Source organism: Miniopterus natalensis, chromosome 9 (genome assembly GCF_054644295.1).
Source record: "Miniopterus natalensis isolate mMinNat1 chromosome 9, mMinNat1.hap1, whole genome shotgun sequence".
Taxonomy (NCBI): Eukaryota; Metazoa; Chordata; class Mammalia; order Chiroptera; family Miniopteridae; genus Miniopterus; species Miniopterus natalensis.
This window is the reverse complement of record NC_142089.1, coordinates 38,735,902-38,807,990: the sequence shown is the minus strand read 5'-3', so window position 1 is coordinate 38,807,990 and position 72,089 is coordinate 38,735,902. Positions and strand designations below refer to the sequence as shown.

Sequence of the window (72,089 nt, the reverse complement as noted above, 5' to 3'; positions counted from 1 at the left end):
CTCCCAGTGTTCCGCAGGGAACGATCACTTATCCCAGTCAATCAAGTCCTTTGCTCATATCATCTATTTATTGCCATTAGTACTAGAATCCCACAAGCTTTCATGAAAGACCTTGCTAACTTCCTGAGTCTGAAGTCCTAACTTTTTCAACAAGGACCCCTTTTGTTATCCTTCCCCCATGGGTGCCATGTTTCAAGACTGCCATGGGCTTATTTCAATGACCAGAACTGTCTACTTCTCTTAGAATTTGAAATACTAAAAATAATTTATAGACCCTATTACTACCTTAATCCAGGGATAGCAGTTTGGAAAGCAATCAGATTATAACATGAAACAGGAAAAAAAGCATAATAATAATCTTTCACGTTTATTGAGTGCTTACAATTTAGGCCAGGCATTGTGCTGAGTGCATTATTTACGTTATCCAATTTAATCCTCTCTACAACTTCATGAGGTGGGCACTATAATTATCTTCCTTAAAGAAAGATTCAGAAATGTGAAGTAATGTGCCCAAGGCCACCAAACTAGCACCAGAGCAGACTGGAACCTCCAGTTGTCTGACTTCAAAGCCACTGCTCTTCTGCACTCCACTGGTTTCCCTGCCTCTCGCTCCTGGCTGCATTTCTTATTCCTTCCCACTCCCTTTGGAAAAATACCATATGCACTGCGCCTACTTTGGGAACTTTTGGAAAACTTCAAGTTATCATCTTACTCCTTCAACACCCCCATCCTCAGTCTACACAGTTATGCTGCTTATTCTCATGGGGGGGGGGGGGGGGGGGGAGAGAGAAGCATCAGAAGTATTCAAACCCAAGTGCAAAACCATTCCCAAATAAACCAAGGTGCTAGTTCTTTTATTCACTGTTTACCTATACCTAATGTCCTCCACTCAAAGCAATAATGTAGGGCTCTATCTCCTGGATGGCTCTATCTATGTCCCAGAGCCACTCAAATGTTTCCTTCTAAATTCTCTGATAGACAAGGCCTCTAATGTTTCTGATGAGAGCACCAAAGACAGCCTTGGACAATGAACTCTGGGCACTTCCCTCTTGCTACCAACCCTAATCCCTCCCCCCACAATGAACAGAGATACCTGGGTGAGGTGATAGTGGCAGCTCCCTCTAGATGCTCAGAGTTTAAACCACAAGTTTTATAAGAAGAGCTAAATGTCTACATGCAGACATAATTAGTTTTGAAAGCATATGTGAATAATATAATGTGTGTAGAGGAGGGAAACTGGCAAGAGCAGGATATCACATGATACCTATAGTACAGGTTCAATCAAACTGTTATGGATACATGCACAGGGACTATTATTATATAAAAAATATATTAAAAGTTTGATTTGCACAAATGGTGAGTCCACACACATTTTTTCTTGTGTTTTGAATTCAGTTCCTCTTAAAATATTTCTGCAGTAACTAATCATTTCAAAGGCATATTACATACAGACTGTACAATTATGTGATACAAATATAAACAAATTAGCTTTATAACATGTCAGCTAAGCATTAATCATTTAGAAAACTCTGAGTTAGGATGCCTATCTGGGGTTACTCACTTATTTCTCTTTCTTTCAAAAGGAATTACATGATGCCCCGGCCAGTGTGGTTCCCTTGGTCGGGTGCTGTTATGTGCACCGAACGGTTGCCAGTTCGATTCCCAGTCAGGGCACATGCCCGAGTTGCCGGCTCAATCCCCAGCAATGGGTATGTAGAAGGCAGCCAATCAATGTTTTGTTCTCACATCGATGTTTCTCTCTCTCTCTCTAAAAAAAAAAATCAATTAAAAAAAAAACTTAAAAAAAAAAACAAACTACATCCAGTTACAAGATTCCTTGTGATCATTCTCTATGCCTCCAGGCCCAAATCTTATGAACAGCATACTACCTTTTCTGGGAGCCTAACAAATGTTCTAGAATATTACAATGAGATCTTCCACAAGGGCTGCTTTCTTACTCAGAGAAAGACCAGCAAAAGTATAGCTACAGTGAATACAAGTTGGGTTCCTAACAAACCAACACCACAAAGCTAAGTTCTGTACTCAGGAAAAAAAAAATAAAGTGGGGCAAAGCAAGGTTCAGGTCAGAGAGAGCAAAGGAGAGAGCAGTGAGTCAGATGTGTGATGAGAGCCTCCTATTTACACTTCATCTGTAGCACACAAGCCCCTTCTTAGCAGGTCTGACAAGAGATATAGGAAGGGGCACCTTATCTCAAGGACTTGGCAGGCTGGCATAGTGGCACACAGGCTGGGCACAAGGGCCAAAGTTAGTCCAGGCAAAATGAGCTGCAGGCCAGCATGGAAAAACACTAGGTAGATGCCAGCATTTTCAGTCCCAGGGGCGTCTCTGATAAATTAAAATTCTGGATTATTAGAAGTTCCAAAAAAGCAATAATCATCACAACCATCCTAACTATCCCAGTTGAGGGCCTGCCATGCACAAGCCCACAGGTTATGATCCTGCTGTAATATCTCGAGGTTCTCACTGTTCTGAGAAACAAGTAGAACTCGGCATCTGGGGACCTTTTCCAACACACCTGTGACTGTGCAGTGCATTCTACTACTGCAGGTTGCAACACAGCCGGTCATGAGCCTCTGCAATCATTCAGCTGATGCTGCTTATAGAGGGTTGTGGGGATGACAAAAGAAAACATAAGAAACACCATTCTTGGGTGGTGACCCACCTCCTCTGAACTTGCACAGGAGTTTATCTATAGCTGGCCAATTATAATGAGATCTGCCACTTATCAAGTGTCTATCTGTGCCAGGCCCTTTTCATTGCCTTGTCAAATCTTAAAGCAGCCCTCAGGAATGGAATGCATTATTCACAAAGTAAAGATTTGGAAACCAAACTTGAAGGAGACTGAGCAACTTGCAGGAATCTCAAAGAGCTAACAAGTGGTAGACCCCGAATTTGAATCCAAGTCTATCAGATTCCAAAGCCCCTTCCTTTACATCATGCCCTATCCCTTGGATTTGGCCTCTCTGCCTGATATTTATCTCTTACTAAGTGACAAGCTCCTTGAGGGCCACGTCTGAGTCATCGCTCATTTATTTACGAGCTGTCTTGAGTAATCCCTGAAGTATATGGTGAACAGAACACAGAGTGGATATTTAATAAACACTTGTTGAATGAATGATAAAATGGCATGGGAACAGATAGAAAGGGCAATTGTCATAGTGTTGGCAACAAAAGATAGCACTAATGTTTTCCTGGGCCTTTAATTATAGAATGTCCTTTTCATTCAGCCCCAGTTGATTCATCCTGCCGAGCCACAGCTACTTTTTCATCAGCAGCCTCACCTCAGCCCCGCCTGAGGCCTCCGTGTGGTGCCAAAGCCTGAGGCCCTCCAGGCAATGACAGCAACAGCTTGTATACTTCTAAAGAGAGCTAACTATTACTATTCTCTGCACAGTCTTCACTCCGCGAGCTTCAATGTCTGCCAAACAGCTAGAATCACCACACAATGGGTAAACCAAGAGAGGCTGAGTATTTGGCCCCTGCCCACCATTTACATGGTCCAACGGTAGCCTATGAATCTTAATCTAGATTTATTTTTTTCTTTTAGAGCATAAAGGACAAGTGGTCAGGAGCAGGTCCATAAATTTGCTCTGACTTTTATTGGATGGGGAATATTTTCGTCTGTGAGGTCAGCATAACTTGGAGGAAAAGACAAGAAACTCTCTGAAAGTGAACCACCGCATTAGCCCTGACATAACGCAGGGCTGCTGCTCCTGACAAGTGAGCCGCTGGCTATCACGGGCAGTCAGGGCTCCTTCAAAGTCATCAAAATAGGTTAATTTCTCCCATTCTGCGTTATCGCTTCACATATTTCACATCTACACAGATTCCATGGGGGAAGAAGCAGAGCTGGGACTGCTAAGTAATGTAGCTGAATTCCTTAATGATGAAAGAAAACTGGGCTCCCGACATCAACTATCTCAATGAAGGAATCCAAGCACAGACGGGAGCCGAGGAAGGTTTAAAACAGAAGACGAAGGGGAAGGTCAGTAAACAAACATCGTGCTTCATTCTGTGAACCCACCTGGTCTAACACTCAAGCTTTGTAAAAACGTCTAATCCATCCATTCATTTTTTCTAAAGAGCATTCATTGTGGAGTTAATGTGGTGGCATGAACTATGACTCCTATGATGAACAAGGCTTTGTCCCTGTTCCCCAGAAGTTCACAGTCTAGCAGAAGTGAGACTGTCTAGGAAAAGGGTCCCCGGTAGTGTGGCGAGTGCAGCAGCAGCAGCAGAACAGCGTATCGGCCACAACGTCGCACCGTCCAACTGTGTAATTGGCTGTGCAACACGGTGTAACTAAAATTAATTGAAATACTGCTTTTCACCGTGCAGATGCAGTGGTTTCGCCTACGCTATCTGATTTCATCCTCAATTAATTCATCTCAGGAAAATATTCTTCTTAGGAAAAAAAATCAAACCTCTTCCTTTAAAGTCTATGTAAAAGAACACCTGGAATTTCACAGAAAATAAATTTTGATACAGAAAGGAAACGGCGTATGAGAAACTCAGATACTTCGTGAGATAAACCATAGCTTCTCCATAAAGGTTTCTTAATGAAATCGTTTCCAGCTACTGAACAGGCCCCGTCTAAAACAATAGACTCCATAGCTAATGAAAAAACACTTTCTCATTTTGGAAAGAAATTTCTCAGGAGAGGGTTAGAAAACAAACAACAACAAAAACCTGATGTCTCTAGGACCTCAAGGGAAGGAGAAAGTTCCCGGTCCTAAATTTGCCTGACAAGAGGAAATTCAACCATCTCTCATCCGTACTTGATGTAGGGAAAGTGGAGCTCTTATTTTCAAAAGAAACCACTTATTCAAGATGATCAGTGGAAGTAGCACTCTAAGCCATTCGGGGAGATGTCGTAGACACCTTGGTGGGTTATGCAGTGAGCAGCCGCATTCTCCTCGCCCATATTTCTTCATGTTTGATACTTGGATTACCCCAGCAGGAAACGAGCAGTCTTTGAATGGAGGGTTTTGTTCAGAATTCTAATAGCTTCCAGCATGTGCCCCAGACCACAAGGAGTACACCAAATTTACTTAGACATCCAGGCCAGACGTGAAGAATTTCTCTGTCAGATCTAGTAAGCTCCACCAATTTAACATTTTGGCTTCTCGTGGGCAAAGAGAAGACAGCCAAACAGCACTGGTGCCGGGGGGCAATCTGGTGACATGTGGCAGTTCTTGAAAGAAAATTAATGAACACAACCAGTAACCTTTCTGCCCCTCTCAACTCTCCTCATTCAAGGGAGAGAAGCAAAATTTCAGCAATTGGGGCAACTGCTGCTCCTTAAAACAGCTTCAGGGTATTGTTTTCACTCCACCAGACTTGCCACATTTCATTGTTTGCTTTCAGGATCACCTCGCTACAAAGCTTGTTGACTTAAAAGTAGAGCCATCATTTGTTCCATTCAACAATTTCATCCTTGTTAATCTAATAAATAAAAAGGTACCACTGGCAACCTCGGATTCAGTCGCAAAAGCTATGTACAGTCAAATCCAATAAAATATGTGTTTGGTGTCTATTACGTGCCAGGTTCAGTGGCCAGGCATATTACACATATTAATTTAATGACAATCAATAATAATAATATATTATTCTAATAAAAGCAAGCAATAATAATAACAATCAATCAACCACAATCATTTAGCAAGTGCTTTCTGTGTGAAAAAGCCTATGGTAAATGTATAAACATGCCTGGTATCACTCCTCACTACCTCTTGAGCAACATATAATAATTACTTTCCCCTCTTACAGGTGAGCAAAAGAGATTAAATCAATTTGCCCAAAGTCACAACACTTGTAAATGACAGAGCTGAGATCTGAACCCAAGGCTGTCTCCACAGGCAATGCCTTACCATCATTAATGGAAATAATCACATTAAAAATAACATTAAAAGTTTATCATAATACAAAAGGATAAGTTAGGTGGTAAAGTTTTCCAGATCACAGCAAAAGACAGACTAGTTATGTCACTCATCTGAACCAAAAGCTAACAAAGCTAGTTTATAGTAGAATTTTGTCATCTAATACCCAATCAGCATATTATGTGACCCATTTTCACCCCTAAAAAGAATGACCTAGAGCAATCAACTGTAACCAGAGTCCAGAACAAAATAGGTAATACAAAATAACCAAGTTATCAAAATGATAACATCCTTAACATGTTTTTCCTAGCAGACACTCAGTTTCTGTACACTGAAGCTAAATTGCCTATAGGATGTGTGTGTGTGTGTGTGTGTGTGTGTGTGTGTTTCCTGTTGGATTTTCTAGTTTTACCACTGTGTTCTTATGTTATTATATGGTAAAAAATTCTTTACAAGGTTTTGAAAGGACCCATCTTAACAAAGAAAACATTCATAAAAGTTAAGTGGGAAACTGAACTCATAGATTGGATAAGTAATAAAAAGCTTATGAACATCTGAATTCTGAACAAAACCAGTAAAAGAGAGGAAAAGCGAAGCAAAACATGAAACCTCAAAACCTTGAGGTTCCAAAATTTCAAGGGGAAAAAATTATTGAAATTTTGGGGAAGTTTCAAAGAAAGAAAAAGGCATTGTCCAATTGTACCTCAGTCACAAAGCTCTGAGAGGTAGAGGGACACTTGGAAAGTCTGGTTCTCCTAGGTTCCCACAGCCACTAAATTGTTCAATGGGTCATTATACCCAAACTTCCAGTCCCAGAACATGCTGACAGGGACCTGCACAGCTAGAATTCTGCCAGCAACAGGGAGAGGGCCCCTCTGATAATATGCAGGGAACCATCCAACAGCCCGCCTCCACTCACACCAAAACAACACACATGGACACATAAATACAATTTACATACAGTTTCCAAGGGTTCATTAGTCACCTGAGACATGGAATCCAGATTTAGAGCCCTTGCACCTAGCAAGAACCCTTCCACCTGGGGATCTGGCCAAGTTTAGAGCAGAAAGTAAAATGATGTAACTGCTTTCTTATCTTGCGGCCTCATTACAGGCAAGTCTCCAGTTTCTCAGATGTGAGCTAAGAATGAGCAGCTTTCATTCGGTCGATGGTCCAGCCATGAACAGTGTGGCTCCCAGAGGATGACCGCCCGAGTTCCAGCCCTGCTTCTGTCTGCTACCAGCTGTGCGATCTTGAACAAGTCTTACTTACTCCACTGTGCCTCCATTTCCTTATGTCTATGAAAGGCACTGATAATAACACCTACTTCAAAAATGTTGTAAAGATTAAAGGAGTCTTTATCCGGAAAGCACTTAGAACACCTACCTAGCACATAAGCAAACACTAAATAAATGTTAGCTATTGCTATCTAGGGTCCTTTTTAAGGAAAACGGAAGATGATGAAATAGAATAGTTCATATCAGAAAAACACTACAGGACTGCAGAGAATAGTAGCTCACGTCCATTTCTGTTTTCTTTACAAAGTTGACCTGGTTAAATGAACAAGTATCACCACCTAGGTTTCTAACTGGGAGTTAGAAACTACAGTTAGCCGTGAAATTTACCACAATAATGATTAAGAAAAATACGCCATCAGATTAATAGTTTTCCTTCATTTCAGCTTGTGAAGGCTTGGCCGCGACCCATTGATGGTGACAAATTAGAAGAGACCCCAGTGATTGTGACCCTGTACATCCAGTCCAGTCCTTTCACTGGGCAGCTGGGAAACCTAAACCCAGGGAAGTACATGACTTTCCCAGACAGACCCTGTGAGTAACAGAGATGAAAACTCAGATTCTTAGACATGTTTGCTCATCAGCGTCCTTTCACTAGACTGCCAACCCCTGGAAGCCAGAAATTTGTCATCTATGTCTTCCCCCCTTCATGCCAGCCCAGCACATGGAGACACGGGGTCGCAACAATGCATAAGGGCTCAAAAGAACAAAAAGCAACGCAGCGTCCTCTGTGTCTTCTGAAGTACCATTTAAAGGCTGAAGGGAGATAATCATCTCACTCACCAAAAGGCGGTAGGAATGAGAAAGTAAAGCAGACCTGAAACCTGAGAATTCTGTGTCAGGAGACCTGAGCTCTTGTCCTACTTCCAACTTGCTTTGTGACATTGGGCAGCATTTAACTTTTCTAAAAGAAGATGAGGAGACGAGATGCTCTCCTCGACAGAGCTAAAAGGAGTCAAATCGTATGAGGTCACAAAATAGAACTAAATCATAAAAGCTAGTTAATTGTATGTTGCTTTATGTTTATATTACACTTCATAACTTTGGAAAGGCTTCTTCAATTATCATATACTCCTCATGGTAACCTTGAAGTAAGTCAGGAAATAAAGCCCATTGTACAGACGAAGACACGGAGGCACAAAGGGGCCATATGTTTATATCAGAGTTAAGTGACAAATACCACCTGCAGCAAGGGGCAGGATTCACACTAAGAAAAAGAGAGAGATGCTCAATCAATGGCAGGTCAAGGGTGCAAGAGGCAGCAGTAGCTTCAAGCTGGAATTAGCAAGGAGCCATGGAGCCTGGCCATGACTCCCTAGCTGCCAGCTTTCTTTACTCAGAACTCTTTCAAAGGGCCTCTTCCACGGCCACAGGAAGATCAGCCAGGTTACGGGAGACAGAAAGTCAAGACAGTTGGCAGATGAATCAGACCCAGAGCAAAAAGAAAACATAGTGAAAAATAGCCTGCCTACTATAAAGCAAAATGCATTTCTAAGCATGAAAAATCCTGAAATACAAAAAAAAAAAAAAAAAAAGGAAAAAAAGATCATGAAAATTATATGATACTGTTATTTATTGCTTAAGCTGAATTAAAATGTCACTAATATTCACTTTATAGACTATGCCATCTTAAAATTTTATTTTAATAAACCACAGTAAATACATAAAATCAACCCTAGACTTGTCAGGAAGGGCCACTCCACCTCCAAAGCCCTATATTATTGCTACAGAAAACCCAATAGTGACCTCCTGGCTAACTGGAATGAACACCTGTCTTCCGAGATCTGCCCAAAACCTTCTGAACATCTTCACAACATCCTGATCGTTTTCTGCTTTATTGCCGAGGGCCCTCATCACAACTAGAATTACAGAGTATATCTCTCAGGTTTCCTGCAACAAGGTGATCACAAACCCCTCTGCAGACATGGACACTAGAAAAAGGAGTCCAGGAAAGCAGAAACTATTTTCTAGGAGACAACTTCCAGCAAGCCTAACGGTGAAGGAGGCTGAGGTGTGGTTTCTAGTATCTTCTTCCCAAGCACAGTCAGTTAGTTCAACGTACTGGACAGCAGTGCAGTGGTATTTTCTCTAGAGCTGACTCCTAGAGTCACTGGCACTGTTGCAGAATGTAACACCAAGCCTGGCTTTCTGGCCCTCCTAAAGATTGGATACTCATGCAGGCTGGAACAGAGCACTATCCAAAACAGAGAGGCAGGAAATCCAAAAGAAAACCGAAGGACTGCTTATTAGCAAAATGGAAAATGTTACTCTCCATTTGCATATGCAGCATTTAATTATTTCTCCCCCAGACTCAAGAGAATCATAAAGATAAAAGTGCTGGCAGCCACCTCTCAGTGTGCAGCTTTGTTTCATCACAGAGTTTCAATAATGTCCTCCTGCTGGTGAAACACCGGGGTGGGGGTGGGGGTGGTGGAAGGATGGAAGTTTCTATCTCAGCAGTCCCAGATTTCTCCAGGAGAGCTGGGTACTTCCCCTGGATGAAGCTCCTTTCCAAAGACAGAAAATCTTTTCTTTTCTGGGACAGAAATTCACTCAAAACTTCATCAGGCAAATGAGAATCTTTTGGTCATAACCAACTTTGTGTCAAAGTAGGGCAAGAGATGCTAGAAGGACAATTTCTTTTTTGAACTTTAAAGATTGCAACTTCCTCCCTGTTTATCACTATTATAAGGGATCCCCATGTAACTGAGTTATTTGTCATCTCTATTTCTTTTGCTCAAAAAACACTATCTGCTAACTAGAATATTTTCAAATGTTGCCAACCACCAGATCATACCCTTCAATTCTTTTTAACTTCTTTCCAACTTTCCAATACAGAATCTCTTTAACTAGCTGGCCTCTCTGGCTGCTATTTTATATTGCCCTTACTTCTCCCATTTTAAGATATTATGCTATTAAGCACAACCAATAAAATCCAATAAAGTTTGAATATGATGTATATTACTTGGTTTTAGGCAGTGTGATGAAGAAAGGCCTGAATTTTTGGACAATAATAGTAATAATAATAATGACAGCTATTTACTCTGACCTTGTGTGCCAGGGATCTTCACATGTTTGGACACATGACATATCATGATGCTACATGATGAGGAGAAATGTGGCTTCTGCTCTCTGACAAGCCTAGGTTCAGCTCAAAGCTCTACCACTTAGACCATTTTCTTAACCCTTCCGTGCCCTGGATTCCTCACATCTTACACAGTTCTGAATCCCCAGACCTGGAGCAGCACCTGCAGAGGGGATGTTTGTTTGTTGAATGAATGAATGAATGAATGAATGAATGAATGAATGAATGACTAAAATGATTCAAGGAAAGTAATAATAGCTAAGGACTCTGAGGACTGCATGTGAAGAATGGGCTGGGCACCGTTCTAAGGAATCAACATTAATTATATATTTAACATTTAATTTAACAAATCAAACAGGCTTTGTAAAATAATTCAAGAGGCTGAGAGGGAGTGAATGGCATATCCTTAATGAAAAGTGGCTACTTAAGGTGGCCATTCAAGAACAGAAAGGCTTCTACAGAATTTCTAGAGGAGTGGAGGGCATTCGGACAAAGGGAGCCACATGGGCAATGGCCAAGGGGTATGAGTGATGAACCTGTTGTCATCAATGGCCTGAGGAGAAGAGCAAAGTCAGGTCAGAGGGTGCCTGTGGGGGAATACAGAGAAATGTGACCACATAGCTAGAGTAAGGCCCGTGGGACCTCAAACACCAGGATGGGCGGTTGGCCTTCACTTCATGAAAATGGGGGAAGCTAATGACACTGCTGGGAGCAGGAAGGCACACAGCATTTTGCTCCATGTCTTCAACAAAACAGACAAATGTCGCAGAAAAAATGAATGTGAAGTTGGGAAGGCAGACAACAGCATCAAAAAAGAATCCCAAAGACAGAATGAGGAAGATCCTCATCTTCATGGGGCCTGCTCTTCAAGGAAACATTGACTAGGACAATGGGCAACCGCCCTCCTTAAAACCACTGGACACCAAAACCCCTAGGCAGTCAGTTAACAAAAGTCCTCATACAACTGTGCTGGCTGTGCCCTGCAGACGGGCACCCAACACAGAGCAAGTGAGGGCAAAAGTGGCATGGGATGGCAGACACAAAATGGAAGGGGCACCTCTTCTAATTTGTACAAAGTCTCCCTAAGGCCTTGGGCTCTCCTAACAAGCACAGTCTAATTTCCTATTCGATTATTCCATTGCACATCCCAAGACTACATACATTTAGACCAGTAACCTGGACACTTTAAAGCCAGTAACAATATAAATATATGCTGGTTATTCGCTCAGACATTCACACAGTCATCATACATTTCCGTATGTACAGAGTGCTGCACTCATTACAGCGGGAGATAACAGAGCTTACCATCTAATAGACACAGCGACAAGTATCATAAACATTTACAGCAAGAGAATAAATATCTTAATTAGTGTTCTTGACAGCATCAAGAAGCTTGCTGTCTAGGTCACGGTTGGGGCAGCTTCACCAGACCTGCAAAGAAAAAAGTCCAACACCATCATCTAAACAAGACAAAAGGAAAAACAACACTATCATCAGATTTAAATACAAAGTACACTTGAAAGTTAAACTCAACTAGTAGTTTTGGAGGCAATCGAGTTTACTCTTTAAAGCAAAGAGACAGATTTTTAGAACTAGCAAGGTCTAATCTTGGTGTAGCCACAGAATCATTGTGCAAAACAGACCCAGTCTTCATTTGTGCATCAGGAAGGGGTTCATCAATAACTGAGAGGTGGAATGAGAAATCGCTTAGCTAATGCAGAGTGTTCCTGTTAATTAAAGCCACCCCCCGCCTTGGCCATGGATTAGAAGGAGGAAGGACAGAGATGGCTTTAAACAACTAGATCACCAGGCCAGGGCAGTAAAAACAATGAAAAGCAGAAGACTGTACTTTAAGTGAAGAGAACACCATCTTGGGGAAATAAGCATTTGGCCTACATTAAGCCTTAAAGGAAAAGCCGATAAGTGAGAGATAACAGATTCAGTGACTCCACGTGTCTGTATATTGGTAGCCGGTCAGTATGGTTCAACCTCAGAGGCAGATAGCTAGCTACCTTTTAAATTAGGTTGGGGAGGAAGGGGAGAGGGTTGCTGTGTGCCCAAGTTAGAGCTCACTGTCCCTACTGCAATAAAAAAATAAAAAGCACCGAATCTAGAAGAAGGAGCTTCAAGCCACTTCCATCATGCCAACTGTGCAAGGGGATGGGGTGGGGGGAGGGGAGGGGGGAGACTCCAGAGGCACCTCTAGTAACCAAGAGCTGCTGAGGAAACAGAGCAAGATAGTCTTAAGAGGCTTACCATATATGGTTCACTCTACCGACTCCAAAAGGCCCAAATATAGTATGGACTTGCACTTGACCATGGCCTCCATGGCACATATCCACTGTCAATTGTCTCCAGTTGATAAGAATGCACAGACTCACAGCTATTTGCAGACCAGCTACGGTCTCCTTAGATAACCGATATCCAAGTACATCCAACATGGAAAAGACACTTGAGATAAGACCACCACCTCAGCGAATTTCAGACTTGGGATACTCCACACGTGAGACTCAATCATAAAATGAGTCACTGAAAGTTAGCGTTCATTTTGTTTATCTATACTATGATTATTCTATTCTTAGTTCCTTTACTTTCATGTTTTATTTCAAGCATTAATTAGGTGGTTTTTATTGACCACCTTCAAATGAGAGGCTAAAAAAATAAACAGATAAAAACCAGGTATAAGCCATAAATTATCTAGAAATTTAAAAGAGACTTTAAGTACATATATAAAAACACATAGTTACTCTTTTCTGTTAAAAAAAAAAAGCTCTGAAAGTTGTTCATAAACCAATGCTTGGAAAATTAAATCCTATTTCTTCATTCATTCATTCATTCATTCATTCAACAAATGCTTACTGAGCAACTGTTAAATGGTTGGGACTATTTTAGGTGTTGGAAATCCAGAGATAAAAGACATTTCCTGCCCTCAGGATATAAAATCTCATGGAGAAAGACAGGGTAAAAATTGCAATAACAATGCAAGGAGATGAATGCTGTGCTGGTGCCCGCAGGTGTGACAGGAACACAGAGGACGTGCTCCTCACCCAGCCTCATGGAGAGTCAGGGATGGCAAGGTTTGGAAGCTGGAGATGAAGGATGACTCTAGATAGAAAAATAAAATGGATCACTTCCACTTCTGGCCAAGATGGAGTAACAGAGACAGTTGTAAAGACCTGGATAAGAGGCAGCGATGGACAGTGATCTCTGAGAGAAGGGAAACACACAGAGTTCTATGAATCCCCCAGCTTACCACCTGTGAGGCGGTCCAAGTCAAGGTGTTTAGGAGCAGGGGAAACCCGAGTGGACTTCCTGACTTGAGTAAATGCAGACAACGGGCCAGGGAGACCAAAGCAACTAGAGTTTGCCAGACAGAGTACCAGAGCCAAATATCTGGAGTAACTGTATAGATTTAAGGAACCTGGATTTTTATATTTTATCAATAAATATTAATCAGTTGTTTTTTTTAAAAAAAAGACAGAATACCAGAGAAGGGAGAGCTCCCCAGAGACCCACAAGAAGTTCTCAATATTCGGTGGAATACTGATCAGTGTATGCATGCAAGGCAACCACCCAAGGCTGTGGAAAAAACATCACGATTCCCCAAGCACTGGACAGAGTACATAGGAGGGACTTGTTTCTGTCATAGGGAGTAATTAGCCCAAGACCGAGCACTGTAGCAGTTCTGCCTAAAACATCTTAAGAGCAAGACCCAAAAGAATCAAACTGCTTCTAATAACTACATCCCAGAACAAGGAATATTTAGAGAGATACAAACATATCCAGCATCCAACAAGGTAAAATCAATCAAAAATTACCAAGCATATAAAAAGCAGGACAGTATGACCTCTGATGAGAAGAAAAATCAACCAATCAAAACTCACCCAGATTTGACACAGGTGTTAGAATTAGCAGACAAGGACATTAAAACAGCTCTTATAACTATATCCTATATGTTCAAAAATAGGTGGAGACACTGAAGATATAAAAAGACCCAAATTCTAGAGGTGAAATTTACAGTGTATGAGATGAAAAATGCACTGGATTAAATTAATATCAGATTAAACACTGTAGAAGATAAAGATTAGTGAACTTGAAAACAAAAATCAAAGCTACCCAAAATAAAACACAGAGAAAATAGAATTGAAAAATGAAGTATTAATACTTAATTATGTTTTTAAAATAAATTATTAATACATAATTACGTTTCATTTTTAAATATATATATTAATAAATATTAATATTTATCCCTGTCCTCAAATAATTTATAACCTTTCTATAGAAACAAATTATAATAAAAAAGAAAATAAGGTCATAAAATATGTGAATACCAGAAAATATTATAGAACAGAAAAAAAATGTCATGAGGCACTATTTAATTAATTACTCCAAAAACAGCACACTTAACTGTTTAGAAAAGAGGAAAAGATTATGTCAGGCTGGAGAGATCAGGCTACAAATGGTCAAAGAGGAAACATCTGAACAAGCGGATATTTTTCGTACAACTTGAAGCAGTGTTCATTAGCATATATTTAGAAATGTCATTTGTTCTCTCCTTATTCATTCACTCACCATTTATTGAACAGCAACTACCTACGAGACACCAGCGAAGCACAGCATGTTCTGTCTCTACCCCTGACGGGTTATAATCCAGCGAAGGCAAAACAGAAAGATGGCTCTTGGCCACCCTACAAGGCACGCTCTAAAGGATGTGTGTTCAAGTGCTGTGAGAAGGGGCGGCCAACTCTGCTGAAGACAGGAAACAGAGGAGAAATTCACAAGACATAAACTGTCACCTCTTTGTAAAATCTCTACCCTGTCCTGCTTCCAGATTTGACTGCCACAAAGAGCTGCTGGAAATAAACAGACAAGTCCACCAAGAAAAGCAGCAGGAAGCCAAGCAGTTTTTTCACTGGATTTTAGTTCACTAATCCATGCAAGGAAGAAGGCAGCTACCAGGCAATCAGCCACACCTAAATGGTGCTAAGATTTAGATAATCCCTGACAAATCCGTAGGAGAATGGCTTAGATAGATGGGCAGCGAGACAATGATACGTCATATATTCTTAGAATAAAGCCTGTGAGTAAAAAATCCAAAGCAGGTGATTGGCAGGAGGTTGGTTATCTGATATTTTCATGAAAAAAAAAAAAGACATTTTCTTTTTTCTGAAGTTAGCAGGCATGATGCATTATGCAAAGCTAGCAGGAAGTTTCATGATGACAGAGTCCAACACTCCCATTTTACAGATGGGAACACCGAGAAAGTGAGAGGCTGGACCAAGGCCACAGGGAGGGTTCGGGATAGTGCTAATTAAAATTCAAGTCATCCCACATGAAGTTGGCCATCTTCGCATTAAATCATATTGCCTTTATCTATTCCTTAGAGTGAACTAATTTGTGACGTGGTTTCAACAGAGAATTATGCTAATATAGGAAAGACACAACTGGATGTGGAAATGATACCTTATAAATAGGCCTTGGTTTAATATTTTTACTAAGAATGAGTGTCTCACTAAGAAAACCTCATACTGGGAAAGTTTTCATTCATGTTCCCTTTATACTTAAAGATTCCTTAATGTGTCCCCAGTGCACTGTTTAATGTTCAATTTACAGTCTATTTTGCTGAGAAAAGAAACAAGGTATAGGAGTAAACCCTGAGCTAAGACTCTCGCTCTGCCACACATAAGATACATGATCTTGGACAGGACACTTCTCAGTTTCTCGTCTGTAAGATGAAGCTCACAATAGTACCACCTTCCTAAGTTTTGAGAATCAAGTAAGATAACTGAGTGCAAAAGCACATTGCCAGGCACATGATAGGATTTCAAAAAAAAACACTAGAAGTAGCTGTTGCTGCAGTCGGTGGCTATGATGGTGAGGATAGAGGGGTTGTTACTATTATTAATATCTTGAGGTTAATCCACACTGAACATCTTTCTCCATCTTGGCTCTCGAAGAGAACTCAGGTGCATATATGCCAGGCACTGACAACATTACAACATTTTATTCTTAGATCCCTCTCCTTAAAAGTTTGTGCTCTCCCGCCCTGGCCGGTGTGGGTCAGTTGGTTGAATGTTGTTGATTCTTGGTCAGGGCACATACCCAGGTTATGGGTTCAATACCCGGTTTGGGTGCATGAAGGGAGGCAACCGATTGATGTTTCTCTCTCATATGGGTGTTTCTCCCTCTCTCTCCCTCCCTAGCACTTCCTTTCTCTAGAATCAATAGAAAACAACATTTTTTAAAAAAGTTTGTGCTATTCCATATATTTAAACCTTATTCAACACTGTCACAATTATTTATCTAATAATAATAATACTCTTCTAAATCTCAGAGATTCTCATTTCTTTGCCATCTTGTGCTGTAAACACTGGGCCATACAGCTTGGTAAAAAAATGTAAGAGTATCACACTTTCTCCATCACATAAAAGCTGGGCTCTATTACACGTGTCAGCCTGAGTTTCCCCTGGTTAAAGTATGTGGTAATACCGAACTGTCATGCTCCAGATTTGTCCTAAAAGTAGGATGTGAATTCAACAACTACGCTCTCCCAGTGAAAACGATCTGGTTCATTTTTGAATTTTTTTCCCTTCCATCAATACCCAAAGGAACTGGTTTGCATTAGTGAGTAAGTGCCTACAAAGGTTTCTTCCTCTTCTGGACAATTAATTTATATCCTATAAGACAAATATTGGCACATCTGGACAAACTCAGCATGAGTCTAAAAACCATTAAATTTCCCAAGGCATCTGTGAACAAAAACACCTCTCCCAGCTTTTCAGAAATGACAAGACTGAGGTGGGGGGGGGCAGGGGATGGTAGGGAAGTGAACAAGACAACAGCTTCAGTGGTCTGAAGGGCTGTCATGTGAAAGAGGGAGCAGACTGCTGATGCTAAGCGCTCAGGAAGGCAGGATAACAAATGTGTGGAGAAGCTGGGGGGCAGCTTTCAGCTCTATCTAAGGAGAGCATCCCTGGGCAAGGGTGCGCACGCCTGCCTCAGAAGAGTGGAACAGACAAGGGGGCATCCAGGCAACACCATTGATTAGCTTAGCTCCCCACATGGGGCAAGTTTCTTAGCCTTACCCAGGCCCTCACTCTCACTCGGCATAGTTATTCCTGCATTCCCTGGTGATCCCGGCATGGAAAGAAAACAGAGGTATTTGACCCTCACTATGTGATAGGCATTATGATTATTTCCACTCTTCTTGTGACCTCTGAGGAACAGTAAAGGTTTGTCAGACACCTTTGGGACAAAATAATCTATATGACCTAATGGTTAAAATCTCTCCAGTTCTGTTTCCCACCTTCTTCTTTGGTATTAAAACCTACTAGGAGAAGCTCAAGTTGTTCTACGCTCAGCTTGGCCACTGCTTTTAGGTAAGATGCCGGGCTGGTTGTTTTCCATCTTCCCTGAACCTTTCCAACAGTAACACAGAGGGAGAGACACTTGTCGCCCACCAACTGGAACCCAGGAAAGGATTATAGGAATTATCTAAGAAATTATCACAAATCATTTGTCACGTACAGGTGTTCCCCCCTTTGCCCAACACATGTTTTGTGTAAATCACATTCTTTTTTCCTACCAAATGAGCATATAATTGTTTGCATGTGTTTATTATTTTATTCCAAGAGTATTACTATGTGACCATTAAAGAAAGTTTGGAAAGCAGGGCAATCAGGGAGGTAATCACTCATAGTCTATGCATTATTGTTTCTTCCCTACTGTCTTTTTGCATGAGTGATGGTGATCTTTTCCTACATAATTTTAATTTAGATTGCAAGTTCGAAGGCATTTTTAACTGTTCTTTGGTTAGCAATGGCTGCTGCACTAAGTTCTTCTGTTCTCAAGTCAAATCAAGAATTAGTGCTTCAAAAACATTTTAAAGTGCCATGGGATATGACCAGAAACACGGGGTTTTGAAAAGAAATAATAATCAGCATGTGAAGAAAAAATGAGTAAGACAACCCCTGGTTTTATGGGTGAGAACTCTAAAGCCCAAAGAGACAGGCTGGCAGCAGTCTCAGCTAAGGAGAGACCCCGGTCTCTTACAATGAAGCCACTATAAATCAGGCCATAGCGACCACTGCTACCAACCAGCATAGGTCCTATGATTTTGGATGGTGCATCTTCGCTTACCTTAGAAGGGTCCATAAAAATGTGTTCTGTGTACAGTAGATACATAGCAAACTAATTAAGGCCAAAGCAGGCTTTGATGAGGATGACCCTACCAACCAGAAACCCACATCTGCCCTACACTATAGCTAGACCAGGAGGAAAAGAGAAATCTCCAGTCTTGCCCAACATCTTTAGAGAGAGAAAAAAACAACAACAATGAGAATCATTGATCAGCTGCCTCCTGCAAGCTCCCTTCTGGGGATCGAGCCCACGACCTCAGCATGTGCCCTGACCGGGAATCAAACAATGACCTCCTGGTTCATAGGTCAGTGCTCAACCACTGGGCCACACCAGCAGGGCTCGCTCAACATCTTTACTCAACTTTTGACATCTTTATACACATCTTTATACATCCAAATGATAATAGTTTATTTCATACTTATCAAATAAACAAAAACTAAAACTATTTCCAATACCAAGAATTAGAAAAAGCGAGGAGCAACAGGAACTCAGATACTGCAGGCACAAGGCATTTGGAGCACGATTCAGGCGCATCTAGGTGAGCCGAGGACACGCACACTCCTTTGTACTCCTAGGTGTCGCCTAGGGAATTTTCCAACACATTCACAAGAAGACAGGTCAGAATTTCTCACAGCAGCATTGTTTATAATACGGGAAAAGTAAAAACAGGAGAATGAATGCATTCATCGTGAAATGGTCACACAATAGAATAGTTACTGGACAGCAGCTACAATAACTTCCTTGATTAACATGCAGTTCCTAAATTAACAAGGTTAAATACCAAAAGCAAGCTGTCAAAGGCCAGGTACAGCAAGTTACCACTTATATGAAGTTTAAAAATCAGCAGAGCTATATACCATGTATCATTAGTGGATTTACACTTACATAGCAAAAACAGAAAAGCATGTATAGGAAGGAAAGGCATTAAATTTAGCTGAGATATTATCTCTGGAGAAGAAAAGGAACACAATTTAGAAGGGTGCGTGGAGAACTTCAATTGTATCTGTAATGCTTTGTTGCCTTTAAAAAGCAAATATGGCAAAATGTTTGTATTTGAAACGAGTCTCTGGTTCTGTGTATATGTGTTTTATATACTTAAGATATTTGAAAATTTGAAAAAAAAACCAAAACACCCAAGATAGCTTTGCTATGGATTGGTCTGGCTATCCAGGAGTCTGAAAAGGTAGGAATAAAATGACCCACCCACTAATTTGGGCATTTTATCAAGCCTGATGGTCATCTCAGCCCCTCTGAGTCCTGGTGCCCCTGCACAGCGCCTAGTGAAAAGTAACACAAGCTAAATGTTGAAGAAGTGAATGAATGGACAAACAAATAAATGACCAAAGGAACTAAATGGGTGGTTATACATGTCTTTGATTAATAAGAATAGAAAAAACAAAGTTATTGTTAATAATTTGAAATTCAAACTATTTCTAAATATGGATCCATGGAGAGTTCTTCTTAATGGCATCATTAGCAGGAAAAAAACTGAAAACACATGAACAAAGTAACTCTTGTATATTTTTTTATCCATAAGATTCTGTGCCTCTTCCTTATTTCAGAGGCAGGACAGCACAGCTATCACATTCTATTCATCTAAAAGGGAACTTCATTGCCATAACAGATCCCAGGATATGGCAACAGACTAAAATATAAATGTCTTAGAGCAGCGATTTTCAACCAGTGTGCCAAAGAATTTTTTAAACATGCAATACCTGGCTATTTAGTCAGGGGCACTAACCTCTTTTCTTTTAGATGGTCAAATTAAAAAATGACAACAGCCAACACAACAATAGCCATCCAGTGTGAATGAATCCAAATTATACCCTTTTTTGGGGTCAGATCAGCAAAAAATATATATATTTTTTGGTGCACGCAGGATTTTAGTAATTTATATGCACCATGAGATGAAAAAGGTTGAAAATTGTTGTCTTAGGTTAAGTTAGTTAACTAAAGTGCTCTTTTGAACCTTAGGAGAAGAATTCCCAGGATAACAAAAAATTGCCAGTGAGATCATCATTTCAAATTCCTGACCATTGTATGGACCAGTTATATGGGAGTATACAGACTTGGTGAAATGGAGCAGAAATTCACTACCATACATTTTGCCTCCCCACCTCCACAAAAATTCAAGTGAATTTAAAAAGAACCAAAATAAGACACATGAACCTAGTAATTAAATCCAAAAAAGCAGTTTAAAATTGTGTAAGCAAAGAGAATCATTTTAGAAAGGACCACAGACCTCCACTATCTGAAATGAGATGGGTGTTTTTATACTTTCTTCTTTATGTTATTAAAATATTAATTTACTTTTAAATATAATCCTAGAGCTTCCTTCAAAATACCCTCTACACGAAGAGAGGCGGGGACAGGGTGTATATTTACAGTGTCCCTTTAAAGTTTAACAGAAGGAGGATTCAAATGGAGTTACCTTCACTCTGCAAAAGTCTTTTTTTCAAATGTGTAACAGGATCTTACTGCAGCCACTAGGTCTGCTCTGCACACAAAGAAAGGCTGGAAAACATTTGTGTTGTGCTTCTGGAGTTAAAAATGAAGAAGCCTTTTCCTTTCCATCAGTTCTTTTTTATTAATAAGGTGGCCACACTGAGCCAGAAATTATAACCATCTGCTTTAGCCATTAAATGCAGATTCAAAGGCCTAATGATAAAGTGACCTCTTTATTAATAACAGAAAGCGACAAGTGGCATTTTCTCAGAGCATGCGAGGAAATAAATCAATCCCTAAGTCCAAGTTGATGGCCCACCTCAGCAATATCGCCCTGAAGTTTTCCCTTCCACTTGGCGCTGGTGGTTTCCACGCCAGGTGAGCCGAACGGGGCTCCGCAAGCCCCTCTCCCGGGAGTTTTGTTTACCCCTGATATTGAGGGGGCGCCGCTTACCACCTCACAGCATTTGAAGACGCTACCTTTTATTTCTCCCCATCCCAAAAGAATCATCACATACATTGTCTAACCAACGAGTAAACACATGGGACTTATTTCCTGCAGTGATTATGTCTGAATCAAGGCCTGAAACAAAGAAGGTGTGTGGAAAGCCGCAGATCTGTAAGAAGAAACAATAGCAGCTGTATTTTAATATTTCAGTAATGTGTTTTCTTTAATTCATCTATTAGAGTTTAATTACCAAGTTGCTAAATTATGGTGACTTTCGGTTGAAGTGTCCCCCACAACCCCGCCCCCGGCCTCGTAGGGCAGACAGAAGTTCTTTGTTGAGCTGCCAGACACATGGAGACGCCAGTAGGGCAGCATCCGCGTCCCCTGCCTCAGATCCTTCTGGCAGGAAGCCTCCACCACCACCTAGAGCACAGGAATCTCTGCGAGATGAATCTCCCTGGCCCTTGTCCAAGGGGCTTTAGTACTGGAAGGACCAGAAAGACCTCTTTACAAACCTCACCTTTCTCTTAACTCAATCAATAGGTTTGAACCCTGAAAAAAACCCAAAACAGTGAATTGGTATAAATGAGCGAGGTCGTGAAGGATAAGTAGGAGCTCTTGGGTGGGATGCTTTGTAAAGCACGTGGAGATCACTTGTCTCCCACCACGGAGGGGATGCGGCAAGCACTGCCTTCGCTGCAAAGCTGGAATCCCCTAAAGACTTGTGGCCCCAAAGCAGGCAACCAGCATCTCTTGCCCACCAGCAGCACCTCTTGCTCACTCCCTGGAAGTCCCATCTACCAAGGCAGCAAAAGACTTCTGTAGGGCTGAGGGGTCAGAAGCAAGAACACTGGACTGAAAGTTCAACCAGGGACCCTTGAGAGTCACCTTGAAGGGGACACCAGGGTACTCCTCCCATCTATATCCTACTGAAAGAAACTTCCTTCTCTCCGACCAGAACTAAATGTGCCCCACAGCACAGGAGTGTGAGAGGAGGCTCCTGCACCAGCCAAATCCCACAGGCCCCCGCTAGAGACGGATGGGCGCAGGCTTATCTCAGGTCACTCCTCTTGGGCCTGATGTCAGGGATCCAGTAGACTCCTCACTCTGCAGGAACTAGCTGTGTGACATTAGAAGTGTTACTTCACTTCTCGAGGCCTCACTGGTCTTCCCCATAAAACAGAGAAGAGCTAGGTCGTGGCAAAAGCCCCTTGCAGCCTTGACATCCTATAATCCCTTTATCTACTGCCTCAGTTTCCTCAAGTATAAAATCATGCAGTTGTAGTAGATGGTTTTAAGGTCCTCTCCAACACGGAGGCTCTATGATTCAGCTGATGAATCCGGATCACATGCAAGGATCATCCTATTAATCTCAGTGGCCCTTTCTTTGCCAAATAATGATAGGAATGTGATTCGGCTGAATGCCCCCATCCCGGCTACCAGTACATCTGGCTGGGAAACACACAGCTACTTCTATCAGCCTGCTTGCCAACAAGGAAATCTTCAAACAAAGACGGGATGATTAATAGCATCTTTAATAGGGCCCCCACCTTGACATTAAATCTTGGGCTAAGGTTATCAAAAACAGCAAACACACAAAGAACTTACTCACAGCCTTGAGAACAAGCCAGAGAGAGAGCCAGAGACTGTGCAGGTGGCTGGAAGAAAAACTGACATGTATTACAAAGAAAAGGTGCATTGAGTTAATAGAATATAACTCTGGAATTGAGGGTGGGGGGTTGAAAACAGATGTGAGGGGCAGTCCACCTCAGCACCATGAGGAATAAAAGCAAGAGCCACAAGTTTTCTCAAACACACACACGTGATGCATCTGAAATTTACTATGCTAACTCAGGGGTTGTGGTGACTTTACAGGGACATCATAGAGCCAAAAGCTGATTAGACATAGTTCCTAAAAGCCAAAATTCCAAGAGTTGGAAATTAAGTATGTAGTGTGAAGGAAGGGTGGCAATTTCACACATGAGAGAAGGTATTAGGCATAAAGACTGTAAGATCCAGTTCTACCTTAGTGATCTTTTATCGTTATTAAACCCCTAGACCAAATTCCTCCTCTATAAAATGGACATTACAAATATTTTGGATATTTCAAATAATCAGAAAATAGATTTTTAAAGTGTGTAAAACACACACAAGTATTTGGGGCACAGCAGACACTCCAAAAAACTGGAGCTTATTAGCAAGATGCATGCAGGTATCAAAGATCAGAACACAACAGTGAATCAATCCAGACAAACAGAAAATCAAGAAAGGAAGGGTTGTGAGAAGATAAAATGGTGGGTCAAGAGCTGAAATCGCAGGCTCCAAGAAATTCTTTAGCACCATCATTTTTAATAAATATCTATTAATGTTAAGGAGAAAAGACAGGTTGCAGATAAGTGGTAAAATATGATTTCATTTATGTTGAGAGAGAAAGAAGCAGAGAGAGAAACAATAACATAAAGTAAAGAAAGGCCAGGGACAGACTCTAAATACTAAAAGTAGTTGTCACTACGTTTGGATACTAGGTTATTTTAGTGTGTGTTTTTGCCTGTTTATCAGTATTTTCCAAATAGCTTTTAATATATATAGAAACTGCTTACAAGTTTTTCTTATTTCAAAAGTAGTAGAATTTGTAGATTAAACACTGAATAGCATGCACTGGGAAGCTGCTATCGTGGGGGACCTGCAGTCCTAGAGAAGCTCATTGGAATGCTGAGATTAGGGCTGTGATCAAATTATTCAGAAGTTGTTATCACATATATGGAGAATCCCAGGTCAGTCGATAAAAGGATGTGGAAGGCTTTCCTCATCCAAAAGCACATTTGGATGTGCTTTAAGCACATTAAACATTTCAGGAAAAAAAATATAAATTCCCGAAGAGCCTCAATCTCATTAGGGAACTAGACATGCTCACATACAATTATAACACACAATGCCCAGTGTATCAATGGGACAGTAAATTCAAGGAGGGTGATCTGAGCCAGGCCTTGGAGACCTGGGGGACTTCAGGAAGAGGGATAAAGTCACTTTCTGTTGCAGAGACGATTTAATTAAAAAGAAGTTCCATTTTAACCGCTCCACCAGGTAACAGAGAATCCATTGTAGTCTGAGGAACTGCAAGTCTTACAAGGAGGCAGATTACATGACCTTTCATTTGCAATAGCTTCTTTTAGGAAAGGGAATAATTAGAATCGCATAGAGGGGGCTGCTTGCTTTCATTCAATAGATAACTTTAAACAGACGTCCAAACCACATGAACCACACTGAACAAGAACACTCTGCACTGGACTCCTATAGGGCCTAATTTTCACCTCAGCCCAACACTTACTCAGATTCCCTTCACTGTTATCAAGCTACTTAACTGCCTTCCATCCCTCTTCCCCAGCTTCCAAACACCCCAGAAGGCTGTGAACTCCTTTTATTCTTTCATGTATTCATCAACTTTTTTTTCAACAAGTGCTATGTGCTGGCAAAATAAAGATAAATAAGACAGCCCCATCCTCACGCGGTTCATAGTCTAGCGGCAATAACTGACTCACTAACACATGCCAGCCCAATGACTGACACATGCAGTGTATCCAAGAGCAAGGAAGAGGGGCTGCGTCTCACCAGCCTGAACCCAGGCAATGGGGAATGGCCTAAGGCCGGAGCAAAGGCACTAGCTGTGTAAAAAGCAACGCAGAGTGGACACATAACCGTGTGGCCAGGCCTCCAAGTATGAGGCGGAGTGGACAGACACAACCTGAACAGGCAACACTGACTGAGGGCTTACTATGGGTGAGGTTGATCTGACTTCATACTAGCCCAAGGAGGTAGGCTCCATCATCTTAATGTTACAAATGAGGAAACTGGGGTTGCATAGGTTAAGTAGCGTGGGTAGTAAAGGAGGTAACCGCTCTGATACGCTGCCTCTCCCTGAGGTGAGAAGGGTGAGCGGGGGCTGCCCTGAGAACCCCATCAGTGCCATGCTAAGGACGTTGGGCTCTTCCCACAGACGATGAAGCAGCAGTGAAGGGTTAAAGCAGGAGGGCGATGCAGTCAGATCTGTCTCAGGGGCCACCCCAGCAAGGTGTGGGGACTGATTTTGAAGAGTTAGGGAGGCCAGTTAAGAAGCTGTTGCAATATTCCAGTGAGTGATGTGGTTGCCTGATCTAATGATGCAAGGAAGAAATACAGGGTACAGATGTTAGACATATTTGTTGGGAGATAATTCTATGTAGGTCTCTTGAGTTTCTGTACAGATTGTGAGCAAAGCGCTAGCTGCCCTTGGTTCCAAACTATCTTTTTAAAGATGTGTATATAAACAACAGCCTTGGAAGATACGGTTTTCCTCTGGAGCAAAGGGAAAAGCATACTTAATGTCCAATATAAAAGATTTGGGTTTCCTAAGCTCAGGGTTTCTCTCCTGTAACACAAGGCACTGCACATATAGGTGTCATCTGGCCCCTTCATGACACCCCAAGGGGACTGGCACAAGAAAATGCTGATACTTTGGCTACTGCTATTGCTATGAGTAATAAATTCCTTTGTCTCTAGCCCAGGAATTTCATGGATGCCGGCAGAAGACCTGTCTTCTGCCGGCATCCATGAAACTGGCAGGCTAACTAATTTATTTGCAAGTAGAGTAAAATCTCAAATCCCTCACAATTCTTAGCATCAAGGGGTAGCTAAAACCATGAGTGCAAAAAATTCTCTACCCAGCCAATAAAAAGAGTGCTGGGCCCCCAGGGAGCCAAGGGCAGAGCATTCAAAGGAATCATCTTATTCATCCTTAAACCCTGAGTGCCCAGCAGAGGGCTTAACACAATGTATATGCTAATAAATGTCCTGTTAAACAAATACCCCAAACCAGACCTAGACTTAGTTATAGCCTTTGTTTAAATTAAAATTGCTTTAATTTACCTACGTAATACTAATCTAGATTTTCTCAGATCACGACCTCAAATACACAGGGTCTAGATTTGTTTCACATGAAATACAACCAGTTCACATGCAGATAATTACAAATCTATCCTTCTCTCATGGGAAATGTTCTGTTCAGAAGCAAAACACAATTCTAAGGCTCATAATTTCATGGTCACTAAAAGGTAGTGTTGGTTTTCTTACTAGAGAAAAATTCTAGTTTTCTTACCCAAGGGATCACTTCATTCATTCATTCATTTAAAAAAATACTTACTGAGGACCTAGTATGTTCAAGTAAGTGTACTAAAAGCTGTCAGGGATCTTAAAAAGTATAGAAGTAGCCCCCTTAAAGGAATTTACAAAAGCAGAGTGGTAGGAATTAAACCAGACCAGAATTTAGTTCCCAGAGTCACACTTAGCAATTCTATGACCTTGAGCAAGTTACTTAACCTTTATAACCTTTTGTTTCCTCAACTGTGAAAAGGGGATAATAAAATTTTAAAAAGTATATCTCATAAATGGTGATGAGAATTACACTTTGTAATACATGTAGAGTACCAGACATATAGTACTCCCCTAAAAAGTGGTGGCTAGTATTGTTATCATTATCATAAGCCGGTGGGGAAGAAGTACTCAGAGAAGAGTCACTCACTGAGGGGCACTGAAGACATGTTAGGAAGACCATTGAAATGGTCTAAAGCACTAGAAATGCAAAACTTTCAAAGTCTGGTGAAAAAAATAATACTTAATAATACTGAGCCTCTAATGTGTTTTAATTTATTTAAAGCATCCCAACAAACCTATGAATGAGTAGGATTATTCCCATTTTCTGGATGAGAAAACAGACCCCTAGACAAGTCAAATAATTGCCCCGGGTCCCCCAGCAGAAAGTGATGGAGCAGGAAGTAAACCCAGGCTGTCTGGCTGATGCCAAATTGCCTCCTCGGGGAGAAGAGAATGCAATTTTTATGGCTTATATTTTTGAAGAAAAAGAACAGGATCTTTGGCAGCATTTACCTTCAGCCTACAACTAGTCTTCTACTTGGTATTGAAAGATTATTCATAAATATCTGAACAGGCAAGTAGACTTTTCTAGGTTGGCTGGGATCCTGTTTCATAGATTCTGCAGATTGAGTAAGGAAGATTTAATGTCTCCATGGAAGGAAAAATCACAGAGCATAGTGGACTGACCCATGAAATCCAATCTAACTCAAAATCGAGGGCTGTGGAGCTTGAAGCTCTGAGGTACCTTTATGAAATAAAATGACTCCATTTACCAACCCTCATTTCTTACTGATCTGTTGGCTGTTCATAAACACTTCCTCAATTAGAGTTTAATATACACTCCTCCCCGATGCAGAGGGCTTTCCCTCCCTATTTCCATGTGAATAATACAACAGACTGCTAAGATATATAGCCACTGTGTTAGGTCATGTTGGACTTCAACCAAGTTTTTTGTTGCTGTTGTTTCGTTTTCAAAGACAGTGAAGGAGAAATACCCTAAATATCCAACCACTAAGCAATGGCTCAATAAACCACATAGGCTGTGCCCACTCAGTGTAATTTCACAGACATCAAAGACAGTATTTATAAAGACTTAGAAAAAATAATATTTTTACAGTACGTGAAAAAAGTTTGATGCAAAATAGTATGTCCAAGATGATCACATTTATGGAATTTTAAAAAATACATTGGACCAAAGAGGCTGGAAGGATATACCAAAATGTTGAAAAGTTATTACTTATGTTTATAATGTGAACCTAAAGGAGATTAGATCGTTTTTTACACTCTCAATATTCCTCTATTTTCTTTGATGGATATATTATTATCTGTACATTTTTTATTGCAATAAACTAATTTAAAAACAACAAGAGGAGGATATGGAGAGATGGAGGAGACCAGGAGAACAGCTCTACGAGCTCACCTAATACTCTGTCTCTACTTAACACTTTCAGAGTTCTTTGCTGAAAGTATTAATCTCTTATATTTCTTAAATGTTTGATATATTAGATAGATAGATGATAGATACATAGATAGATACATAGATAGATACATAGATAGATACATAGATAGACAGGTAGATGATAGACAGATAGATAGATGATATAAAGACAGACTTCTTTTACCAAAAACATTCCAAAAATAGCTCCTCTTAGTAATAAAGACCTGGCTTCCCTATCCACTCTGCTGTCTCTCCTCTAAACTAATCAACCAGTTTTTATAGGTGAGGATAACTTAATCACAAGCATCCTAGGCATATAGATACGACCTTTGAAACTCTGAATGGGTGATACAGGTAACCAGTTAGCATGTGAACTAGTCACCATACAAACACGACAGGAAGAGTAACTTAACCCATGCATGGTTAGAGATACACTTTCTTCTGGCAGCCACAGAAGAATTACTTATCAATTAAATATCAATATGATAAAACTAATGCTGCTTTTTAGAAAAACATATCCATATTTAACTTAGTTGAAGAAAAAAACGCCTACCCTGCCGGCCGGAAATTACTGAGTAGAGTCTGGTGAAACAAGCAGTATAGCTATGCAAACTATATAATGAACTTGAGCAGCTGTTTACATCTGGGAATGGGCATCATGTACACATCACCCCATATGCAACCAGTAATCCTCTAACCACTTTAAAAACACCAGTCATAACACAACCCCAAAAAGAATAATAGTATGCACATTTTTTTAAAAAAAGAACACAATTATCAGAAGGGCTTCGGGAAATTAACGCAGCCCTACTCTGGCAGTCAAATTCATATGTAGCTTAAAAGGAAAACAAATCTGACATACTGAACATTTGTCATATGGCTCTCACTGACAGAGCAAGCAGCATTTCAAAGCAGAATGGAAATTGGAGTTCAGTGGGAAGTACAGATTCCTGACTACCTTTCTTTGAGGGGAGCAGAAACATTCCATTAGTTCCCTGCTGCTCTGGCCAAGTGCAGCCGAGCCTCGCCTGCCACTCACCCAGGACAGAGCTCCAGTGTCTTGATGCTGGTTAACAGAACATTCAAACACGCTCACATACTCCATCACTGTAAGAGGTGCCTCGATGTGGTTGTCAGCCTTCGGCAATATCAACTCAACAGGCCCATAAGCTTCTTATAAAATAAACATGACTTAATTGGGAAACAAAGAGGAAGAAGGGGGTGGGGCTAAAAGGTGGAAAGTCAATTGCATTAGTGGTCACAAAGGAGCCAGGGGGTATTTTTGTTTGGCTGTGGAGCAGCCACCTTCGGAATTTTAAGCACGTTAAATAAGGCATCAGTGATTTTTAAGAAATTAACTTCAGGTTTGGTCTGTACTAAGTGCAGAAATTCTGCAATAAGACATCATGGAGCCGAGGAAAATCTACAATGCCTGTTCCGCTTTCCTTTTATGCTCTCTGAGCTTGGGTATCATCTCTTGGACTATCTGCAGAGGTCTTTTTATACTCAAATTATCCCTCTGATTATGAAATCTTAAGAAACTAGGTATAGAGCTTTTTTGATCATAGCTTATTTCCCTATTTATAGCTTGACTCACATGGCATTCCAACACCTATAGACTCAATTACTGTTCATGAATTACCTTTCCTACTGGATCAGATAAGAAGGTCCTAAAAACCCACTCATTACATGTGTCTTTTCTACAAACTGTCTCAAAAGCTTACAATAGCCTTCAGATACTACAATGAGGATGAATCATGGATGGGATATATGGGGTATGGTACAGAGACTAAAGGCTTGGACTCAAATCCGACAGACCTGAGTCCATATCCTAACTCGGTAGAGTTGCATGACCTTGTGGAAGCTCCTTAAGGCCATAATGGTTCTGATCCCAAGGGAGGTGTTGGTAGGATGGAATGTGATGGTTTACAGAGCAAGTTGCAGATCTGCTAATAATGACAATAGGATCAAGAAGAAACACTGTGTTTTCAACTTCAGTCACTACACAAATAAAAGGTGCTGTGGGGCTAGTATCAGCTTCACTTTTACCTAAAGTATGTGATATATTAACCACTCCCAAGCTCTTTTTCCTCAGCTATAAAATGAGAGCACTACTTCAATGAAGCCCAAAGTCTCAAGACCTGAATATGCACTTAGAAAAATGCAATCTGCATTGCCATATGCAGTCTATAATCCTACGCAAAGCAGGTGGCTTTTCACAGCCAAATCATATTCTTTCCATCCACTTTTCGCACCTTTAGGTATATTTTATTGCACTGAGCTTCTCAGAGGGAGGGACTCTCTAACATGCTTTCTACACACAGTGCTCATAACACCTGGCACACAACACTTGACCTACAAATGTGGAATGGATTAGTGACTGAGTCATCTCAGTGTACTCCCCACGGGCACAGGGCTTTCCTACACAGTAGGTACCAAATTATGTTTGTTGAATGGATAGAGTTGAGTAAAACTGGCAGTGCCTTCATAGGCAGGGACTTCCTCTTACTCATCTCTGAAGCCCCTGGACCTAGGACAGAGCCTGGCACAAAGAAGAAATCGCATCAACTGGTCTTTTTGTTCTGAAGACATGTCAACTGGAATTAAAATAATCGGCCTACTCACACACAAAAAAGTAATTGGTAAATTTGTGTGTATTCCAGCTCCCGAAGGCCTTGTTTATGCCTGGCACTATAATAGACACTTTATGTGATGTTTTTTCAACAGCCCTGGTAGTGAGAGATGATTGACAACATTTTTAAAATAAATAAGCAAAGGTTCAGAGAGATTAAGTCACCCAGGCTTCTGGAACCCATGCTCTTTCCATTATGCAAGGCTAAGAAAGAGAGAAAAGCACCAAAATAGATGGGACCGCCTTATTTGAAGTTATATGGCTTTAGGGGAAAAAGGAGGTGAAATCAACTGGTGAGTCGGGCTTATGGAGGGAGACTAACCAGTTGGGGCAACCTACATCAGCGATTGCCTCATGTGCTTGCCATCTGCAACCATGTCCATCAGACAAGGAGGAAAGAAACGCTGATTAGAGTTGTGTTCCAAACAGGATAGTCTATGTAGGCTAGTGAGTGGGGAAAATGGCAATGCCAGCCCAATTCCTTCTCGGCATTATCTACGAGTTCAGACCAGCCCATCACTGCCCTCGGCCTCTGATCTCAGAGCCAGCAGTCCCTGTCCCATGTGCTCTTAGAGCCAATACACACAGCTCAAGAACTCCATGTGGAAAAGACCATCCACATTTTCCAGAGAGCTAGAAGGAAAGGAGAACAAATCTCGAAAGAAATTTAATGACCCCTGGTTTTGGAAAAATCACCTTAAGAGCAAGCTTAAATCACTTGTGCTCTTCATAGAAACAAAACAAACATAATATTCAACCTTTTTCACGAAGACGGTGCCAAAAGGGAAGAAGGAAGCTCCTGCCCCTCCCAAAGCCAAAGCCAAAGCCGAAGCCAAAGCAAAAGCTTTGAAGACAAAGAAAGCAGCGCTAAAAGGTATCCATGGACACACACAGAAAGATCCACATGTCACCACTTTCTTACAGCCGGCCCAAGACACTGAGGTTCCAAAGGCAGCCTAACTATCCTCAGAAGAGCGCCCCCAGGAGAAACAAGCTGGACCACTCTGCCATCATCAAGCTCCCCCTGACGACGGAGTCGGCCATGAGGAAGACAGAGGACAGCAATCCATCTGTGTTCACTGTGGATGTCAAGGCCAACAAGCACCAGATGGAACAGGCTGTGAAGAAGCTCTAGGACACTGACATGGCCAAGGTCAACACCCCGGTCAGGCCTGAGGGAGAGAAGGCATATGTTTGACTGGGTCCTGACTATGAAGCTTTGCAAGTTGCCAACAAAATTGGGATCACCAAACTGAGTCTAGCTGGCTAATAATTCTCAATATAAAAATTTTACACTGTAAAAAACTTAAAAATTCATTTTAAAGCACCAGAGCAAGATAATTGCCAGGACAATATGCCATTTTTAATTTTTTTACAGTTTTGTTAAGATTCAGCATGTGAACAGTGGTACCTCTTCTATGGTTAGAGGGAAAACCAATTTAATGAAATCAACTATTTGAAATATCTTCTATCCTTAATAGTAACATTGAATAGAAACCTAAACTCACACATCATTATGTTAGAGTGACATCTCCCTATTACAAGAGCTTAACAGACTAGTCAGAGTAGAGAGGACAAAAGCTATACAGGATATTAGAAATTAAAGCCAGATCAGCAACTTTTAGCTGATTTTAAAAATCAGCTTTCTCCCTGATTTTTTTTAAAAAAAAGAGAAAAAAAAAAAAAACCAGAAAAGTGGGGCTCTGGGTGGAAAGCACTGATGTGATTTCACTATTCCTAAGCTTACCAGAAGTCATAAATATTTGTAAAACACGCCTTTATATTTCCAGTGTTCAAGGCATAACTAAAGAAATCAATGTGTAAATATGTACATGTGCAAGCTATTCTTTTAGACCACTAAAGAAAAGGCAAGCAAAAGTCCAAGCACTGCTGGAAAACCACGGGTTGTTTTTGCGTGAGACGTACTCTGGTCAGCCCTGCAGTTATCTGTCTATGAACACTACCTTTAAAAGGGGGGAGGGGGCCCTGGCCAGGTATCTCAGTTGGTTAGAGCATTGTCCCCATACACCAAGGTTGGGGGTTTGACCCCTGGCCAGGGCACATACAAGAACCAACCAATGAATCCATAAGTAAGTGGACTAATAAATCAATGCCTCTCTCTCTCTCTCTCTCTTTCTCTCTCTCTCTCTCTCCCCCCCCTCTCAAATCAACATATAAAAATTTTATAAAAGGGGGTAACTGCCTGGCTGGGAGTGGCTCAGTGGTTGAGTATCGACCTGGGGATCCAGGAGATCCCGGTTCGATTCCCGGACAGGGCACATGCCTGGGTTGTGGGTTTGATCCCCAGTCGGGGGCATGCAGGAGGCAGCCGATTAGTGACTCTCGTCATTGGTGTTTCTATCTCTCTCTCTCTCTCTCTGAAATAAATAAAGATATATTTTTTAAAGGGGAGGAGGTAACTTTAAAGGAAGAACCTCCAAAACCATGCCTGACTCCTCCCTGTCCTCATCCATCCCAGAGCAGCCAGCCAGAGCCTGGAGAACTCATCACCCCCTGGGTACCATTCTGAGGTTCTTCTCTGTCAAAAGCAGAACACTGGGCCCTGGGAGCTTCTGTTCACAGGGCCTGGAAGCCCACAAGACAAAGCAATCCTTCCTCATGGCAGCCCTCTAAATTATTTAAAGACCATTCTCATGCCTTCTCTCTTCCCAGCTTGCTCATTTCTAGACACATCTAGTTTGTCACTGATAAAACCCCAAGAATGGTCTGACTATCACACCTCAAAAAGGCAGTAGCACCAAACCCTTCCACTCAGGCGACCCATGTCATTTACACTCACAGTCACAGCTATAAAGGCTTTAACAAGTCACCCCTGCCCCAATCTAACACCATACTTCAGTGCATTAATATTAATAATAAAAAAGCTATCTTTTACTTAGAGCCTCTTGTCTGCCAGGAGTTGAATTAGGTGCTTTAAACACAGTCCCTTTTGCTCTAACAGAAAATACAAGTTTCAAAAAATAACTATGCAATGCAAACTTATGCAATAAAAACCACAGGGCTCATAAGAAAATAGGAACTGAAGCACACCACTCAAAAACATCGTTAGTGACACAAAATAAAAGATAGGAATCTCAAAAAAATGTGTTCAATGGTTAAAACATATTTAAATAATAAATGTGGTGTCTTACCTTGAAAAAAGACCCGAAGTTTGCTCAAAAAAGAGGGTGTTGGAAGGGCTACAGCTTGGAGTCACTGAGAAGTGGTAGAAGCAGGGTTATGGGGAATCACAGCAAGGTGTGACACCTGATGTGGATGGGTGTGGCTCTAAAACACACCCAGGGGACTGTGGCATTCAGTAAATCCAGGAGGTGTGTGTTCTGTGCATCCCCACGCAGCTCACTTCAGCTGGGTGCAGCTTTTTGGGTTCACCCAGGGTTTCTCATGGAGAACAGCAATAATAAGGAAATGTGAAATTCGAATCATCTTCAAATAGTTCCCTAATGTACTGATCAGGTTAGAACAAATTGGTGTTTTTAAAACAAGTGTTAAAGCACAAATGACTGTACTTGATCTCACTGAATCCCAGCAACCCTGAAAGATAGGTGGCATTGACTCCATTTTCCAGAAAACAAAAGTAAGACTCAGAGAGGTTAAATGGTTCCCAAAACCACATCATTCATAAATTAGCTGCAGAGCAAGGATAGGACCAAGGTCTGCCAGGTGTCCCCTCCATCACCTTACACCCTGTTATTGTCACCTTTTTTTTTTTTTCATTTGGCAACTAGTGCTGGATAGAAGGTATCCTCACTCTCCCCAAGTCTAAAAGCAGGTTCTCTGCCTCCTCCATCCCTGCTGTATTTGTCTGTCCCACAGTTCAATGGGAATATCTATGTCTGTAGCAACACCATGTTCCTAAGTCAAGCAATGAGCTATGTACCCAAGGATAACTAAGCTTCTTAAGCATTTGGGGGTGGGAGATGGAGATTTCTAAACTTACTGTTGTGAAACTCACCAGTCAGATTCAAGAGGAATTCAGCAGATCTCATGGAACTGAAAGGTTCACTCTCTGGGATCCCCTCTTACTATTTTAATAATCTTCTAGGAAGCTTGTGTTCACGTTCCTCACTGAAGGAGAAAAACTGTCTTACTCCATAAAATGACTATTGTAAATGAAAGTCTGACCAAGTCACACACTGCCCTAAGGATCAAATCCAAGCTCCCTGGCATGGCCTGCTAAGGCTCTCCCTGATCTGTCCTCAGACTGTATCTCAAGCCACACCTCTGAGCCCTTGCCTACCCCACAATGGATGGTCCAGACAAACTTAACTACTTTTAGTTCCCCAAATACTCCATGGTTCCTCATTTCCAGACTCACACATTAGTCTTCCAGCCTAGAATGCTCTTCACACCACCCATCACCACCCTGACTCCACCTGGTTCAATGCCTATTCCATTTCCAAATTTCAGCTTCAATGTCCCTTCCTCCTTGAAGCCTTCCATGGTCCAGTCCTCACACCTGGATTGAGTCCCTCACAGGTGCTCCTGTAGCTCCTTGCACCTTCCCTATCACTGCTGCTGGCCCATTTTACTAGAATGCCTCATATATTTTTCCAATTCTCCCACAAGATTAAGCTCTGTGAAGGCAGGAACTGTCTAGCTTGTTAAATCAATAAATGCATTTGCATAATATAGCATGAGAGAACTTTCATGTGAAACATCTCATGTAACCCATACATCCCATTTTATGAACTAAATGGGGAACCAAGCCTAGGAGCCAAGAGAGCAAATGCACTAACCATTGCCACTTAACCAGGCAATGGTGGAACATTCACTGATTCATGCATTCAACCAAGCTGTAGCAACTATTACATTCTAGGCTCTGGGTACATAGCAATAACCAAGTCAGACAGAAATCCCTGCCCTCGTGGGGCTCACATTCTAGTGGTGGAATGATAAACAATAAATCAAATAAATAAACAGGATATACAATATGCCAGTTTATCAGATGGTGATGATGCTATGAAAAAAAAAAGGCAAGGAAAGGAGATAGATAGGGCCTCACTGGGGTGGTATGGTACCCTTTGAACAAAGACCCAGAAGAGGTGAGGGAGTGGTCCAGGCTGGTATCTGGCCTCCAGGCAGAGGAAATAAAAGAAATGCCAAGGTACTGACGCAGGAGTGGGCCTGGCAAGTTCAAGGAGATGCACAGAGGATGGTGCAGCTGAGAGGAGTAAACTATATCTCCAATCTGGAAGGTGAGGCTACCAACAGCTATTATTTCCTGAGCACCTACTATGAACCTGAAAGATATATCCTCTGTCCTTACAGATTCTCCTTTACAATCTCATCACATTGGTTTAAATATGCTAGAATTGAATGATACCCTCTGAAATACAACATCAATAGACAGGTCCATTCACTCCTTAGCCTAGCAGGAAGATGCTGATCCCTTGAAAACTGCTTTGTCAGGCCTTCTACTGAAAGAAGAAACAGGTGGTGAAAGCCACCCCCATTAGTAACTTTAGTGTTGGCTTCCTAGGGATGCACAAGAACTCTTCTGTCCATAAATAGTGCCAACAGCCACGTTACAGGGGTTTGTGAACTGTGACTTTCTGATCAAACAGATGAAATTAACACAAAAGTGTTTTAAAACGTATTATTGCTAGGGAAATTACATAATAAAGACAAAAGCTTCCCTATTACTTAAGGTAATGAAAACAAAAATAAGGATTTATAAGCTTCCCAGCTCTGACCTAAATTTGCTGTGCATTATTTTTCTACATTTCTTTCTACTTTAGAAAAACCACTACTAATTGCATTCACATTACACAGTATCAACCAAACCTGGATTTGGGTTTCTTCCAAGACCACCAGCAGGCTCAAGTTACAGAGAGTTTATTAAATGCGTTGGGTATTTTTTTTTTTCTCTCTCTCTCTCTTTTCAGAAAAACTTAGAATGCCGTTACCTTTTGGAAGGACTAAACATATAAATGCTTGATAAATAACATTTTAAGAAAATCCCAAGCATATGAATAAGGGGGGAAAGCACATTTTTTAAACTCACAAAATATAACGGGTTTTTTAAAGCATACAGTTTATTGGTGGCTGGGAGCCTGCAGCTAATGAAAAAAACGTTTACAAGTTAGGTTTCCACAGCTTTTATTTTGTGTTTTCTGGGTACAGATGCTGCTGGCTGCACTCTAGGAAAACCTGGAACTCGGCTGGAAACTGAGAACACAGGAATCTGAGACCAGTTCAATCTCTCCCAGTTTAAACTCTCCCTTGGAAGGCAAACATGGTGACCTATTATTTTCATGGCAACGTTTCTAAACTCTTGACTCTAAAAGTATTTCCAACTTCAGTCTTCCTATAATGAGCTCTACACGCTTACTTGGGAGCACGAAACCTAGATGGCTTCCTGGTGATTAATCACCCAAATGGTGCTTCATCCCCGTAACAAGGGCCCCAGCCAAACAGAACGCTTCCAGTTTACAGAGCAGATCCCACTCAACTCCCTGTCATCATTGCATTGTCTCCTGAGTCTCCTCCAGTTTCCCATCTTCTCCTTGGCAATGCTCCCTCAGAACCCTGCATACAGTTACTGACCTTCTACCAACACAGGCAAGTGGGGAAAGGGGGAAGGTACAGACAGGAGGGTAATTAATCAGTCACTGGTCTCATACCTCTGGGAAAAGTAGTGTTTTTTATTATTACCACCATGTTTTCTACTCCGCTCCCCTCTCCCCTAGAGCCCAGTATCTCCTTGTGTCCACTTCTCTTCTACATTTTACAGATGAGCAAACTGAGGTCCACCCAGCTGGAGGCAGAGTTGAAACTATATTAGGTCCCCTGACTGCTGGGTTAGCATTCATTCCACCAAATCATTCTTGTTTCAGTCCAATGGCTTCAATGTAACCCACTGAATATGGGTTTTGGCTAAAAAGGGAATAAACATTGCACATTTCTCCCAAGTCACAGAGGATTAAAAAAATGGAACATTCATGGAATGGAATATGATACTATTAAAAATTCAGTTTTCAAAGAATAATTAACAGAGAATAATTATGAGATATAATTTATATACCATAAAATTCACCCATCGTAAGCACACAGTCCAATTGCTTTTAGTAAATGGGTCAACTGTGTGATCATCCACAACATTTCATTTTTAGGACATTCCCATCATCCCCCCAAAATTCTGCCGTTCCTGTTAGCAATCAATTCCCACTCCCACCCAGCCCCAAGCAAATGCTAACCTGCCTTCTCTGTCTAGTTTTTGCCTTTTCTATAAGTGTCATATAAACAGAATCATATAATATACATTCTCTTATGTCAGGCTTCCTACACTTAGCATAATGTTTTCGAGGTTTATCCATGTTGTTGCTTGTATCAGCATTTTGCTCCTTTGATTGCTGAATAGTAGCCTAGTATACAGATATACCACATTTTGTCTATCCATTCACCAGCTGAACATGGACATTAGGGAGTTTCCAACGTTCAGCTATTATAAGTAACGCTGCTTTGAACATTTGCATATATGTATTTGTGTAGACATGTTTTCATTTCTCTTGGATATGTTAATTTTGGAGTTTTATAAAAATTATAGCCATTCTGTGGGTGTGTAATCTTACCGTGCCTTAGTTTACATTAGGATATTTAACAGAACTAAAAAATATTAGAGAAACAAAGAATGGAAAAAAGGAGGGGGAAAACCTAACATCAAACATAGACACTGAGAAAATTGTGATTGTATCACAATCACATCATATAATACTAACTTTAGTATCATATAATACTAAACTGTCCAATTATTTGAGTTATGTATTTTGAAACAGAAAGTTGTTCACAATAATACTGATAAGGTGAGGGGGGAAAGCAAGTCATAAAATCAACTTGTAAGGGGATGAGCCCATTTGTTTTAAATGTATATTTATATAGAAAAGGTTTTGAAGGACATAAGCTTAAGTAAAAATAATTAATATATCTTAATTATTTTTCTTTTTACTTATCTGGTTTTTTCTTATTTTCTACAACAAGCACATCACTGGTTTAATTTTAAATTAAATAATAAAAGGGATTAAAGATCTAATAAAACTGAGGACTTCAGGATACTCATACAGTAGAATAAATGAATAAAAACACAATTAATATTAATTAATTATAATGCAAGCAAACTAGGCCGTAAGCTCTTATGGGCAGAGACCTACACGTACTCATTCAACAAATATCTATTTAGCATCTACTATGTGCCAGACACTGTTCCAAATACTATGGTTTCATTAGTAAACAAAATGAACAAATCCCTGCTTCCATGGAGCTTCCATTCTAGTACCTGTGTCTGCCATGTCGGCAAGCACAGTGCTGGACACATCAAAGTCCTCATTTAGAAATCAGTGTTAGTAAATTTCTTAACAAAAGGATTCATCCCGGTAAGCTTCCCAGTACATTTATTAAATGCTTTTATATCCCCCCAAAAATGTTTGTTCTAAATACAGCTTTTCACAAAACTGTCTAGTTTGCTAAGCAAAGTAAACCCATATAATGCGCCCAAAAGGAGAACACAGGTCCCCGGGGCAATTCTGATTCAGTCCCTTGCCACTCGGGAAAGGGGAAGCTGTCAGATATTTCATGAATAGTTAGGCTTAAGTTACTTGAACCAGCTGGGCTTTTCTTAAGCTACATTTTCCTCTGGCCAGGCTATCCTCACTGCTGAAGCCGCCTGTTCAGTATCACTCCACAGAGAAATGGGTCCTTCTGTTTTCCTCATAACTGCAGACACTGCTGCTTTTTCAGGCTGGGGAAACCCACGGACCTGGTATTCAGCTTATGCAATAGCTGGCTTCCTGCTGAGGTAAGCCACTAAGAGACCTGCACTCAATTTCACAAGACAGATATTCCTCCTTCTGGGCCAGAGCCCTTCCTAACGTATTGACGACTCAAAACAAGTACACACGGGTGCTTTCAGTTTCCCAGAAGTCCTGAATCACTAACACGTCAACTCACTATTATTTTTTTTCCAAATGTAGCAGTGCGAAGTTTCAGCAGTTTCCAATGGATACCAAATATATCAACCACACCATAATTTAAAAGGTCTTTGAAATTAGAGCCACAAACACCATCGTGTAATCGGCAGGTAGAGGTCATTAAAAACTGAATAGGGAAGCAGGCCTGCATTCAGGCCTTAACAACAGCACATTCGCCCTGAGTGAACTTGGAGACAAGCTATTTGTTTTTTGAAGCTCACCAACAAAATTAGGATAATGATATCCTGGTTCATGTGAGAATAATATTGGTTCATGTGAGAATAATATACAAAACACCTTGCTCTGATCCAGGTACAATGGGTACTTAACACATGGCAGTTCCACTGCTTCTCTCCTTGTGGTGATCTTGAGCATAAAAAGGCCAATTTGGATAAAGAGTAGACACAAATAAGTTCTCTTTCCCTTTCCTCTGCTCCCGGGGGCTCCTTCCAGAACACCAGCCAGCACAGCTCGCTGTAGGAGAGAAGTCTGTGATGGAGAGAGGGTATCGCACTGCGATTCGGAGGGAGGGCTTGGTGTCAGAGATTGGGTTCAAGTCCCAGCTACTCCTAACTGCATCACCTCACACGAGTTATTGAACTTCCCATTCCCTCATCTGTACCCTCAACTGCACTAGGGCAATACAAATGATACCTATTGAGAAATAAACAAATGACTTAATACACATTGAAAAAATACCTCTCTTATAACAAGAGTTGTTATAAGAATTATACGCAACAAAAAATGCTTATAAAGTCCTAATACTGTCACTATAGAACCACTCCAAGCAAGTGACACATCCCAGAACCTCATCTGACATTTGAAATTTACTGTCCTGGTATGTTTTAAGTTTTTTATCCACACACTCCTCAAGGCCATAAAAGAACTACTTCCAGCTAAACTTCAAATTCACATCAAACCTTAATCCACACACAGCGGAAATGACTGCAAGACAGGAAGGAGAAGGCAAAAAGCACTCTCTCAAGGCGCTAGGCTATGATTCCAGTTGTTCTGGGGCAGTTTTCCTTCCCTCAGCCTCCCAGCTAAAAACTAAAAACAAAAACAAAAAGTAAATAAATAAAATCTTCAACAGTTCAATTACAGCCTCAATTCCTAAGTCTATCTTACTGAACACTGGTTCTTTGTGACTGAGGCAGGACAGGGAGATAGATTTCATTAAATATCTAGACAGGTGTGTAGAAAAATACAGCAGATTGAAGGGGTTGTGGGGGCATGGGGAGAGCCATCAACCTCATGAGGTGCCTTGCAGAGATCGTAAAAACATCAAAACTGCTTCAAACGTGTCACCCAGCTCAGCAATTCCACTTGGCCAACATGAGCTTCAACCAAAATGACACCTGACATTTTGACAATCTTACCAATGGCGTTTTACCAAACAAGTTGGAACTTAGGGCCGAACAAATTAACTACTTTTGCCTTATTAAGAAAAAGAGGGGTTTGGGGTTTCAACCATGCTTCTTGATGCTTTCATAATATTCTATGTTGATACTTGTAAGATACTTTCAGAATAGGGTCACTTTACATACCCAAACCCAACTCAGACTTTAAGACCTACTCAATTTTCCCTTTTCCTACTTATAAGGGACATCTTTTATTGCCAAGTAATACGAACCACTATGTTAGGAACTTACAGTATATAACCTTACTCCTCACAATAGTACTATGATGCAGGTATTAGTAACCCCACCTTATGAAGAAAACTTCAAGACCAAAGAGTCTAAATTATGCAGCTGTTGAGTGACAGCACTGGGATGTGAACCTAAATTTAAGCCCAGGTACTTTCTCCCCTCTCCTCATCTATTCCAACAACAGTAAAGTCTTCTCATTGCTGCCTTCTACAGCATCTCCTGTCTCGGCCACGTCCTCAGTCTTCAACCACATCTTCTTCATGGGCATATGCCTTGGCATCAGTTTTCTGATGGAAGGCACTCGATCTGTATCTTTTCTCTGTCCCCCTGACAATCACTGCTGTTGAAGGGAGGCCCACAGTTTAAAAAGCTTACATGACTTGCTCAAGGCCACATCCAATCAGCAGGTTCAAGCATAAATATGCAAAAAAAAAGCATCAATTATCTTTCAAGCTTGGTCCCTCATAAAAGGCACATAGTCACTTGTCCCTGCTCCCATGAGTCAGTGCCCACAATGCCACCCTCCTCCCCAGGGAGAAAGACGTGCTGCCTGTAGGTCTGAGCAGGCCATAGATGATCTCACCATGAAAAAATGAACTGACTGATCATCCAAAAGTACAAGTTTGGATTTTTTTTTTTTAATGTGTGAAAGAAAGATGTGACTCAGTCCTAAGAAACTCCAAAGACTACAGAAACTCTGGGGGGAGCAGAACCTGCCCTAGAGAAAGTCTGACCTGGATCCTTAGGGGAAGTAGGTCTTATCCCAGAGAATCTTTGGAAGCTTCTGGTAGCCTTTGATTTCTGGGGCTTTAAAAACTTTGCCTTATTAGTAATCTTCTAGAACCTCCCATCTAGACCCTGATTTTCTAAATAATATGACATTGAAGAAGAAAAGAAATACAGGGAAGAATAATTTGAATTGCAGAGAAATTACACCACGGTCTCCATGCACCAGTTTCAAATCCCAGCTCTATGCAACTTACTAGCTAGAGAAGCTCAGGAAGTTAACTTCGCTAACGTTCAGTTTGCTCCTCTATAAACTGGGAAAGTTGAAAGGATAAATGAGATAAGGTTAATAAAGCAGTTAGCATTGTGCCTGGCACTAGAAGAAAATAATAAGTTAGAACTTATATATTCACCATCATCAACTTTTCAATATATTTGACATTTTTCATGATACAATGTTTGGAGGAGGGGGAAATGCGTCTCTATACTCATTCTATCAAGGAACCAAACACTGAAGGATCCCTGCTAATGACAGACAGTGCTAATGTCCTATGAAGCATCCAGAAATAATCACCCAAGCTTCATTTTTGGCAAATTTTCAAGCTTCTCACCCTTCCCTTCAAAAACTCAAACCCTTTCTTTCCCCAGAACCCTACTAGGGTATAGACACAGCAATGGAAAGAGTAAGAACCTTTCAAAGAGACAGAACTGGGTTCAAGCCCCAGCTCAGACATTCGCTGTCTGCAGAGAACTTAAACTCTTTGTACCTCAGTCATCTCATCCTCAGTGTAGCAATAATTTCTACCTCACAAGGTCATTGTGAAGATTGGAAAGAGCTTATGTGAAGGCCTCACCCACTTCAGAGCCTCAATAAATGTCCACTTTATCACATTTCAATGATTACAATGGACCCTGTGGGGGCACTCCAGGTTTTATCCATGGGCCCTCTGGAAGGAGGTGGCTCCCAGGAGCCATATTGCTTTCAGGCAGAATGAGGGGAGAGAGAAGGACAGACAAGGGGAAAGGGAGAGGGACAGAGAAGGGGAGAGGGAGAGGGAGAGGGAGAGGGAGAGGGAGAGGGAGAGGGAGAGGGAGAGGGAGTTGGGAAGAAGCACCAGGCCTCAAAGAGGGACATTCCATAACCAGGCCAGCATCAGCCTCAACAACTCTCCCAGAATCTAGAGAAAAATAACCCAAACAAAGAAATCGAGACAAGAAAACAGAATCCTGCCCTCCTTCTAACCCTTCTCCTGAGTGAGCCCAGTTACTGCATTTTGGTTTTGATTAGAAAGCTCAGTTGTGCTTCCCTGAGCCCTCGCAGCCCCCCAAGCCCCATCCCAAACAGGGATGGCCTCTTATTAAAGACAATCATGCTTTAATCTATATACCAGAACATGCTAATGATACTGTACTGGGTTTTGGTCCTTTGCCAAAGAGCAAACAGTGCCAACATTTGTAGACTTCCAACAGGAAATTAAATAACTGCCCTGCTGGAAATATGAACCAATTTACGGTGGTCAAACCTGAATCTTCCAAAACATTGGCATGTTTATGCGTATCAAGCACTAGGAACATTTGAGGAAAGAGATGGGGAGAAATTCACATTAAAACTCAGCAAAGTCTTCAAGGGAGACTTTGAAAATGGTCCTTTCCCCCTCTGCCCACGGTATATCCTCCTAGTTCAGAGACCACAGGGCGTTCCCAGCGTGCTGCCCTGGGAAATATTAACTGCTGAAACCTCAGGCAGGGCAGCATTGCAGCCACAGATTCAAAAGCACAAGCAGGCAGGAAATGCAAAACTCCAGTTTCCTCCCAGAAGACACGGTCCACACTCTACCCACTGTGTTATGAAATACACATTCCGAAGCCATCCTATTACATTAAAGTTTTCCTCTTTATGCACACAGAGTAATGCTTTTAAAACTTTCTCTTTAGGGCCTTCTGGTTGTTAAATTCAACGAGGCTCATCTTTTTCTCCCCATTGTATCCCCAGTGCCTAGCACAGTGCCTGGCATTCCATAAAAGGGAGCTCCTGCCCTGGCCAGGTGGCTCGGTTGGTTGCAGCATTGTCCCATACACCAAAAAGGTTGTGGGTTCGATTCACGGTCATGGCACACACCTACTTCGATCCCAAGTAGGGGCGCATAAAGGAGCTAACCAATTGATGTTTCTCTCTCACATCAATGTTTCTCTCCACCCCCCTTCCTCTCTCTAAAATCAATAAAAACATATCCTCAGGTGAGGATTAAAAAATGAAAAAACAAAAGGGAGATTCTTCTGCTGTCATAGCCATCATTGGCTTCACAACTATGGGGAGTGCAGGGCACTAGGTGTCCCTTCCAGGATGACCCTACCACCCACAGGCCTATAGTACGAAGCAGCAAGGAAGAGGCCTCCATGGACTGAGCACCTGCAATGTCCCAAGCAGAACACGAAGTGAATTTCTTACTGTACCACATGTTGTCCTCACAACAAGCCCATAAGGTAGGTATTCTTTTTTTTTTTTTTTTTTAAATATATCTCTATTGATTTCAGAGAGAGGAAAGGAGAGGAAGAGAGAGAGAGATAGAAACATTACTGATGAGAGAATCATTGATCGGCTGCCTCCTGCACACCCCCTAATGAGAATCAAGCCTGCAACCCAGGCATCTACCCTGACTGAGAATCTAACCTTTATCTCCTGGATCCTAGGTCGATGCTCGATCACTGAGCCACGCCTGGCAGGGGAGGGTAGGTTCATCTTGCAACTGAAGACACGGATCCTCAGGGAGGTTAAATAAGGGATAATGGAACAGAGGCAGCACCTGCGCCTTTATTTCTCCTACTTCTGCCCTAGTCCTGTGAGGTGCGTATCACTAGCCCCATACCACAGACAAAGAAACTGAGGTTAAAGAAACCCATGTTGGTGAAAATCCACTAAATCCTTCTCCTCAAATCACAGCTCCTGAATCCAAGCTGAAGGCCCATTTTCTTTCAAGGGACAAGTTAACACAGTTCTCTGGGGATGGAACTGGTTTAAATGGCTGCATGAGGTAACAGGTGCAAGGACCATGGACAGTCATTGGGCACAGTGCAAATGTTCAGTTGTTAAAATGGTTGTGGTCACCTTCTAAGAGTGACTGCTGTTATAGGCTCTCCACAATCCCCAGATCAGTAATTGCTCTCCTTGGGTGCCAGTCACAGATGGCATGGCATCCCACCCAGCCTGGTGACTGTAACTCCTAGAGGCGCCCAGTAGAGGGAATGGACTGATGCAGTGGATCTTAATCAGTAGGACACAACAGAATCACCCAGGAGACTTTTCCAAATGGGCAGGTCACACCTCGGTCTGGACTGTCTGTATCTTTGTATCTGCAGGTCCCGAGCAGGACCTGTGCATGTGTAATTCACAAGGGTTCCCTCAGTGACTCTATACTCACTCCTGACTCAGAACCTGCACAGTCAGACAAGCCCCCATGGATCCATCACCACTGTGGGGGAAAGTAGCTGAAATCACCTTTCCAACTGGTAAAATGAGTTTGTAAAAGGAGCTATGCTTTAAAGTTAAAAGCATTTCACCATGGAAGATGGTATTATTATTATTATTATTAGTTTCATCTTCATACACAAAGTAGTATATGATTAGACCCACACATCCTCCCAGTCTCCTTTCATGAATACTCAAAAGGAAAAACAAAACAGAAAAGCCAGCCCTATTTCCACATCAAGTCAACACAGAAAAAGGGTGAGGCATTTTTCCTTAATACAAAATTACAGGCCACCACCTAAGAAACAAAAAGACAACCAAACTTCAAAAACGACAGAATTGCTTATCCAAAAATGCGTAATATTTGAAGAGTTAATGCTCTCAGATTAGGATAATTACTGGTATTCCCCTGGCTCTGCTTTTCTCCATATCCAGAAAGTCTTCATCACTCAGAGACTCTCACCAATGTCAATGAAAGAAATGAGCAAAATGGTTTTATTCCCAGAGAGTGACCTGGAGAAACCAGGGCTGCTGAGGGTCAGGTGGTCTCAGGCTGGCCAGAAGGCCAACCACGAATTACAGTGCATTTGCAAAAATAAACAAATAGAGGCCAATAATAATATTCCAGTGCCCTGGTGCTTTTTATTCCCAAAGAGATCAAAGCCGTAGGCGGAAACAAATTAAGTGAGAGGAAAAAGGCTGGTGGAGAAGGAAATTGGGCAGAGTAGGTCCAAACTCCTAGCTGAGGGGACTAGACATTCCAATAAAAAGCAGAAAGACTAAAAGGCTGCAAAAAGACACTGGCTGCTACCGTGATCCCAAGTGCAGCAAATGAAGAAAACAAAACTATGTGAAAAAGCTGGGGAACCTGTTTGTAAGGATTCGCCCCAGGCCGAGGTTGCAATGCATGACTTCGCCTGTTTGTCCAATTTGCCAAAGGGCACGAAAGGTGCCGGTAGTCTGTCCAGAGCTCCAGGCCAAATTCTGCCATGGAAACAAAAGCAGATGAAAATTTCTGACTCTGGCCTGACTCAAACAGCCCCTGAGCAGCTGCCTGACTCCCAAAAGCTAAAATGTTCATCGCAATCCAAAACAGCATGAAAAATAATATAGGTCATTTGTAAAACACAAAAAAGATAAACAACTAATTGGCAAGTGAAGAGACTGGAGAAAAATCCTCATTCAGGGCCACATATATTATGAAAGCTTCAATAAAAAGTTAAGTAGATGCATTAAACAACCCCAGGACCTGGCAACTGAGTAGGAAAAAGAAAAGTAAGTTCAATGACCTTTTGTGAATATATTTTCCAGAATAAAAGAAACAAATATGCTTTCTATCTAAAGCAACAAATATGTTTTTCTTGGACTTTTCACCCTCAATATAATTATGGGTTTAAATCATTCCCCTGACACAGAGGGAAATCCATCTTGTCTTCACACTATTTCTGACATGTCATTCACTTAGTCCATAAAGCTTTGGGGACCACAGGCCATCCCATCACTTTAATGGCACAGACGTTTATTGAGCAGTTACTTGGTGCCAGGCACTGTGGTAAGTAGGTTCTGCAGGGGGCACAAAGATATGAGGAAGGCACTGGTACTTATTCTGTAATAGGTAAGAGCACACGCACGTGCACACACCCAATTATACTGAAAGGCAGTATCATGAAGTGCTAGAAGGCATTCATTCATTCATTCATTCATTCATTCAGCATTTATTGAATGTCTGCTATGTGCTGGGCACGCGGTCCTCAGTGAGGTAGGTCCTTTCAACTGGCAAGGAAGGTTTCTGGAACAAGGCAGCTTTTAAATGTATATTACCATTACATACAATATTGCTGAACAAATGAAATTTTCCAGCTCCCTAAAACTTACAATTTGTCTCTCCAAGGGAACAACACGGTCTCTGATTTAGCTTTTCCATAAAACATAACTGAGCTGAATTTTAAGGAGGAGAGTTTTCTAAAATGTGCTTTTAATGATGAGTAACCTCATGGCTTTCTAAATTATTTAAATGGTTAAAAATTTTGAAAGCCAACCTTTTAATTTTTCCTTTTATTATTCCATATCTTGAGACTCCCAAGACCAATATCTACTTCTCTCATTTACAGTGGGGGAGGGGGTCACTCAGACACAGCAGGGCATGAGAAAGGCTTCAGAACCAGCCACACTGGAGCTGGACTCCCAGCTCAAGCTCTTACCAGCTATATGACCTTGGCAAGTGGCTTAGCCTCTCTGGGCTCAGTTCCTTCACCTATAAATTGGGGTCAGTAATTCCTCCCTCATGGAGAGTGGTCTCGAGGATTAAATGAGGTAATAAAAATGAAGTCCTTAATAGAGTGCTTGACACATATAAAGCTTAATAGATGGTAGTTATGTTTTAATAGCATTTAAACACTAGAAATTATATTATTGGGAAATAATCATAAGTACAGCCTATTTTATAAGTACTACTGTCCTTATTTTATTTAAAGGGAAATAGGGACTTCAAATGTGTCACAAAAAGTTGATTGTCAAGTTATGTACTTATTTAATAAATTCAGATTTTTCTGTCCACCCATCCATCCATCCCTTCACTTTTTTTAAAACTTACTGAGCACCTGACATGTCCTCAGTCCTCCTAAAGCTTATGATCTAGAATAGAAATTAGCAAAATATTTCAATAAAGGGCTAGATAGTAAATATTTTAACCTTTGCAAGCCACACAGTCTCTGATGCCACTATTCAACTTTGGCATTGTAGCATAGAAGCCCCCATAGACAATATGTAAATGAACATATATGGGTGTCAAGTTTCCAATAAAACTTTATTTACAAAAACAAGCCACAGGCCAGATTCAGCCCGGAGGGAGGCCTTAGTTTGCAAGCTCCTCATTTAAAGAGTCTGGTTTTATTTCCTGAAAGCCTTCTTTATTTATTGGAATTGATTCCAGTGAACCTGAGACAAAGCCAAAGGTAAGGCAGCTCTTCTTTCCACACCAACTGCCTGAGCCACCCAGTCCCTTCTAGATCATTTGTTGCTCAGTGAGTACACAGGGAGAACCCAAACAGGCCTTGAAGGCAGACAGTTCTGTCAGAATCATAAATAGCCTTGAGTCTCCACTGCCTCCAACTCACAGATGCAGAGACTGAGGCCCAGAGCAAAGAAGTGCCATTGTGTGTCCCTAACCAGGTAACTGACATGTAGTTAGGATTAAACCTCCAGTCCTAAAATTCAGGGTCCTTCCTGCTACACCTCAGTGTCCCTTTCCAGAAGGAAAAAAGAAAGATGGAGGGAGGGTTCCTCTGTAAAGTCTACCAAAAGCAGCTGCTCACAGAAGCCTGCATGATCTGGGTAATGAAGGACAGGCCACAAGGCTCTCCATGGCCAAGTGGGGTTTTATGACTCATTCTCTGAGGAGATATAAAATCTTAATTCAATAGGTAACCTAAACACCCTGACCAATTTCTCGCAATGAATTGCCTACCTGACAGTTCGAGGAGCACTGATCATGAACTTCTGTCTGCTCCGGGGTCTCCGGCCACGGGCAGCTCAGCTCCTGGCCACTCCTAACCCAGATGATTCAGGCGCTGCCCTGACTATGTGCAGGGAGGTTCACTTTTTCTCCACACCCAGCCCACTTTAAAGGAAAAGGTGCTCAGAGCACACAATTACAATCAGATGAGCATGAACGTATCTACTTGGCAGTCTCCCTAAACTCCATTCACCCAAGTTAAAGCAAATTATATATTAACCTTGATCCCACGGTTCTGTGCAGTTGGCTGGTTCTGTAGCCTGTCAACACTTCCTGTCTCCCTTAGGGTCAGTTTTCAGAAACAATTCAGGTTTCTGACACTCCCACTGGAACCAAGAAGAGACCAGACACTACATGTGGCCCCTGAGGTCCACACTCAGAAATCCTGGGTATGTGTTTTTGGACAAACATATTTCTCTATCATTTACAGTTACTTTTTTACAGAAAAGTTACTTACTTCCTAAGTGATTAAGTTTAGATTCCCTACACAAGATTATCAAGTCATTCGTAGTCTGGCATTATTTCCCAAAATACCCTCCACGGGGCTCCCAAACCCTTGCTTCCACTAAATGAACTACCAGCCATTCTCCCAGGGGTACCATCTGTTTCACACTTCCATGGCTTTTCACATGCAGATCCCTCCACCTGGTATACCCTTTTTTTCCTTTTTCCTGGCAATCACCTTCAAGATCCTTCAACATCCTGCTCAAATTCCTTCGTTTCTGTGATGCCTTCTCAGGTGTCCTCAGGACAATTAATCAGTTCTCCAAAACCACAACACTTTATACCACTTATCACATTACATGACATGATTGAGATTATACATGTGTCCCCATGTAAGGCTGGAACTGTGTCTTTTTTTTTTTTTTTTTAGTATCTTTACTGATTTCAGAGAGAGGAAGGGAGAGGGAGAGAAAGAAACATCAATGATGAGAGTCATTGATCGGCTGCCTCCTGCACACTCCCCACAGGGGATCAAGCCCGCAACCCAGGCATGTGCCCTGACTAGAAATCGAACCACAATCTCCTGAATCAGAGGTTGATGCTCAACTGCTGAGCCACGCAGGCCGGGCTGGAACTGTGTCTTTTTATCTGCAGACTGAGCCCTGAGTCGACACACGGTGAAGTAAAGAAATGAAGCGTGCCTTTTATTTCTCTGTGATTTCTTACTGCACATGAGAGATTCAGGGCTAGACAGCTGGGAAGGCATCAACAAAAAGGAGAAAAGAGAATGCTTTAGAATGTTCCCAAAACATCTCAACTCCTCTGGCTACTGCCCAAGAAGCAACATTCTTCCCCCAAAATCAACCCACAGGCTTTGTGACCAAATCCATTCACCTGCTGATAATTTCCCAACACGCCTATAAAATGAACACAGGCACTAAATTCTCAAAATGGGTTTCTCTTTTCTTAATTGAATACATTTTTCCTGAATACATTTTGAACGTTTTTCCTCCCCCTACACAAACACCTGGCCTTTAAAATCAATTGAACCCGGGCAAGTTGCCTGCGTCCAGCCTGCTTGTAGAGTTGGAATCCAAGAGTGGGTGAGTTAAACCACTAGTGGGTTTTCTTTGTTTTATGAATTTCCCTGGTAAGATGAGTTAACCAGAATTGGATTCTGTGTATCTTCTTTATCAGCATCTCAGAGCATCTTCTCTGAGCTTCTTGTGTGACTTGCTTTAAGAAAAGCCAAAATCTAAAAAGTTAAATGTCCAATGTATTCTGGGGCTTTGGAAAGGTATAGCAGGTGGTTTTAGCTCATCAAGATTCTCTTACACAGATATTTTCAGGATTCCTTACCCACTGCCTGAAGTGAGCTATACTCATGAGCAACTTTCTTTAATGAAAAGGAGAAAACCTCATTTGATGAAAGTTGGCCTTCTGTGGTCCCCCTGCTCAGGCATCATACTGGAAGTGGACTTGGGTTTTCTTCAGTCCCTGCCTAGACACAGAAGAGGGCAGAACCTCAATTCTAAACTTTAGAAACTTTCCATTCCCCACAGGGAACAGGATGTTAATTCAAACACAATTTGGAAGCAGACCAGGTATTTCAGATCCACTGTTTTCTAGTCTCTTTTGCACTGAAATGGAGAGATTTCAGCTTCAGGCACCTCCTGCTGCTCTTCCTTGAAGACTTTCTGTCTTATTTTCCCCTTTGCTTCCAATACTTACCGTAGACACTCTACAGGGCATTCATTACACTGTAGAGTACTCATTGGTTTGCAGCTCCATCTCCCTCTGGGAGGCAGAGAATGTATTTCTAAATCATCAGTACCTAGCGAGGCTGGTACACAGAAGTGCTTAATAAGTATCTGCTGAGTGTTTCTGACTACCTGACACTACCTTTTCCAGCTCACCTGCACACTCTGGGATAGCCATACCTTACCTGGGACTAGCTACGGCACCAAAGAAAGTATTTAAGACACTGAATGCAACAGGTGGCCTCAGCATCAATATCCCTTTGTAGTCAGTTCCAGGTGGCCATGAATCATGTTGTATGACAAGATGACTACATCGAGCCCCAGGGGCCCTACTGTTAATTATCTGTATTCCTTTGAAGACATCTTATCTTCCCAGGATCTGGTTCATCTGGGTTAAGAACTGTATCTCTTCTTGGCAATATTCAAATTGGATGGCTTATATTCTCTATTTTAAAAAACTGAAAGCCCTGTAATTCTAAACAATATAAGTCGAAGGTAATTTTCCCTTATGTGACTGACAGGCACTATAGATTGGTTCACACATTCCTCCCTTTTCCTACCTCCTTTTCTGCCTTTTTCAGCTAGAGACTATAAAATGAAACTCAAACTCACAGCCTCCTCTGCAGCTGGAGAGACTCATCGGACACAGTTCTGGCCAATGAAGCGTAGGTGAAAGTCACTTGAGAGACTTTCTTTCCCCATATAAATGTGTTCAATGACTGCTGCCGAAACTGTAAGGTAAGGCAGACATTCATTTACTAAACATTCAACAGACCTTTACTAAATGCTAATTACTGAATTAATTGGAATACACATGAGGCTGCTGCCACACGAAACACAAAGTTACAAATGCTTAAATAAGATAGAAGTGTATTTGTCTCTCATGTATATATTCTTTTCCAGATAAAAAGTCCAGCCATTCAGTCCAGGGCTAGGATGATAGCCCTGGTGAGAGGATCCAGCGCCTGCCATCTCCTTGCTCTGCCACTCTGCAGGTGTGCCCTTCATGCACAGAGTGAAGGTGGCCCACAGGCGTCCAGCCCGAGCAGGAAAAGGGAAAGGAACAGCCCACTCCCGTCCTTCTGAGAGCACAGCTCGGAAGCTGAACATGCTGTTCACAGCCCTTTGGCCTGGGCACGTGACCATATTCAGCTGCAAAGACGGCTGGGAAATGTGCCCGGTGAAAGCTCCTATTACCATAGAAGGAAAAGAGGAGGAGGAGGAGGAGGAAGAGGGGGAAGAGGAAGAGGAGGAAGAGGAAGAGAAGGAGGAAGGGAAAGAAGAGGAAGAGGAGGAGGAAGAGGGGGAGGGGGAGGAAGAAGAGGAGGAGGAAGAGGAGGAGGAGGGGTGGAGGAAGGAGAGCAGTAACAATAGGCACTGGAGGGACAAGCAGCAGGCCATGCCGCACGTCTGTATACCAGGCACTGCGCTGGGTGCTGGGGAGAGAAATAAATAAAACCTAGTCCTTCCCTCAAACAGCGCAGGGTCATCACTACAAACTCAGAAGTGTCCAGGCACCTTTGTGTCCCTAGAAACCAGCTCAGAGCCCTGCACTCTATTGATGTTTAGCAGATACTTGTTGGTACCAATCAGTAGAAACAGTTAACGTTCCCTGCAGGACCCATATGTGACCAGTACTGAACTGGGCTTGGGAAACCACTGTGGGAACAGCAGCATCTGCCCTCGGGAGGGCCCAGTCTAGTCTCGGAGACGAGAGGAAACGCATGGGAAGACGATGCAGGAAGGCACTGCAGAAGAAGGAAAGGCTTTTTGAAGCCTAGGACGGCCCGATATGGCTCTGGGTGAGGAAGGGTGGCATCAGTTGGCTCTTGCCAGCAGAACAGGTCTCAGGTGAAATGTTGGGATCCGTGAAGGCCGGGTAACTAGATGACCGATGCTCATGTGAGCTCAGCATGCAGAGAGCCCTGCTAAGCCCAGCTGGGTGGAGATGCTGCCCCCCTCCTCTTTCACCAGGCGGAAATTGTCCTAGATGATTCCAGCACATAGCTGTGCTCTCCCCAGAAAGACAGGAATTGAATCTTTATATTCCAGACACAAGCCACCCGAACCCCCACCTTGCCCATCATTAATTATTTTGTGGTCTCAGTTAAAACAGCATTTCCCTAAAGCAATTTTCCCATGGGTGACAGGAGGCAGAGATTAGCTACAGGGGTTGCCATGGAGAGCTTCAGAAGACCATCTGTCCTGGATGGTTTAGACTTTCACCTCCCTCAAGGTTATTTCTTAAGGTCAGATGCCCTCAAAAGTCCCTCCCACTTGAGAATCTAAATTGGAGTCCTGAGATCTGAAACCTCCTAGGATAAAAGTGAGGAACACTTTGGTCAAATGAAGAAGAAATCATTTGTGCAAAGGACACAGCACAGTACCTGACAAATAACAGTCCCTCGGTGAAGACTTGCTATTGCCATTTTTAGATTATTTATATAATTATTACTCTGCTTTTTTATCTATACTTACAGCCCACCTCAACCCAGAGAGAATTTAAAGTGGTTTATGATACAATGAACAATATAACAAATATTTTTAAGTCAGAGCCAGTAAATCTATCAATAAGACAAGAAAGAAAACCAGGAAAACATCGTACAAAGATAGGAAGGGCACAATATTCTAAAGTGGAAGGTAACCCTGAGTTACAAATTTTCTCTGAGTTTTCTTGAAGCCAAAGCAAGAAAAAGAAAAACCATTTATGAAACTTACACAGTATGAAAGACACAAACAAGCTAACAACAAAATCCCCAAGAACTCAGTTTAAAGTTTTGCTGAGCCACATACTAGTTCCAGGGAACTTCACCAGGGCACTTAAAAAGTCAAGAAAAAGTCAGGAGCAGGAGGGAGGTCCATGGATAATAGACTGAGGAATTACTGGACTAAACAAAGTCAGACAGATTTCTTTGTTGCAGGGCTTTGCAGAAATTGTAATGTGCTTATTACAAATCTCCAAGGGGCAGTACAATGCACCTTACTTATATAGTCAAGGAGTACTTGTTTTAATGAAGTGTCTAAACTTTGGGAATTGCCCCTACAGATGAATGCACAATCACTACTGTAATTTTACTATCACCATTGTAAGACAAGTCAGACCACTACTCTTTACCCAGAGGTCACCTTTTTTTGCTTTCCTTTGACAAAACAAGAACAAGGTTCGCATCTTCCCATCTTTCCTGTTAATTTGGGTTGCTGGTTTCATTCTAGGTAATGCATTTTTGGCAATCATAAAAAACTACACTGTAGGGCATTTTAAGACTTTGCAATGGACTTTTCCCATCCCTCTTTTTGTTATCTGCACATTTCTGGAGATAGGAAGGATCTATAATTCCTTTTTTTTTTTTTTTAACATATCTTTATTGATTTCAGAGAGAGGAAAGGAAAGGGGGAGAGAGAGAGAGAGAGAAACATCAATGATGAAAGAGTCATTGATCGAGCCCACAACCTGGGCATGTGCCCTGACCGGGAATCGAACCCTGATCGCCTGGATCCTAGGTCAATGCTTAACCTCTGAGCCACGCCCAGCTGGGCTATAATTCCATTTTAAAAGAATGAAAAGTCGAAGGCCACAGAAACTGAGCTTCAAGGTCACTCAGTCAATGACTCAGCTGGTCCCGGAGCACAGGCTTCCCAACTCTGGGCTACATCAGTGGCAAAGCTTGTCCCTCAGCCTCCTGGGTCCTTCCTCTCGCTGATCAGGCACTGCTTTTATCTTATTGTGTCTGCAGGTGGGTGGCAATGCTGCTGACTCCTTTCTGGCTCAGTTTGGGCCCTTTTCTTTCATCCGTTAATTAAATCCTGCACTTTTCTTATAGGGGAGCAGATCTTCAAAAGAGGAAAAGGAACACTCCCTTTCAGAGCATTCAGAGAGTAAAGTTCATCTGGCTATGGAATGCTCACCAGGGACTAAAAGCATTACTGAGAAACAAGTGCTGAAAGCCAGGGACACGTTAATACGAAAACGTGAGGCGCAAGCTCCGCTGAGACTGGCAAGACCTCAGGCCGCCGAAAGACTCTCTCCAGCACCCCGAGGTGGGGATGAGCGGTGGAATGGCACCTCAGGGAGCATTCGAGTTCAGGGACCCGGTCAGGGAGCCTTAGGATTAGCACTCAGTGGTAGCACTGTCCACTCCAGTGACCTCAAGAGACAGCAAGAACAAGAGTGCCCTTGGGAGTGATCAAATAGGGGGCCCTCCTTACACGGGGAGGGTGCGGCTGGGCCATGGCCACCCCCCCACCCCCCCGCTGAGGCGAGTCTAGCCCCAAGCAGACAGAAAAGGCAAAGGTCTGAACAAAGGTCTGTGCGCTTCATCTTCATCATTTAGCTTCTCTAGGGTTCCTCACTAGGAGCTGTAGGCAGGAGGCTTTCCAAATGATAGAATATCCATTCAGGCACCAAAACAATTTTTAAATAATCATAGATTCAAAGGAAATTGCAAAACTAGCAGAGAGATCTCACAGAGCCCTCCCCCGGGCTTCCCAGTGATGACATCTTACATAGGGACAATACAACAGAAAAATCAGGACATTTACTTGGTACACCCATCCACAGCCTTACTCAGGTGTTACCAATTACACAGGCATTCACCTGTGAGTGTGCATATACACTCCATGCAGCTTTATCACATGTAGATTCTTGTAACTTCCATCACGATCCCGATACAGAACTGCTCTAGCACAAGGTCCCCCCTACTACCGTTTTATAGACACAGTACGTCCCAGGACCCCTGACCTGGGCCCTAACACCTGGCAACCATGAATCTATTCTCCATTTCTAAAATGTTGTTATTTTGAGAATGTTATATAAATGTTTTGTGTTTTTTTGAGATTAGCTTTTGTTCATGCACCATAATTCCCTTGAGATCCCTCCAAGTTGTTGCCTGTAGCAGTCATTCATTTCTTCTTTCTGCTGAAGAGTATCCCATGATGCGGATGCACCACACTTTGTTTAACCATTCGCCCATTAAAGGACATTTGGGTTGTTTCCAATGTTTGGTTATTACAAATAAAGCTGCCATGAATAATGATGTCCAGACATCTGTGTGGACAGAAGTCTTCATATCTCTGGGACAAACATATAGAAGTACAATTGCTGGGTCTTATGTTGAACCTTTTTTTTTTCAAAATATTTGTGATAGAGCTTTATAAAAATATATATTTCACATACTACTCTGCTCTCTTAATTACAGTGCAATGTGAATCATTTAATCTTATTTTTTAATTATTTGAAGCCATTATTATAAGCCATTGAAATCTATTGAACTATTTGTCTCTAAATGAAATGGTCTCAAAGACTTAAAGGCTTTGATCTCAAAGTGCTCCCTTTCTGCATTTGTTACAATTATTTTCCTCAAAGTTTAGAGATGTGCTGCTTGTATATGTGGCCACTGAGCACCTGAGGTGTGGCTACTCCAAATTGAGATGGGCTGTAAATATAAAATACACACTTGATTTTGAAGACTTATTACAAAAAGAATGCAAAAGGTCTCATTAATAATTTCTATATTAAATACATGCTAAAATGTATTTGGACACACTAAGTTAAAGAAAATATACTATAAAATTAATTTTGTGTGGGTTTTTTTTTCACTTTTTTTAATGTGGCTACTAGAAATTGAAAATTATATGTATGACTCGATTTATAATTTTATTTGACAGGACTGGTCCAGAGAGGCTTTGTTTGTCTGCTTATATGCTGTACCTAGGTTGCTGGAGGGGATTACCGTCTAACACTGCATATGTGGTGTGTTACTATTACTTATGCGCACTATAGCATAATGCTGTAAGAAAATGATGACTATCTGAATAAAACCAAAGTTTCATCACTGCTTTCAGAGCTTCACAAAAAGAGGCAACAGACAAGAATAGATAGAGATTTGGCACACAACTCCAACAAAATCAGAGTTCTTTTCCCAACTCATCCTCAATGCAATTATTTATGGTCACACAATTAAACTTCTAAGCACCTCCATTTTCTCACTTCTAAATTCTTGCCCTGCCTATATCACAAGAGTGTTGTGACAACTAAATAGGATAATTCGGTTGGAACTGCTTCAATAACTGTGAAGTAATATGAACATAAGTAGAAATGTAGGCTTTTTTTTTTTTAAATATATCTTTATTGATTTCAGAGAGAGGAAAGGAGAGGGAGAGAGAGAGAGAGAAACATCAATGATGGGGAGTCACTGATCAAGCCCGCAACCCGGGCATGTGCCCTGACCAGGAATCGAACCGAAATCACCTGGATCCTAGGTCGACGCTCAACCGCTGAGCCACGCCCGGCCGGGCAGAAATGTAGGCATTTTTTAACAACCTCTACACAACTAACTCACTGGATTGGTCAATACTCTCCATTCCGTCCAGAGAGCACCTGCCTGTGTCCATGGATGCTTCCGGACAATCCACGCACTTCTGTTCCCACCTCTTGAGTTTTAGTCTAACCAGAATCAATAGAGTTTGGTCCCAAAGCTCATTCATTACACAGTTGTATTTTTTATGACTCACTGTTCAGAATGTAAACTGATAAAACAAGAGTATGAAGAGAAAGTTGTGACTTTTACGAAAACTAAGACAAATTTTTTTGGAAAGGTGAAATTAACAGCCCTCCCCCCCCCCACCACCAATAAAATTTGCCATTGTATTAAGTGTGAGATGTATAAAAAGTTAGAAAGGTGGAAATATCTAAAAGAACTCTCCATTTGAATTGCTTTACATGTGCCTTTAAATGTCTAATCCACTTTAGAGAAAGCCACACTGGCTATCACAGAAGATATATTATTAGCAAGGTGTGGATGTAGAAGACGACAAGAACCTCCAAACATCAGACCCCGGCTCAAAGGGAAAGCCTTGGCCCTAACTAATGAGATTAAATGAATGGACATCTAGGCATTTAAAGTTAAACAAAATGTTTGATTTTACTTCTTTACTATTGCTTTACTCCCTGCTTTAACTGACCTTTCTCATCAACTGTCTACTGCTGGGTAAGAAGGTTTCTGCTTAATCATTAAGCTATGATTTTGATTCTTTAAGGTCACTCATTGATTCATACAAAAGACATAAAGTTAATGTAAAATTACAACATATTAGTGATGACAGCCCAGCGATTCTCCCATCATAAGGAACAGTTTGACTGTCTGCACTAAGACTCAGATACCATACTAATAATAGCAATAAGTACTATTCATTTATTAAGTTACTACCATAAGCTGAATTATATTTCATTTAATATACACACACAGCCATCAAAACACACAACATATACATTTTATAGATGAAAATCTAAGATGAAAAAGTGTCGAGTGATACCTACATGGTGGCAGTTCTGGGATTCAAGGCAGCTCTGGGATCAAGGATCATGGTAATGAATCACCTGGGACTCTTAGTAAAATGCAGAATCTGATTCCGTATGTCCAGAGGGCATCTGAGATTCTTTAATTCTAACAAACGCTCAGGTGGTGCTGCTGCTGCTGACCGGTCCCTCAGACCACATTTTGAGTAGCAAGGTCCCCGTCCCAGAGCACATCCACTCATTATCCTTCTCTGAGGCCCAATTTCCTCTGGGTGGCAGAGGTCATTCAGAACATCATCTCCCTCTCTGCCTCCAGCCAGCTGAACGGGTAAAGGCCATCCTGTTTCATAAGGGCCAGGAGCACCAAGAACAAGATAAGACCCATACCTTTCACCCCAAATTCAGAACCTACTCCTGCAAATATGCCATTATATTAAGTTCACAAACAAGTGGTAATTTTATTGTATTTATTTATTTTTTAATCCTCACCCAAGAATATGTTATTATTCGTTTTGAGAGAGAGAGAGAGAGAGAAACATTGATGTGAGAAAGAAACATCAATCGGTTGCCTCCTGTATGTGTCCCAACTGGGAATCGAATCTGCGACCCTTTGGCACACAGGATGACACTCAACCAACTGAGCCACACCAGCCAGGGCAACAAGTGATGGTTTTATAGGTCACAGAGCGAAATATCTCAAAGGAGTTGACAGTGTTGCCGAAATTTCTTAAAGGAGTGAACACTTTTTGTATTTTCAACATCCATGAGAAACACTGAAGCAAAGATGGACCCAGAGTAACCTCAGAGCCCAGTCCTCCTCATGTCAAACCTTCTTATCTGTCTGCACAGCATCCCTGTCTTTAAGCCTGGCTGCCTGCCCATCTCCTGGGCTGAGGAAAGAAAAATATTCATGATCCTGCCTTCATTACAAGGGGAAATGTGAGCTTCTGCTTTTAATTAGGCATTTTATACTGATTTTCTTCTTTGACCATAAAAGATATCCAACTGCATATTTTCTAAATGATCCATACAGATCTAATAAACAATGTTTTTCCAGTAAAGGGGCAGCTCCCACTGTCTCCCTTGTCTGGCATAAAAATTTGAGTTTTCCAATACTCATTGATTTGACAAACAATGAATGCCTTTTGCATTTGTTCCAGGTTCAATATGCTGGGCACTGAAGATAAGAAGGAGAATGAGACACCATTCCTCCCCATCAAGTTGACAGTTCAGAAGGGGAGACAAACATGTAAACAACCACCCAAGTGGAAGGTGACAGTGGCTGTTTTAAAAAGAGAGAGAGCTTGACAGAGGAGGATGGGTGGGCTTCTCTTCCTCCTCACTTGAATGCAAAATCATAATCCATTTCCAGTTTGAATGAGCTAAGTGGTAAAAACAGATGCAAAACAAGCAAAGTTGCACTATATTCCTGAAATACATGTGGTTAACAGCCAACAGCCACACCGACATTGTATGCCAGGCACTCTCGCAGGCATTCAGGGGATGACATAGAATTCCATTGCCAAGGGATTCCCAATGCCCTTGGGAGACAAGATACCGAAAGAGTAAAATACAGCCCCAACTAGCATTCTAGAAGTTTTTAAATACTACTGGAAGAAGTTATGCAATGTAGGCTATGTCTATATCACGAAGAGCCTTGCCCCTCCATGGCCATGGACAATGGGGAGCCATTGAGGACTTTTTTGACGAGAGGAAATGATATGATGAAAGCTGTTTATTCATATATGTGTGTGTGTGTGTATCTTATAATTTAATAAGAAAAACTATTCTTTTTAAATATGTTTTTATTGATTTTAGAGAGAGAGGAAGGGAGAGGGAGAGAAATATCGACACATCAACTTCGACAGGCTGCCTCCTGCACACCCCCTGCTGGAGATCGAGCCCACAACCTGTGCACGTGCCCTGACTGGGGACCTTTGTCCACAGGACAATGTTCAACCACTGAGCCACATGGTCTGGGCAAAAACTATTCTTTATTTACCACCTATTATGTGTCAGTCACTATTATACCCAGGACTTTACATGTATTATCTCTAATTTTCCTAACAGCCCTTCAAGATAGACATGATCATCCCCTTTCTAGAGATGAGGCAACTGAGACTCAGAAACATTAAGTGTGTCTAAGATCATATGGCTAATAAGTGATGGATCTGGGAAAGTTAATCCAGCTAGCGAGATTAATATAAGGACCTACTATGTGCTGGGTACTATGTGCAACTGGGATTAGGGATGGGAAGAAGACATGCAGAGAGGTAAGTGACTTGTCTATGATCACAAGGCAAAGTGATGGGACAGTGAGAGATCCACCCTGCTCTCCCTCCTGTCTATGGCAGCTGATCCCATATGCCCGTCTCAAGCCCACACACAATACTGAAAACCACCACAAGGGGTCAGGCCTGTGGCCTCCTCCTCCCCAAAAAGGTGACAGACAGTCACCGCTGACTTGCTCCTCAGGGACTGAATTATTCTAACCAAGACCAGCTCCGTAATTTGCAAGGCCCAGCGCAAAATAAAAATGCAGGTCTTCTAGTTTGAAATAATATTAAGAATTTCAGGGCAGCAACAGCAGATTAAACCTACTGCGGAGCCCGAGGGTGGGGCCCTATTTAGTTGCACAGGCTGTACGCTATGAAGCTGGCCCTGCTTCTAACCAGCCTCCCACTTCCTAGATTAGTAGCAACTGTACCTGGCAGAGAAAGGGGCCTCACTGCTTCCTGGAAATTGATTCTTATTTTCTGAGGATCAGAAGACCTGTGGTCTCGGAGACAGCTTCTCAGTTCAATTCGACTAAGTAAACTGTGGGCTCATAAGATGGATGAAGCTGCCCCAACAGCGCTAAATTTCTCCCTTTACATTATATGGTTTCTGGTGATTATGTATTTGGTGAAAAGGGATTTTGTGGTCTGCTGTCTCAAAGGTTAACTTTAAGACAGAGAATGTAGGGGCTAAAAAAATATTAATACTTTTCTTCCCACCTTTTAAATTCTTCTGGCTGGGCTAATAACCAAATAAACAGAGATAGATTAACAGGCGAATATCAAAGTTTTAATATGTGCGCATGGGGAATTCACATAGGCATGAAAATTCCAGACGGTGAAGCAACATTGGGTATATAAGACATTTGGGGCAAAGCAGAAAGGGGGGAGGGCATATTAGAGTTCAGAAGTGAGAGTCAGTGATTTCAGGTAGTTGAGGAAGAGGGGAACACACATGGCAGGAAAATCCTTGCTAGGCCACTTGGAAACAATGGGACACAGGAGGTATCTAGCTAACAGGCTAACAGGCGCCTGCCTGAAGCCCTCTTGTTTACCATACTTAGTTCAAACTGGCTAAGGCAAGCATCCTAAAGTCTCCTTCCTGAAGCAGGTTTCCCTGAATTTTGGGGAGCAGGAGAGGGGGAAGGGTCAAAGATTCTAAGTTTTTTGTTTCTTAATAAACAGATTAAAGTCAACATGCCAAAATGCAGCTTCAGGCTGGCAGAATTTTGGTTCCATCAAGAACGTGGTGGGGAAGTCAAGATTGCAAACAATCCCACTTTAAAAAGACAAAACAAAACTGTTCCCAAATGTGATATGGAAAACTCGGTTAAAAAAAATTAATAATAACCAAAAAAAATTATTATTATAATTTGAAGGCTTATAATTACCAGTGACTGTGCTAAATCCTTTTTAAAGATATATAAATCTTCACAAAAACCTGATATGCAACATTAAAACCATGTTCATTTGCTTTCATAGAAGGGCTTGTTTCACTTACCCACTTCTCTTGTGAAAAAGTATATCTATAGAGCTGAATTTCAGGTAAAGAAAGACCAAAACAAGCAAGTAAACCCAACCAATTACTTGGACAAGTCCTTTTCCCTTAGTAGGCCAGGTGTGCTCACCCCTAAATACAGTGAATGGCCCAGATAGATGCTCACGAGCTCCTCGAAGTCTGAGAGCCTGTGGCTTCCACAGCAGAAACCCAGGACAATTAATCCTCTCCATTGAACGTTCCTGTGTGTGCTACCCCAGAGCATCAGATGGACAAACCAAAAGTCAGGCACATTAGATATAAACTGGCTGACAGCCTCGATAGCTGAGTTCTAGTCCTGGATCCACCAATCATTCCCTCAAGGTGTGAGGCAGAGCAAGTCACTTCATGGCTCTGAGCCTCGGTTTCCTTGTCCACACATTGATTAGCAGATACCTAAGTTCCTTCCTTGTAAGGCACAATATCTGGTATCTAGAAAGTTCTCAGCATTTGTTAGTCATTATCATTAATATTATTAATTATTATCTGCTATTCCAATGGTTCCCAATTATTTCAAGTAAGCAATTTAATACAAACAATGACATAGACTACATTTAACACTGTATATCAACTAATTAGAAATATATAGAATGACAAAAAGTCACTGAATTTTTAAGTTTATAAATACTAAAAAAATATAAAACATCATTTTGCAATCTCAGATGATGCTTGATCCTCAGAATCCTTGCGATGATTCTGAGAACTTAGGTTGAGACCCACTGCTCTGCCGCCTGCCAGCTCAGGAGGTCCCAGTTCATTGCCATCCCCACCTTCAATCACCCTGACTTCCCATCTCCTCCACTCCTCTCTCACAGCTGTCCTTACCATATAGCAAAAGACAGAAAACACATAGCAAAAAGGAGAAATATGTACAAATAGCATTTTGAACTGAATGTATAACTATTTGTGCATGCTTATGCCTTTAAATCTTTTTTTCTCTCATAGCACAAACTTTTGAAGGGTCAAACAGTCTTGAATAAATTCTTCATAACTGCATTTTATTATATATATATATATATTTTTTAAATATATCTTTATTGATTTCAGAGAGAGGAAAGGAAAGGGAGAGAGATAGAAACATCAATGATGAGAGTCATTGATCGAGCCCGCAACCCGGGCATGTGCCCTAACCGAGAATCAAACCCCAATCGCCTGGACCCTAGGTTGACACTCAACCACTGAGCCACGCCCAGCCGGGCATATTATATATTTTTTAAAAATACAAATTACTAGTTTATTAGAACAGGAATCATTCTTTAAAGAAATGTTTATTCAACTTTAATTTGCATACAAATCACCCGGGATGTGAAAATGCAGATTCTGATCCCCTGAGTCTGGAGAGGAGCCTCAGGCTGCATTTCTCACAAGCTACCAGGTGATGTTGATGCTGCTGGTCCACAGAGCTGAGTCCAGTCCCATTGCTGCAGAAGAGAACTTGAGGATCAGAGAAGGCAAATATGTTGTCTGGGGTCACACAGCTAGTTAGAGGCAGGCTAGGAGATAAATTTAAGTTTGTTGACTTTAGACAAGAGCTCTTTCTGCTATGCTATTCTTTCTCCCGGGGGGGTGGGGGGGGGCAGTTTCTGAAAAACAATCTCATTTTCTTTTCCCAAAGACGATACATACACACACATATAAATAGATACATTCACACAAACACAGAGGCTAGATCATAGTCTTTCCTTCAATTTCCAGAACAGAGTCTTGCAAACACAATACACACAAAATAATGTGTCAATGGATTAATCTGATGTGAGGGAGGGGAGTATTCTAATTAAAGTATGTGGGGGAGGGGAGTATTCCAATTAAAGTAATGCCTTTATGTTTTGCCCCCCTTTCTCATCTCATTGAAGACACCCTCTTGATCAGCCACCCCATGTCTCCAAAACTTTCCCTAGAGGTATTTTTCTAAATTAAAAATTAATTTATTGGGAGAGAGTTCAAAATAAGCTATTATTCTAAATCAATATTTAAGGATGAGATAAGGGGGTTTTATCCCAGGATCAACAGGAGAGCTTCTGATCCTGAATGTCCTTTTCACGAGACCATTTAAGGCATGCGAAGTGTTTGAAGAGTTGCACTTAGCAGTCTAAGTGCTCAAACAGTATGGCTTCAAAGCCTCCCTCAGCTGCCCACCCTTCAGATCACTCCCAAAGGCTTCTGTGGCTTTGAAATGTATTTTAACAATCTTAAGAGTTCGAGGAAGCATGCTCCACATCATTACTTAGCTCAGGCCCAAGTACATAGTAGGTCCACAATATGTTCCTGACCAAGTGTCATATCCACCATCTGGAGTCACAAGTTTGCCAGGTTTTCAGTGGAACTTTCTTTAAAAGGTCAGAAAATATAACCACAAAGGGAAGAAAAATTGGCAGCATTTCGGCTGTTTCCCATTCCTATTCTATTCTACCACTTTGTTAAAATTAACAAGTTTAGCACAAATACTTTGGGTTTGGATCTTGCCACACTTAGGAAACCAAGAGGACAGAAAGGTAACACTTAAAGGCAAAACTAATTTTTTCCCTTGCAAGAGGAAACACCAGCAAAGCTCCAAAGCCACAAGAGTCCTCTCAGTGGGGTTTCTGATGGTTTCTAACCGGAGGAATGTAATCCATCAGCCCCCTGGAGCACTGGCCTGGCTGCCAACCCTCCCACTGGAACCTTCCTGAACCTGCCCTTTCAACCACAAGCTCCCCTTCCTCAGCACACAGGACTCTGGCTTCCCTTCACTGTACACCATTAGGGATCATTCCATGAGTGCTAATCGTTCTGCACACACAGGCAGCCTCACAACACCCAACGACAGCCTCATTGGGGGGCCATGACTCACCCTTTCTCTTAAGGCACATATCAAAATGAACTCTAATTCCTCTGGTTTATATCTCTACCCATCCCCACTGACCACCCCCACCCCAAAAGTTCCACTAGTCCAGGAGTCCCTAGAAAACAGGGCTAGTGGTCTGGTCCCAGTGTGTCCTGGAGCCCAGAACAGTCCCTGGCATATACTCAGGATTTACAAAATGTTAACTATTTTTACTACGTAATATTGATATGTTCCTTCCACGTCTCCTTTATAGCTCTCTGCTTCCTCCAGTCAGCTTCTTTTAAAAAATTTAAGGCCAGAAGGGACAGTCAAGCCATCCCACATTACAGATGAAGAAACTAAGAATGAGCCTCAAGAGATACACTGGTCCAGTTAATGGTCTGGCTGGGAAAAGACTCTCTGGCCTCTGTTGCTGAATGATCCCAGTCCCTGCTCATTGCCTGTGTCCAGGCCAGGCAACAGGGCACAGTGCGCCATCACCTGTGAGAGAAAGAAGTTAGTTCATTCATGGCCTGGTGCTGGAGGCCGGGAGAGCTGAGTTCTACTGTAGACGCCAGCACTGAAGAATTCTGGGTGGTGAATTCTGAACAGCACCAGTGTGGGCCTTGGGTCCCCCGCCTAAAACATGGTCATCTTAGCTCAGTTTTTGATGCTTACTGTGTGCACTCAGTACATGCAATTATCTTAGTTCTTCCTCACCAAAAGGTAATGAGGTAGCTAGGATCGGTACCCAAATTTGTACAGATGGGGAGACTGGGGCTTGGAGGTTTAGCTGACTCCCAAAGCCAGTATTTTTGACTTCAGAATAATCTTGATTTCTCAGGGCCCCTTCAGTCTTAAGAAGCAGTGACAGTGAGGAAAGCCTGCACGGGGCTTCCTGCACCCAGTACGGGCCCTCGCCTTTCCCTAATTGCATTAGTGGCAGCTCTACCTAATCCCAGGTGCACACAAGGGGAGACAGGATTCTTTCCCTGGGGGCCCCGCTTCTCCTGAAATTAATCACAGTCCCCAAGAGGCTGTTATCCCAACCCCAGGGGAGGAGGCATCACAGCCAAGACGGAGCTTATCACAGGAAGCCACTGCTGTGCTGGGAAAAACAAAACGCAGACTGCATGACTCGGGTCTGATCACAGGCACCAGATGTAGTGCCAGCTAGATGGGTGCACGTCTTCTAGTCATCAAATGGCAATAAAGCAACCACCCCCTCTGCATTTTCTGGATGTGCCAGGAGGGCAGCAGCAAGCATTCAAATTCAAGAATATATCCTGAGCATCTTCTGCGGGCATTCCCAAGAGCAAGCATCATCACCAACCTTCACATTTCAGCACTGAGCAGCACTGTGCCTGGCACAGAGTATATGTTCAATTAGGTGACAAACAAATGAACTTATTAACCCACTGCCATGGTGATGGGAGCAAAGTATTAATCACCAGAAATGAGAATGGGTACCCAGACTCGTCATCAATTATTCAGTTTGGGATAAGTCTCTTCGCCTCAGTTTTCTCATTCAGTAGCCCAAAATAATAATATCCATCTCCCTACCATCCCCTTGGGATTTAACCATGCATCCCACAGGATCCTGGGACAAATGCATAGAATAACTGAAAAGGGCACAATTATTAGGGCCAAGTACTTAAAAATTACGGAGCACCTTCTATCTACATAATGCAAAATTAGAGAAAGGTGCCATAAACTTCTAGGTTGGGGTAGCCTGGTATATGAATGAGAGTGGACCGAGGGTTCTAGGACCTTGAGTGATTTCTGTAGAAGTGGGAGAAGCCTTACCACCAACTTTATCTCAAAGCTCTTTAATCTTTCAGAAAAATGTTTGTCAATTCCACTGGGTACTGTAGTTAATTTACCCTTAGAGACATTAGCCTAAAATAAAATTTCAGGGAAAGAAAAGGAAATTACGTAAGTTGCAAACTTTTCAAGAGGTGAGGAAGGAGAATTGGTGTAGTAGTAGTAGTAGCAGTAAAGTAGCATTTTCTTGGTGCTATGCAGTTTGCAATACGCAATAACCCTCTGAGATTTTGTTAGCCCACTTTCCTAGTCAGGAAACCGAGGCATCTTACCCAAGATTATATAACAGATGAGTGACCGGCCAAGGCCCAATTTCAGATTCTTTTCTCTCCCCAAACCATGTATTCTTTCCTCTGTGCAGAGCTCATATATGACTTTGTATAAAGGAGAACTACTTCCTCTTCCCCAGTTATCTGAATGCTTGTCTTGTTGCTGAGGATGCCTTAGTTTCTGTATCTATGAAATGGGTATGATAATAATAGGCCTACCTTGTGGGGTTGTTTCTAGAATTAAGTGATGCTTGACTATTGCCTGGCACACATAAGCACTGCACAAATGTTACCAGTGGTAAGAGATGCCCCTGTGGTGCACTGTTAACTAAGAGCACACTACCTCTTCAAGGCTTCTGTCCTCGCTGGCCTGCTCCTGGAGGACTCCCCGCTCCCAGCCACAATGCTCACTCTTTCATCTCATGCAGGTCTCTGAACAAGAGTCACTTACTCTGTCATAGAGCCTTCCCTATACAACAGCACCCACCTCACCCCGTCACTCACCCTTCGCCCTGCTTCATCTTTCTCAGCACTTACTATCACCTGGTACAGCATCTGTTCCTTTATTTGCAGACTCCTCCGCGAGTAGGGTCTCTGTTTTGCTGGCAGCTTCACCCCCAGCATCTAGAACAATGCCAGCCACATAAATATTTGCTGAGAGACTAAAGGAAGCCTCGTGGATCCTTTCCCCAAGAGAGGGAAATAAACTGTTGCTTGCTATCTGACCCTTCAATCTCAGATAAGACTTTTACATCCTTCATCTCCTGTAATCTTCCGTAATCTTCAGGGAAGGAGTTATAATCCCACTGCAGAAATGCAGAAACTGAGACCCCAGACCTCAGAGCACAGCAGCTTTCTGAAGAGGCAGAGGCCTGGGGTGGGTCCTGAATCCTACCCCCACCTGGCACTTAGAGGTGGCGGCCCCAGGCTCCCTGAGTCCCTGAGTTGCTTTGGCCCTAGTGGAACAGCTGAGTTTCCCTGGGAAGGGCTGGCTTACAGAGAGGGCCTGGGAAATGGTTTCTATCACCAGTTGAGTACCGAACATTACAGACAGCAGATTTTTGTAAACTCATTCGTCAAAATAAACCCAACCATTATTATCAATAGGATAAAAAATGCATTATAGGTTATTGCTGTAGGGCCTCCTAGACACATATTTTCCAGTGACACCTCCCTGAGACACCTTTCCCGATTCCTTCTCTGCCAATCCAACTGGAGCCTTGCTTCACTGCTCCAGGACCTGTGCCCAAGCCCTCACTGCACAGCCATTACCTTTTTCATGCTCCTCACAAGGCCAGCCTTCAAGTTCCTAGCAGAAGTACCTATTGTTCCAGCGCCCAGCCCAATGCTGGCACCCAGCAGGCCTCCGTGTGCATGCTGACCAAGTGCCCTCCTGAATGACACCAACAGGGCAAGAAAGAAAACAGCCCAGGCCTTTCCTCTCCCCTAGGACTGCCTCTGCCCCCCAGATACGCAACCAAAGCTTTGTTAAGCTCCCGTTTCTCTCTCCTGCTTGGAGGAAAGTTGGTCCAGCCTGAAGCAGATGGTTCACACAGGACTTTTTGGCCAGATTTGCATTCAGATTGCTCACAAATTCAAAACTTAGAGAATTTTCCCCTCTATTTATTAAGAGAAAGTAGAGAAAGTAAGAGTCCCCCAAGGGATATTTCCCTAGTAATGAGACCTTTCAAAATTCCTGAACAAAGAAAGGGGACTGGAGAACAGAAGGACAGTCAGGACAAGGGAGAATCACTGGCCACTCCTATTCTCAGTGGCCCCCACAGCCCAAATCTGCCCCCAGGCTCAAGCACAATGCCCTCTCCCTAGGGACAGGTGCCAGAACTTTCCACACCTTTTCTCAAAAATCGATTACATGAAAGAGAAAGAGGAGGGCTGCAAGGGAGAATTTTAATTTGTTGCCAATTAAGGGCAGAGTGACCCTAGTTTACAACAGCAGGACGCAGCGTTATCACAGATTTTGCATCTTGGGAAAACAGCCCAGCTCTGAGCTGCCCAGAGCTCCCCTGCAAATAAAGCCCACAGGAGGTTTAATTGAGTTGAGATTGATTTTTTTGAGGAGTTGGAGTCCTCATCTTTTAAAAGAGATAGGCTTGAGATTTTCAGTTGTTCAAAGATGCATTTTTAAATTGCCAGATAGTAATAGCAAAGCAAATTGAATTATCCCAGTCTCTAGGAAGCAAAAACAAAATTTAGAAGCTTAGTAAAAGCAGAGTTGATTTAATTGGCCACCAGGCCAATGTATTGGCTATGATCCAGAGTCAGACCCTACTCTAAGGAGTATCCAACCCAATGATAGAGAAGGTATCACAAAAATAACAACTGCACAAATAAATATTTGTGAAAGCAAGTAGGTGGGAACCTAACCTAGCCTAGCCATTCAAGGAAATGACATTTCAGCCAGAGCAGGACTGGCAGCTGATGGGTTGGGGAAGGATGTTCCCTGGGGGCGGGGCCAACCCATGGAAAAGCACCATGCACAAAGGTAGAGGTGAGACCGAAGAGGGGGCCACAGACAGACTGGGAAGGCCTGTCTGAAAGTCCTGTCAGTAGGTCCTTGATAATGTTTTGGTTGTGCCCTGCCCGACCCTCTCACTCCCCACTTTATTTCTCTAGGTTAGACTCTCTAGGTCTTCATTTCTTATAGCCCCAACAGCTGTGTCCTTCTGGATGGCATAGAGCTCTTCCTCTGGCCTTCTGCCTTATGTCCACGTGAACACATTTTCACTTTGCTCTTGTGCATTTTCAGAAAAGCTCTAATGTAAATTGGGGCAGTGCCCGGCCCTGACAGCAGAAGGTGCTCAGGTGCTCCCTCAGGCTGACTCTGACTGCTCAGGATACTGCACACTGGAGGGAAACAAATTACTGTCTGTCTCCATCTCAAGCTCCAGCTCCTTCAGAAAGCCCTCGCGGTAACTCCAAAGGGTGCATATTTCTGGCCTTTTTCAGCTACAAAGCTTCCTGTATCCACCTTCCTTGTGGAACTGAATTACACTGAATTTAGCATTCACTCAACACATATTTGGTGATTTCCTATTGGGTAAAATATGCTGGGCCAGGCTGTAGTTAACTACTATATGGTCTGGTCCCTGTTCAGAAAGAAGTGGGCTGGTTATAGGACCCTGGAGAAGTTACTTAACATCTCTGAGCCTCAGTTTTCTCTTGGGAATAAGTGTGATCTCCTTCCAGAAACACAAATGTATCGACAACACTATCAGAGGTTATCTCTGAGGGGTGGGATTATGGGTTATTTTGGTTTTTGCTTACATTTCTGATTTTGTTTTTAATGGACATATATTTTCTCATGAGAAGAAGCATTAAAACTGTTTCCTTTTAGGTTAAAAAAATAATAATACCACTTCATTTTGTCATGAGGATTAGTATGGTAAGGTATGTGCACGGTCAGGACACAATAACCTCATCTAAAGCAGAGGCTTCGGGCTCTGGGCAGGAACTCTCAGGGAGACGGAGAGACTGGCCCAGCGCCAGGCCTCTCAGCACTGCCTGCTCTGGATCAAAAGTCATTCTCTCCTCGGCAGCTTCTTTCCAGAGCAGAGACGAGGCCGAGGGCATCTCCCAGCTTCCCCGCCACAGAGGGGCTGCCCCTAAATCCCAGGGGCAAACTATGATTAGCCCGTCATAGTGAGGCTGGGGGCAGGGGTTATGATTACAATCTCCCCTTAACAAGCTTGAAGTGCAGGCAAAAGCAGTTTCTTTTCCCAACTGATGAAGAGGCAGAAGAAGGAAGTAAGGGGAGGGGTGTTGAATTGGAGACAGTAATTCTGGAGAGTCAAAATAACAGGATTCCACTAAAATACTTGCCAGATGTGTGGCCCCACAGTAGTTGCTCAATAAATGATGGGGACTATTATTACAAAGATTAAAAATCTAGGTGTCGAGCTAAATCAGAGTAAGTGAATGTGACTTACGTGGCCAGTGTGAGAATACTGGCTGAACATGAAGGTGCAGGGGAAGGAAGGACAGAAGGGTGGATTCCTGAGTGTGGGAGCACTGGGGATTGAAGACAAGATTTCAGCTAGGGGAGGTGGAGAGAGAAAAGAGCACGAGCCAGAGGTGCTGGGGAGTGGGGCAGGTGCTACAGTACACAGATTCTAGAGGCTGCAAGACTGAGAAAGGGTCCTAAATCAAAGCCAGGACAGTGAGGTTTGATTCAGGGAGTTACTTTCCTATCATTTGGGGCTATCAATCTTGTCTCCCAGCAAAAACAGTAAACTTTCTAAGGGAGATACTGCCATATATTTATCCTGCATCCACCTTAGTTGCTAAAGAAATATTTAACCAAACAGAAACACCAGTTACTTTTTCGTAGTTTACACAGGACATGTCGCTCGGGCAGGTGAAGGAGCTATGTGACTCTGGGGTCCCTCTTTCCTTGGCTCCTCTACATCAATGCTAAGCAGGCCAAGACTGCTCCGCTCACTTGATTCTATGAGTCTAAGGGAAGCCACTTTAACCAACATCCTGGATTAGTTAAGAAACTTTTTTCTAAGCCTGAGTCCTCAGGCAAAGATGTAGGAGGGTTATTTATAAACGTTTTGACCATCTCATCTGCGTGTGTGTGTGTGTATATATATATACATATATATATATATATATATATAGTGTGTGTGTGTGTGTACATATATATAGTTTAACCGCAATACAACCATGAAATCTGGCAATATTCCTTTAAAAAAAAAAAAATCGAGTTGCAGCCAATGTAAGGGAGGAGT

At 42.1% G+C, this 72,089-nt stretch overlaps 1 pseudogene; it reads left to right on the top strand.

Moving 5' to 3' along the window:
* The first annotated feature begins 31,551 nt into the window (after window positions 1-31,551).
* On the top strand, window positions 31,552-32,059 carry LOC107533865 (large ribosomal subunit protein uL23 pseudogene; annotated as a pseudogene).
* The last annotated feature ends 40,030 nt before the right edge of the window (window positions 32,060-72,089 follow it).